Genomic DNA, 72,089 nt, shown 5'->3' with positions numbered 1-72,089 from the left:
TATGGGTATCGCGAATGAAGATTTTGCCAATCTGTTTTTGGGATACCGCAAAGTGGAACACGCATTTGTAATAGTAATATCAAACAATAATGTATATAATTGCTTATTTATTTATTTGCAAATGGCCTGCGGCCCGATAGGTTACATAGAGAAATGTAAGAACATGGCTTACATATAACAGCGTCGAAGCTGTTGTGCATTCCATGTGCGTGCGATAGGTTCGCCTTCTAGTGTTTGCAATTTGTACGCGCCTTTCCCTAAGACCTCTTTGATGAGGTAGGGTCCTTCCCACTTGGGGGCGAGTTTGCCTGGGCGCTCGGCATTAGATGCCTCATTGTCGCGTAGGACGTAGTCTCCTGGGTTGAAAGTACAAACGCGGACGCGCGCGTTGTAGTACTTTTCAAGTTTGGATTTATATTTGGCCTCGTTGATGGCAGCGTTTTCGCGCCTTTCTTCCAAGAGGTCCAAATCAATCCTGCGTTCCATGTTGTTGTCTAGTTTTTCAATAGCCAACATTCTAGGAGAGGGGAGACCTACTTCTGCGGGGATCACCGCTTCTGAACCGTAGACTAGGCTGAAGGGTGTTTCCCCGTTGCTTGTTTTTGGGCTTGTACGGTGAGCCCATAAGATACTTGGGAGTTCATCGACCCAGCCACGTCTGGCCGTTCCCAACCGTGCCTTGATCCCTTCGACTAGGCTTTTATTGATACTCTCGACTTTGCCGTTCCCTTGCGGGTGTGCGACTGATGAGAATATGTGCTCAATGTGTAGCTCTTTTAGCCATTTTTGGAATTCGTCGGCAGCGAAGTTGGTGCCGTTATCGGTGACAATGCACATTGGTAATCCGAAACGGCAGATGATGTGTTCCCAAATGAACTTTCTTGTTATCATAGCGGTGGTTGAGGCGAGCGGTTTCGCTTCTACCCATTTTGTGAAGTAATCAACCGCTACTATGATAAATTTGACCGCACCTGGAGCGTCAGGGAAAGGTCCCACAACGTCAATTGCCCATTTCTGAAAGGGCCATGCGGTTGTGACGGGGACTAAGTTGTTCTTTGGCCGCAAAGTTTTTGGAGCATGACGTTGACAGTCAATGCATTTGCGCAACTCTTTGACGGCGTCCAGGTGCATGCCGGGCCAGTAATACCCGGCATTCATGATTTTGGCCACTACCATGCGTGGTCCAGCATGTATGCCACATATGCCCTCGTGTATCTCTCGGATGAGGTATGTGGCATCCTGGGGGTTGACGCATCGTAGTAGTGGCCCTAGGTATGATTTGCGGTACAAGATACCGTCTCCCATTTGATAATGGCACGCTTTGTATTGGAGCTTGCGTGCCTCTGATTTGCTTTCGGGAGTCACACCGGATTGTAGATATGCGATAATAGGTGTCATCCATGATGTTGAACCGTATTGAATGACGTTGACTTGGCGCAGGGGTACCGAAGGATTTTGCAGGATTTCGATGCGTATCTCCTTTGCCAAGTGTTGGAAGCTAGTAGATGCAAGTTTCGATAGTGCATCTGCGGACTTGTTTTCGCTTCGATTAATATGGCGAATATTGAACGAAGCGAATTTGGATTTTAGTTGCAGGACTTGTTCGAGGTAGAGGATCATGATATCCCCTTTTGCGGCATAGTCGCCGCGTACTTGGCCTGCAACTAACAAAGAGTCGACGTGTGCTTCCAGATGTTGCACGCCGATTTTGACTGCTAAACGTAGCCCCGCTAACAGGGCCTCATATTCTGCCTCGTTGTTTGTGCTTTTGAATTCGAGGCGGATTGCATATGTAAGCTCTTGGCCGTCGGGGCTGACGAGTCGCAGACCTGCACCCGCACCTTCGTCGTTGGAGGCACCATCTGTGAATAGTGCCCATGTCTCGGAGAAGGGTGGCGTTGGTGCAGGAGTTTGTGCTTCTTCGCATTCTTGGATGCGATTCACCGGTACTTCGGCGGCGAAATCAGTTAAGATCTGGCCTTTAATTGCGGGGCGCGGTTTATAGTGTATCGTGTGCGCGCCCAGCTCGATTGCCCATTTTGCTAATCTCCCAGAGATGTCGGGTTTGGATAGGATCGGGCCGATCCTGTAATTGGTAAGCACTGTGATGACGTGGTTTACGAAGTAGCGTCGCAACCGTTTTAAAGCGTGCACTAATGCTAGCACCAATTTCTCCATTATTGAGTACCTCGTCTCTGGGTCGTTGAGCATCTTGCTGATGTAATAGATGGGTGTTTGAACCCCCTTTCGCTCCACTATTAATACCGCACCCACCGCGTTATCCGCGGCGGATAGGTATAGTATGAGTGGCTCATCCTTGCGTGGTGCGGTTAGAGTTGGGAGTTGTATCAAACACTCCTTCATTTCCCGGAAGGCCTGTTCCGCCTCTGCGGTCCATTGGAATTGTTCTTTCTTTGAACAGCTCCGCAGGGTCTTGATGAACGGATAAGACTTAGCTGCATGGTTGGCTAAGAATCTGTTGAGTGCCGCTAGCCTGCCGGCTAGCCGTTGCATATCCTTCATCGATGAAGGCGATGGCATGCGCTCGATCGCCTGGACTTTCTCCGGGTTTACCTTGAATCCATCTTTAGTCACGATGAACCCAAGGAATTTGCCTTCTTCCATTCCAAACGAGCATTTCCCTGGATTGAGCTTTATGTTAACGCTTCGCAGAGTTTGGAATGTTCTTTCAATATCTGTGAGCATGGTATCTTCTTCCATGCTCATGACGACCAGGTCGTCCATGTAGATCTCGACACTTTTGCTTATTTGCCCGCGGAAAGTGTCGTTTATCAACTTTTGGTAGGTTGAGCCCGCGTTGCGCAACCCAAACGGCATCTTTGTGTAACAGTAATTTCCGGTGGGAGTCCGGAATGCCGTTTTGTCCTCGTCCTCGATTGCCATTTGTACTTGATGGTACCCTTTGTAGCAATCGAGGAAACACTTCCACCTGAATGGTGCGAGATTATCGACTTTTTCGTCGATTTCTGGAAGTGCGTAACAATCCTTGGGGCAGGCTTTGTTAAGGTCTTTGTAATCGACGCACATGCGCCAGCCCCCGGATGGTTTTTCTACCATGACTGGGTTGGATAACCACGTATGGTATTTGACTTCCCGCAGGATGCCTGCGGAGAGCAGTTCTTCGATCTGCTCTTGCATCGCCTGATTTTTAGCTGACCCAAGGTGGCGTTGGCCTTGGATCACTGGCTTAATACCTGGCATGGTATTCAAGTGATGTTGCGCAATATCACGTGGGACCCCGGTCATGTCTGCGGGTGTCCACGCGAAGATGTCTTGGTTACTGAAGAGAAGCTGCTTCAGTTGCGCTTTGGTGGTCGGGGATAAGGCGTGACCCAATGTGACCTTTTGTTCTGGGTATCTCGCGTTGAGAACCCATTTTTCTGGTTGGTCGTTGGGAGTGGGCCTTGCGACCTTGGTCGGACGTACTTCGTCCGACATCATGACGTCCCTGCGGGCATAGATTATCGCGACCCCCGATTCGGTTGGGAAACCAACCGCAGAGTGGGGAACGGACGTAATCATATTGAAATCTCCTTGGGATTCTCTCCCGAGGAGTACGTCATATCTGGAGGTGTGAGGCAAAACCATGAAGTTTACCTCTTCTGTCCTTATGCGGTTTCCCCTGGAAAGACGCACAGGGAAAGTAATCTGGCCTAGGGGAAAGACAGTTTCCCCTGCGAACCCGGTTAACGGGTAATCTACTGCTTGCAACCGATCCTTGTCCTCCTGGTCGAACTGGTTGAAGCATTGTTCGTAGATTATATCAGATGTACTGCCCGGGTCGATGAATAGACGCTCGGTGCAGTAGTGTGCCAGTTGGCCTGAAATGACGACGGCGCGCCTATCGCGCGGTCCGCCTCGGACTTTTGGAAAGACGACTTGCTCGTCTTTCCAGTCACATTCCGGCCTTCTTGCCGCTTTTCGCGGCCTGCCCTTGCCTCCGTGGATCATGTGGGTGGAAGCCACGTGCATGGTTCTCTTCCCGGAGGAGGTACCTTCGCCATGAGGGGTAATGCGCTTGGTGGGTTTTTGCCCACCTGGCAAAAGATGTTGCAGTTTCCCCTCCTTTAAGGCGCGCTCAATCTCCAGTCGGAGGCTGATGCAGTTGTTGGTGGTGTGGCCCGAGTCCTTGTGGTACTCACAGTAGAGTGTGAGGTCCTGATTTTTCTTGGACTTCATTGGTTGGGCCGGTCGCAAGAACTGTGGGTCCGCAAGGAGGACCTCACTTGGCGACATGGTGATCTCGGTCCAGTTGCGGTCCCGAGATTCTTTTTTTGACGCCCGACTGTCTCGGGCGGGGTTGTAGTTCTTTGGGTCGAACGTGTTGGTTCGCGGGAAGTATGGTTTGGAAATATCGCGATTCCCAACGTCCCGGTTGCGTTTATTGTTACGCTTGGACCCTTGGTGGGATGTTTCGGCTTGGGGCTTTGTCTTTGTCACATGCGGTTCAAGTGACCGCTGTGTCTGGGCGTATGTCTTGACCGCGGTCATGACATCTTCCCATTTTTTGGGCAAGCCCTCCTTGCCAGAGATGGTCATGATCATCTCTCTGTCTTTGACGGCCCGGATGAAGTGGTTTCGTGCCATCTAGTCTGCCACGTCACCTATCTCCAGGCACTCTTTATTATATCGGACGACGAATGCTTCGAGCGATTCGTCGTCCCTTCGCCAGATGTTCATGACGTCCAACGAATCTCGTTCGTGGCGTCGCTGCTGGCAAAAATGGGCAAGGAACTTGGTACGCAAGTCCTCGAATGAATCCAGTGATCCCACTGGTAAAGAATCGAACCATGCCCTGGCCAGGCCCGTAAGGGTCTGGGGGAAAAAATTTACACCAAGTGGGTTCATCCCACTGGCCGTTGATGCCCGCGCCCATGAAGATGTTCATGTGGTCGTCCGGGTCGGTCGAACCACTGTATTTCCCAACGTTGAATGGGAACTTTGTCGTGGTGACATGGGCGTTGGCAATCCGCGTGCCGAACTTGGAATTTTCGGCCGCTGCCTTTGGCCTGTATGGCTCGTTCGCAGGGCGCTTTGCCGCCCTAAGGTATGTGTTGCGGGGGTGACTGGGAGGAACATAGTTGCGTCCTCCCGGTCTGCTACTGGTGTCATGCGAATCACCGCGGTAGCTATGGTCGTCAGGGTCGGTATGACCGTACCCTTCGGTGTATGGTTGTGGGCCCAATCGGCTCTGAATGCCTGGGCCGCGTCTGGAGGTTGATCGCCTCCTGTCCTCGCCATGGGGGCCAAGGCGGGTATGTACCGGTCCTCTGGTGTGGGACCTGTATGAGGAATCGTCCTCGTTGAGGGTGTGGACCGAACAGTAAGACGATCCCCGTTCTTCACGTCGGCTTCTTGAAGCCGGGCGTGAATGTATCCTGCCGTCGTATTGTAAAATGCGCTCAACAGGGGTGTGCGGTGCTGGGGGAAGCCCAGCTCGTATATTCGCTTCAGTACAAGCGCGGTTGTATGCTGCGGTCAGCGTGGCTGCTTGCTGCTCGTACCAGGCATGAATGGTCATGCCTGGTGGGATCACAGATGGGAACTGTGATAAGTCATGTCCAAACATAAAGGAGGGGCTCCTTTGTGTGGACGTGCCGATGTGTCCGGATTGGGAGGTCGAGGCATTGACCCCTACCGGGTTTGGGATTGGAGGATTTTGGTTATCCGCAGTGTTGTTTTGGTGATCAGTCATGATCGTGAGAGAGGAAAAAGGATGGTTTAGAAAATGCTAAGAGTAGCGGTGGGCGCCAATGATGAAACAATGGTTAACCGGGCAGGGTTAACACACTGGTCTCGTCAAGAAGGGTTAATCCCTTCCTCTCGAGGATCGCTGGCTGGATCACCGGTGGTTGATCTCCTGCACAAGGAAACAAGCCGTGACTCGTAACAAGGAGGATGGGGTGGGGGGGGGGTGCTCCTTGTTACCACTCTCCGGCGTGAGAATCAGTAGTTTGCTTGGGAAGCAAAGTAAGATAGTAGTAGTAGTGAGAGAGTTGTGAAGAGATACCTCAAACCTGGTTTGGGGTTGGTATTTATAGCCGAGGAGTGAAGGAGGATGATGATGGATGGACTGACGACGTGCTGCACCTTTGCAGGTGTGTCAGGCTTGTCGGTTGTGGAGGTTACGCCACGTCAGTCCATTGCTTACGTAGCTCTGACAGGTAACTGCCATTGGTGCCACTTGCACTGTGGTGTCAGTCCCACTTGTTTGAGTGCATAGGATGCGGTGCCAGCCGCATCGCTATATGCGGTAACATCTGAAGTTACCGCGTCTCCTACTTGTGATCAAGGAATACGCGAGATGCGGTGCTAGCCGCATCGTCGTCTTGCCTGCATCCCTTGTCGTGACGAAAATGCCCGTATGGAGCGGTGTCAACCGCACCGTTACGTTCATCTCCTTATGTGCCTAAGGTAAGGCTTTCTTTGTATTGATAGAAGTGTTCGCTGGATGCGGTGCGAGGCCGCATCGCTGTGAACACTTTCGTTTTCATACACCAGATGTGATGCTATGTCGCATCACTCTACCGTTCTCATGTTCCATGTAAGTCCTCCTTCGTTACTAGATAGATTGGATTCAACCCCTGTGCCGACGCGTTCTCGCATGGGCACAAGTAGGTTGTTAGCTAGTGGGGGTTTTGATAAGGGTAATGGTCACTCGCGGTCGATGCTGACGCGAGATCTGGGACCATACCCCTTCAGCGACCTCCCCTATGTGTGAATGGCAGTCAATCGATTCCTCAGCAAACCCAAAAACCGAAAGCGAGAGATGGAGTAGAGAGAGAGAGAATAGATATAGGAGAGAGAGAGAGAGAGGCAGTGGTGGTTGAGGGCGGAGTGGTGTGGCGTCGGTAATGGCGGTGGTTGAAGTCGGTGGGTGACTGACGGTGGTGTGAATCGGTGGATGGTCGTGATGAGACCATGTGTAGTGGTAACTTGTTATAATGCCCCCACCATGGGGCATTATCCGACACGTGGCAACCCAGTCAGCATGGGGCATTATAGCATAAAGTGGTGTAGTGGGGATAATGCCCAAATAATGCCCCTTTCAATTATTAAAAGAAAAAAGAAAAAAGAAAAAGCAACCTGCCAATTCTATTGGATAGTCAAAGTTGGAAAAAGCAAACATTGGATCATTCGGCGTTTTCCTCATAACGCCAAAACCACATTTTTGAATTTTTTTTTAAAAATAACGCCTAGTGTAATGGTGCTTTGAGCGTTATAGGGCGTTTTTTTTGAAATTTTTTTAAAGAAAACGCCCCACTACACATGGTCTGAGGGAAGGTGATGGTTGAGCGGCGGAGGGCAGTGGGTGTGGTGGTAATGGCGGTGGTGGTTGCAGGTGTTTGGGGGCGGTGGTGAATGGGGATAAATGGGGAAGAAGACCTAATTTGGGGGTTTTATATTTTTAAGTTTTGTACAATTTAGTCCCTGAATAAATTTTTTTTTTTTTTACAAAATAGCCCCTTGATACCAGATTTAACTAACAAATCTAACTAAGTTTGGCCTAAAGGACAAAACGTGCAAGATTTTGAAAACACAAAGGACACCGCCTGTCAAGTTTTGGTTTAAAGGACAGCGCCTGCAATTTGGGACATACATAAAGGACAAAACTTGTAATTTAGTCTGATTTGTTTTATTGTGCATTGGAATAAGCAAAGATTACAAAAAATCAAGATTTTATATTTGCAATTGAAATTTTTATTGCTATCTTATAATTATTTTGCCAAGAATTTCCTGTTGCTAAAATGAAAAACAAAATGTAGGATATCATATGCCTGATTTTCTTTAAGCACACAGTTTCGTCAGATTTAGCTAATAATTTCAAGGAAACATTAGTTGGTCTATGCTTCCAATGGTGTTGCTTGACTGGCATATTGGCATAATTGAAGTAGTTTTTATTCTCCATGAGTTCTGATTATTGATTTACATAATCGCCGGTTGCAAAAAAAATGTATTAATTTGGTACCGTTTTCTTTTACATTTATGAACAGATTTGGATAGTGAGGAAGTAGATAACATACCCCTAGAAGGGATATTTCCTAAAGTAATTTAAAAAAAATTAAAAAATATAAGGTTTCATTGTATTTATTTAAAAACTTCAAAATGGTGCAACCAGTAAACATAAAAGAAAGGAAAATACATTTAGCAACACCCGTTATATATTTAAGGGCTAATCTATTTTCACCCTCACCGTATTATCAATTATGTGTCCTTGTACAGTTTTAATAGTTTTTTTCTTAGCTTTTTGTGGAGGATATAAAGTTATTTTTTCTATAAATTTTAATTTATGATGATAAAACTATAAAAGTGATATTTCATGTTGTAACCATAAAACTGATATTGGTTGTCCTTAAGATTAAGAAAGTAGAATACTTAGATCGTGTTTATGATTTTTAAGTTGAAGATGATGATCATCCTGCAATTTGAAAATTTGAAAGAAAATATGATTAAAGTGCAGAGCCGGCTCAAAAGTTTTTAATTTTTTCTAGGCCCAAAGCGGATAGTAAAATTGGGGCCCTTTTTGTAAACGAAAAAATTTGCTATGAATCTATTATTTATATATCATCTTTGTATACGCATAATTATAGATCATAAACCTCAATGTTAACAATTTCAAAGCCAAAATTACCAAAATATAATATATTTTCTTAGAACTTGAGGCCCTAGAAAAATGGAGGCCTAAAGCTCTTGCTTTATTTCACTCCCCTTAAGCCGGCCGTGTTAAAGTGTATTTTTAATAATTGAGTTATGGATTTGACCAATCAATGAAAATACAAGGACAAAAAACGAATAATTTCACGTCTTATCAAAGTTATTCCATATTTTAACTTTATCATTTGTATTCAAACTTATCCGTTGAAATATACATTTTTTTATAATACCTTTAAACAAACACCCCGCCATTCCATAAATCAAATTATTAGCTTAAATAATAATATTAAATCTTTCATTCTATTTATAATTTTTTTTAAACGACAAATGTTACATAATCCCTACTTCTAAATTACACCAATTTACCCCATATCAGGACTTGAACTCTGATCTCTCCAAAAAAAAAAAAATAGAAAGCCTCTACCATCCCACCAAAGTGGTGATGACTCATTGTATTTATAATAATTAAAACTATTAAACTGCATGTTACAAAACTATTAAACTGCATGTTACTTTCGTTTGCTTATAAATTTATTTTCATTAAAAGCAACCAACTTGAACCATGTTACTTTCAATTTAAATCCCGGTTCGTAATCTTTTAATTCTCGAATATTCACTGATTTGTTATAATCTTTTGAATGACTAACTTGCTATGATAAAAATAAACCAACAATAAAAAGTGAAACATTAGGGGGAACAATTAATAGTTAAAAAAATAAGTAAAACTATAATCATTAAAACACTACTATTACCTTTTAGATACAATACACAATTTTAATATTTTCATATTAGCTTTTGGAATATAATGCTAATTTTGAAGCAAGAGAAAGTGGGTAGATTGGATGATCTTCCTCATATGGCTTTTTTGACCCCTTTGTAACATGTCACGTTCTTGTTTCCTTGGCTATCTAATAAAATGTTACCTTTCAAATAAAACATTAACCATATATCACTATATCATAATCAACTTTAAAATAAACTGATTCTGATGGTTTAACCACCCTCGCTGTTGCTGGAGGTGTGGCAGCAGCCTATCCCGCCTCTTTCTCTCATCTAGGGATGGTAATGGGTCGGGTTTGCGTCAGGTATTGGTAATTCTATACTCGTACCCGGTTCTAAAATCGTGTCTCATACCCGACCCAATACCCGTCGGGTATATGTCGGGTACCGGGTATACCATTAGTTTGTTAAAAGATATACATTGGGATTTCCGAATACAATTTTTACTATTATAATTATTATATAATTTTATTTATGCAAGAACTGTTATAAATTAAAATATACATTACATACATATAAGTTTTATAATAAATTAATAATAACTTTATAATATTTATACATTCACAACATACAAAATATAAATACTATCATCAAATATATATGCTAAAGGAAAATTTTTTTTTCACATTATAAACATACTAAAATAAATCACTAATAGATAGGGGTTAATTAAAAATAAAAATATAAATTAAAAACTTTAGGTATATGGTCGGGTATATAGTTCGGGTAAACGGGTATGTGGTTTCGGGTAATCTGGTCGGGTATCTCCTAATCCCATACCCGACCCATACCCGCGAAATTTTTAAAAACTAATCTCATACCCGGCCTAATACCCGTCGGGTATCGGGTATACCCGACCCATTTGTGTCGGGTTTCGGGTATACCCGCCGGGCTTGGGTATTTTTGCCATCCCTAGTCCCATCTCTTCTCTGATCTCCACTGTCTCTCTCTCCCATCTCTTCTCCAATCGCCCCCACCCTCTCTCTCATCCGGTTCTGACGGTATCTTCTAGAATGTGGAAAATGTGAGTGAGAGGTGAGCAATTTGGGGAAGAAGCCCCCTCAACACGTGTATGTGAAGAAACGTGTCATAAGCATCACATGCCACACATTTATTTATCTGTGGCCCAATAAGTTTGTGTCTGATTGTTTGACACTATTCATTTTGTTTGCTTATTAATAAGAGATTAATAATATGTATACTATATTATAATGCATGAGTAACATTTTAAGATACCTAAAAAATAAGAACCTTTTACCTCTTAATTTATATATGCGCCCCCTAAAATGATGGTAAATTGGTCTTTCAAAAAATAATTATATTTTAGTCCTCATTTTATTACACTTAAATCTCTAGGTTTTAACATAATTATAGTTAATTAGTTACACTTTTTCCACTTCATAACAAACTTATAATTCTTTTACGTATTATTGTCATATCTTATAAACTAGAGTTAATTACATTTTTTCGTCCCTGTGGTTTGTCAAAAATCACTATTTCAATCAGTTAGTTTAAAATTTTCCATAATAGTCCTTGTGGTTTCACTTTTGTAACAATTACAGTCCACCCACACTAACGTCATCCAGTTATTCTGTTAGTTTATTTGAAATGACCATAATGCCCCTGTTATTAAAATTAAATTTAAAATAAGTAAAGAGTTAGTTACGATTTTCGTCCCTATGGTTTTTATCATACCCGTAGTCTTGTGATCATGTCAAGTCTTTTAAACTTACGGTAATTAGAGGATTTACTTGTATAATCGCATGCCAGTATTCTTGATAACAATTTTGTCATGTGGATTGTTCAAACTTTATATATATATATATGCTAGTATTCAAACTTGTATGCTCGCCAATACTTTTTGTATTGAACTATACTTTAATACGTGTTGCAGGATTTTGATGAGGATGATGATGCACATAATCTAGTAGGATTCCTAGAAACGCACCTTAAACTTTAATACTTGTATTTTATTTTGTTCCAAACTTGTTGTAATTCTATTTAACAATGTACTTAATGTTAGCAATGAAATGAAATTTGTTTATAAAATACTTGTCACATTTAGTGTTATGAAGTCTCAATCAATCTTGTTTTCGTTTCACTCCGATGTTTCCGCCATTGGTTGAGGTGTGACAATAACAACTAAGTCCGAAATTCTTGGAAGACCAGGTCCAAACTCCATGACCGTTAGTGGAATTCAGCACGTGCATCATCTTGAACGAATTATTGTAAGACCCATACTTAATATCCATAAAGTATTTTATAAAAAAAATTGCATTATATAAATTAATAATGCTAATACTAAAACCTTAAACATAAATCGAAGTTATTTAAAACCTTTTAAGTATTCAAAACGGCATTTCTACTAGTTTACAATGTTGAGTTAAGAAAAAACGAGTAAACATACGCGGAAGCTTAATCTTCATTTATGTTCGGTTCTTCTCTAAGCTTGACCTTCATCCATTCCATTATAGCAATCGCCTAAATATCAAATATTAACTTAAACGTTAGTTAATATAAACATAGAGCATATATAATTATGGCCGGATGCCAAAATAAAACAAACAAGAAAAATCACTAAATGACCCGCCGTAAGTTATGGCCTATGTGCCGTAGCTTACGACTCACCTTTTCCGTTTAGTTCAGACATCCCCAGCTGTAAGTTACGGCTGGGAGCCCCAACTTACGGCGCAGCTCAGCTGCAAATTCCCAGCTTGCCCATTTGCTTGTAAAAAGTCTGTATCTCCTTGATTATTGATCCGTTTTACACAATTTTTTTCCTACTTGTCCGTAAAACATTTGCCCATATTTCTAACTTGTAAACCCATGATCCAGATTATAAATTGATGTTTTACGCTATTGATTCCAATTTAAATATGTTTCAAATAATTGACCCGTTTACATGTTTAAGCAAACGATCTTATAGAAGTTACATCTTTTCGCTAGAACATTATTTTCAAGAATTCACAATCTTCCGTATACGACCCATTACCCGGGTCTATTAATTTATAGTTCACATTCCCGTTACCCGGTTTACGTTTGTCTACGTAATTTGACCCACCAACGGGGTTTGAATCGAATTCATTGCTCACACAACCATCCCGATATGTGATAAAACTTCATTTTTACCCGTTTGGTTGCTTTTGCGAAATCTATCACTTTTAAACAACCAATAATAATTGAAATGAGAAAAAATATTTAATGTTTTACTGATTAATCAATTTTTTTTTTTTTTTGTCAAATGAAAATGATATATCCTGATAAAACATACGTTTGTTGTCCCTTGCCATGGTGAACTCCAACACAATCGAGCATCTATATCTCTCACTAATCCAACAATGCAAGACCCTCAACTCCATCAAACAAGTTCACACCCCTATCCTCAAATCCGGCCTCGATTCCGACACATTCATCACCGGAAACCTCATCCTCAAATGCGCCATACTCATCTCCGACGCTCTCCACTACGCCCACTCACTCCTCCAACATTCACCAAACCCAGATGCATTCATGTACAACACTCTCATACGCGGATTTTCAAACTCAGATCTCCCACACAACTCTCTCACCACCTTCATCAACATGCGTCAAAACTCAAATAATATTCAACCTGACAGTTTTTCTTTTGCTTTTCTTCTCAAAGCTGTTGCCAATTTACCATGTTTTAATACTGGGATTCAGGTTCATTGTCAGTCAGTAATATTTGGGCTCGATACCCATTTGTTCGTTGGGACTACACTTGTGAGTATGTACGCTGAATGTGAGAAAATTCATCATGCACGTAAGGTGTTCGATGAAATGTTTCAACCGAATATTGTGGCGTGGAATGCTATGATTACGGCTTATATCAGGTGTTGTGATGTAAAGGGTGCGGAGAGGTTGTATAGAGGGATGTTAGTTAAGGATTTAATCTCCACTAACATTATGATTTCTGGGTATATGAAGGCTGGGGAGATTTGTCTTGCGAAAAAGCTCTTTTACGATGAAATGCCGGTGAAAGATGATGTTTCTTGGAGTACAATGATTGTAGGGTTTGCTCAGAATGGGTGTTTTAATGAAGCTTTTGATCTGTTTATTGAATCGCGACGGGTTGGATTGAAACCTAATGAAGTAAGTTTGACGGGGATTCTTTCGGTGTGTGCACAAGCCGGTGCGTTTGAGTTTGGCAAGATTCTTCACGGTTATATTGAGAAATCCGGGTTTGGATCTATAAGTACCGTGAATAACGCGTTATTGGACACGTACGCGAAATGCGGGCACATTAACATGGCCCGTTTGGTTTTTGAAACAATGCCCGGGAAAAAGAGCATAGTTTCGTGGACAACGATGGTGGCGGGATTGGCAATGCAAGGGTATGGTGAAGAAGCGTTAAAACTGTTTCATCAAATGGAGGAATCTGGAATCAAACCGGACGGGATTACTTTCATTTCGATTCTATACGCATGTAGTCACGCGGGTTTGGTTGAACACGGGTATTGGTACTTTACCATGATGAAAACTCACTACGGCATAGACCCGACCTTCGAACACTACGGTTGTATGGTTGATTTATACGGTCGGGCCGGCGAGCTTGAAAAGGCCCGCGATTTCATAACTCAAATGCCAGTTAAACCAAACGCGGTTATTTGGCGAACGCTTTTGGGCGCTTGTAGTATTCATGGCAACGTTGAGTTAGCTGAGTTTGCGTTAAACAAACTAGCCGAACTTGACCTGAATGACTCGGGTGACCATGTTTTGTTATCAAACATATACGCGGTTGCTGGGAAATGGAAGAATGTGGCGACCGTGAGAAAGTCAATGAATAGTCAACGGCTCATGAAAAGCCCCGGTTGGAGCATGATTGAAGTTGATAAAATCATGTATAGTTTTGTTGCGGGTGATGAACAAAACGAGGTTACAAAAGAGGCGTATACGAATCTTAAAAAGATTATGTTACGACTTAGAGTTGAAGGCGGGTATGCCCCGGAGGTGGTTGGTAGTGTGTTACATGATATAGAAGATGAGGAGAAAGAAAACGCGGTAGTCACACATAGTGAAAAACTTGCTCTTGCATTCGGGATGTCAAGATTATGTGATGGAAAAGTAGTAAGAATTGTTAAGAATTTGCGGGTTTGCAAGGATTGTCATACGGTTATGAAACTCGTTTCAAAAATCTTTCGGGTCGAGATTGTGTTGAGAGATAGAAGTCGGTTTCACTCGTTTAGTGACGGTTCATGTTCTTGTAGAGATTATTGGTAATAGTAGAGTTTGACAAATCTATGGGTTGGCAAGTCAAACGAGATACGAACATGAAATTGTGAAACAACTCGAAAATCGTGTCAGACACATGAACCTAAACATGACATGAGTTTTTGCAAATTAAAACAAACATGAGTTCTTTAACACGGATTTTAATTTTTTATTTTAATTTGTTTTACATATTTATAACCACAAATGTAAATGCATGTAGAATAATTAGGTTTAAACACTTCAAAGATTATGCTCCTTTTATCAATTTTATCTTTATCTTTCAAAATTTGCCATAAAGAAGTATTTTAAGTATAAAACTTATCGGGTCAAACGAATCAACCCACAAGCCCACAAGCTCGGCTTGAACATGACCCATTTAGCTAAACGTGTCTGCGGCTCTAATAGACCCCGTTCAGACTAAACCTAAACGCAGTCCATATTGTGTCAAATTCATGCGTTCAAACAGTTCTTCAAACTTCAATAACATCAAAAATACACTTGAATCTCTTCTTTTTCCTTCATTTCCATAACCAAAAACCGCAAAACATCACACAAAGTTTCATTTTCAAACCGACACGGGTCACCAGACGTAAAGCTATGAACTCGACTCCCAACATGAACCCAACTACAACCCGCAATCTTACCAACCTCATTCCCTCTCATCTTCTTCCTTATCCTCCCCATATCACCCCACCGCCCCTCCGACGCATAAACATTCGCCACCTGTACATACCGGGTCCCACTCTCCCCGCCAACTCTCAACAGTTCACCCTCAACCTCACGCGCCAATTCAAGATTTCCATGAACCCTACACGCACTTAAAAATGTTCCCAATATAACCACATCAAGTTCTATAGGAATCTTTCGCATAAACTCCATTGCTTCTTCGAACTCATTAGCTCTCCCGTAAAGATCAATCATACACGCGTAATGATCGATTTCAGGCGTTATGTTATACTTTTCTGTCATCAGTTTGAAGTAATCTTCACCCGTTTTAACTAACCCCGAGTGACGACAAGCTGACAAGACCGCAATGAACGTTACTCTATCAGGGGTAAAACCGTCTTTTACCATTTCATCAACAACGTTAAACGCTTGTTTTTCATAACCATGGTGAGCAAAACCGGATATCATAACATTGTAGATAACTAAATCCTTAACCGTAACTCTTCTAAATATCCTTTGCGCGTATAATACATTTCCACATTTCGAATACATGTCAATTAACGAACTTATTACTTTAACGTTCGTTTGAATCGTGGTTCTTAATATATATCCATGAATTTGTTTTCCGGGAGCTATAATCGCCTGCATCGCACACGCACCGAGTAAGGTGGACCAGATTAAGTCATCAGGAACAACAGTTGGTTCTTCATGTTTCAACATGTGAAATAATTCAAACACATTTTCACAACAATTGCAGTTTAAATAACCCGAAAACATCGCAGACCAGACAACCGAATTCTTCGATTTTAACGAATCAAACATTCGTCGCGCTTGCGACATGTTCTGTTGTGAAGAATAGCCAACAATCATCGATGTGGTGGAGAACATATTATCGACACAGATTCGCGAATGAATTAATTCCGCATACTTCATGTTGCCACATTTGCAATAAACATCAACAATCCCGCTACAAACAAAAGGGTTCGAATTCAAGTTTATCATCTGTTTCAACATTCTGGCATGAAGTTCTTTCCCCAATTTCAAACATTTTAAAGACGAACACGCGTTTAACACGCTAGTGAACGTGTGCGCATTCCATCTAAACCCGTTTCGTTCCATACCACGAGCTAATTCAATGGCGTTTTTGTCATACCCGTTTTGTGCATAACCAGCGATCATCGTATTCCAAGAAACCACATCGTTTAACTCGGTCTGATTCGAAAAAATCTCCATCGCCATATCTACTTTTCCTTCTCTGCAACACGCAGCAACGACTGCGTTTTTCGAAACCACATCAACAGACCCGTAACTGCAGCCGTTAAACGCGTTATAAGCTTCATCAAAGCACCCGCTTTTCGAATACATATCGACTAATGCACTTACTGCGAACCCGCTTATATAATTCCCGGTTTTCACCATAAACGAATGCAGTTGCTTCCCGTACCACGAATTCCCCAACTTTGCTGTCAAGTTACACATTCTAGTAAGCGAAAACTCGTCAACACGCGCTTCGTGCCTCACAGAATGCATCTGCTTAAACAAATTAATCGCCTTTGTTTCATATCCCGCACTGTTTGCATACCCTGACAACATTGAATTGTATGTCACTGAATCTTTATATGGGGCTGTGTTGAATAGAAGTTCGGAGTGATCAAGGTTGTTGGACTTAATATGGGTGGAGATTATGGCGTTCCAAGTGAAGACGTTTCGGTCAGGCATTTCGTCGAACAGCTTGCAGGCGTCTTTGATGAGGCCATGTTTGGAGTATAAGTGTATGAGCTGGTTGTATGCGAATATTGTTGGGTTATTGCCGGATTTTATGGCGTAACAGTGAGATTTGAGACTGTCGATTAGTAAACTCATAGTTTATTCATTCATTCATTCGTGAAGAATATTATCACTAATATCCACTGTTTTAGTGGGGCTTCTTCACTCAAAATCAACAAGTTTAAAATACCGTTAAAGATTTGGTTAGATATATACTTTAATGATTATTTTCTAACCAATTGAGTTGAATCACTCGTAAATTGGCTCGCTAAGACCATCCGTTGCGACCTCACGCCCTTGATGAGGTGGATGAATTGAGGTTTTAACGGGGGTTGAACACCGGAAATAAGGGGATGAAAGGCCGGTTAAAATCCAAGGGCGTGGACCGCCAAGAGCGTGAAGGCAGAAGGTTTATGGGCCGCAAGTCACTCTCAACCAATCAAATTTACTTTTTTTCTTTTAATGTTGTTTACGATTGCACGCAAAAGTAAAAAAAAAGTGAGTGAGAGTTCACGCTTACATGGTATTTGATGTGATAGTTACTTTTGACATGGTAGTGAAAAATTGTGAAACGGTTACACATAGCCTAAAAGCTATAATAATGACTAATAAATAAGTATAAATCTATACTATCTATTAAGGGAGCTTAGATGATGACATAGAAATGCCTACGTGTCAACTTCTCAGCTATGCCACGTAGTCCTCGCTGATGTCATAATTACGATTATTTATTATATATAAATATATAGATATTAAAATCTGAGTTTATTAATATATAGAAAGTAAAAAATTTTTAGGAGGCAAATTTGAATTGCATTGGGAGTTGTATGGCCATTTAATGCACATCAGAACTAATCAATCAACTCTCTCTTTCTTCTCTCTTCAAAGTTACTTCTTCTCTCTTCTAAGTTCAGACGATTTCTAGGGTTTGTGTTTCTTCTCGATTCAAAAAGCTTCAATACGAATAATGTCATCGGCAAAGAAATCCGATGGTGAATCAGCATCTTTGTCAAGAAAGTTTCATAGATGATTTGAATCCCTCTCACTGAACCTTTCAGATATGGATCTGCTCTAACCTACCGATTATCATAAGTTCAGATCTGAATCTCCTCTTTTCATTTGCAGATCGAAGTTTGAAAAAGAAAGAAAAAAAAGATTACAGGTTCGTTAGGGTTTACAGGTTCATTCTCAACTCTTTTGATTCGTTTTTTTGTGTGAACGTCGATGATATGTTGTTTACAGGTTCGTTAGGGTTTATGAATTTGTGTATATGATTCGATGTTAGATTTGTATTGATTTACGTGGTTTTTGTTAGTCATGACTTTATTGGGGAAACTCGAAGGTAGCTTAAAGTGATAGGAAGGTAGCTTAAACTGATAGTTCTGAGTTTCACAAAGTTGAAATAGTTCTGAGTTTGACTTGAATTTTGAAATATTTGAGAAACTCGAAGGTAGCTTAAACTGATAGGAAGCTCATATACATGATATAACGATGTTGTGTTTTGTAATCATTTTGGATTTGAATATCGATTAACTTATTCCTTTTTTTCTTAGGGTTTTAAAAGCTGATATCATGTTGTTTGTTTATATGATATCAGGGTTAAAGGATGGTAGATCTTCATCTGCAACCTCCCTTGCAGCCATGTTGTTTGTTCCCCCTTTTGCTATATTAGAGTTTTCGATAAGGCAATGATGAGTTCGAAGTTCTGATTAAATATTGTTGAATATGGCACCTTGGCTTGGCAGGGTTAAAGGATGGTAGATCTTCATCTGCAACCTCCCTTGCAGCCATGGTGCTTTCGTTTTTGTGTAAACTCTGAGCCTAACTGTAGCATCTTTCCGACGAGCGAAGGGAATTCCGATAGCCTTAGGTAACTCTACACACTTAGAAATCTTCTCTTGCACAATCAAAAGAAGGAACAATTTCTCTACGCAATCTACCTCATGACCTCGTGTGTATTTGGGTTCACATGAATAATAGACTTTTTAAAGGGGCAGAACACTTCGGTTAGTATGGTGGTGCAAGAATCAAAACTGACACTTTTTGGTGGATGACTCGAAGGCGCAAGCGGACGGATATCAGCTTGGTGAACTGGTGCAGGTTTAGTGGCTTTAACTTTGATTAATTGTTATTTCTGTGCTTTTTATTTTTGTTGTACCTGTACAAGGGCCTTTTAGCAGCTTGCTAAAGGCTTTTTCTTTGTTTGGTTTGGTTTAATGAAGTCTCCTTTGGCCAGTAAAAAAAACGTATTAATCCCAGCCATTTAGTGAAATAATGTTATCTTACCAACAAATTAACAGCATATGCCATGTTTCAACTTTTATGATTGAATTTATCTTTTCAATGTTTCTACTTCTGTATATCTTAATTAAATGCCAAAGTTATACAGTAACTCTATATTTTCAGCAGTTTCATATTCTTTTTTTAAATAAAGCACAATTACATGGCAGTTTCTTAATGGGTACAGTTTCTTTAATTTTGTTGTATAAATAATATATTGACTTGATTTTCGTAGTCGGTTAGAAGTCAGTTTGGTTTTTAGTAGGGGGAATGTTCATGTACACAGTGTTTTTTAGAGTTATTAAGTTAGTGTAAATTGCAAGGTACTAGATTTGTTTTGTTTATTCAAGTTGCAAGCTATATTATTTTGGCAAGGATATCTGAAGGAAACTATTACGGAACTGTTAGGTTTTTAAAGTAAATAAAGCAACCAACGTACTTTTGATATAAATAAAAATTATACAGATTTGACTATTCGGACCAATGTTAACAAACGATCTCTCTTTTTTTAGGTTGTGGCTGCTCTTGGAACAGAGTATTTTGAGAACCTTCTTCCTGACATTATACGTAATTGCTCTCATCCCAATGCACCTGTGTGTGATGGTAAGTATCATTTTCTGTTGACATTTTGAGATAAAACACATCATAATGGACTCATTTGAAATGTTGTTACTAATAAGTTGAAGTCACTTGCAGAGGAATTTTGGTCCTCATTGAGGAATGGAGCACATCGTTCCACGGGTTTCTCTCATTATTTTGAACTTCCAGTTATCAATTTTGTCTGTTTTGTTTTTTTTTTTTTTTTTTTTGTAATTAGATTTCTTTATATTTGCATCACTTTTGTAATTAGATTTCTATCTATATTTTATTTTATACTCTATTAAGGGAGCTTAGATGATGACATAGAAATGCCTACGTGTCAACTTCTCAGGTATGCCACGTAGTCCTCGCTGATGTCATAATTACGATTTATTTATATATACAACATTGCATCAATATGGATCAAATAATCCATTGGGGGTACATTCAGAGATGGATAAAATTGCTTCTTACCCTTATTTTTATGTAAAGGATCTAGTAGGTTGGGTAGCTTTTGCTATCTTTTCTTCCATTTTTATTTTTTATGCTCCTAATGTTTTGGGGCATCCCGACAATTATATACCTGCTCATCCGATGCCCACCCCGCCTCATATTGTACCGGAATGGTATTTCCTACCGATCCATGCCATTCTTCGTAGTATACCTGACAAAGCGGGAGGTGTAGCCGCAATAGCACCAGTTTTTATATGTCTGTTGGCTTTACCTTTTTTTAAAAGTATGTATGTACGTAGTTCAAGTTTTCGCCCGATTCACCAAGGAATATTTTGGTTGCTTTTGGCGGATCGCTTACTACTAGGTTGGATCGGATGTCAACCTGTGGAGGCACCATTTGTGACTATTGGACAAATCTCTCCTTTTGTTTTCTTCTTGTTCTCTTGTTCTTTGCCATAACGCCCATTCTGGGACGAGTTGGAAGAGGAATTCCTAATTTTTACACAGAAAATGAAAACAAATCAAATGATTACCAGTAGACAACTCGTACTACGAAGGAGTGAGATGGACGCTCTCATGGAGACGGATTGGGATTCCTTCCCTTCTTCGGCGGATTCCGCTGCCTCTTCGGCGGCTTCCGCTGCCTCTTCAACAGCGTCCGACGCGCGAAGCGCTAGGTATTGATACAGAAAACTGGAAAGGTATAATCAAGCAGGAGGATCTGAAAAAATACTTGTATAAAAATATACCAGAAAAACAAAAAAAGATGAAAAAGGATAGGGATACGTGGGAACAAAAGATTCAAACCATAATGACTTCTTACGAGAACTATGTTAATTTCTTATGCGAACCTTTTGATAAGAGTTTAGGAAAAAATGAAAAAAAAGATGTTTTTCGAAGGTAATTAGTAAACTTGATCGTGATACTAAGTATCAATATTATAGGGAGAAATTGATGTATTTCCGGAATCATTTGAGTCATTCATCGAATCATTTGAGTCATTCATCGAATTATAGTGTTCATTATTAAAGAAAAAAAGATGTGGACTGGACCCACTTACTTTTCTTTGTATTTCCTGCTGAAACCAACCTAAGAGAAAGAGACCCAGGTGATATGGATGACCATGCACCTAAAGCCACTTTACATAAAAGTGCATATTGAAGGAGTCTTGGTCGATGGAGGGTATAGATTTCAAAGTGCCAATTTTTTCTTTCTCGGTGTGAATCATAGCTAGAAATTACATTCTTTCTCATTCACTCGGTTGGCTAAGAAGCGATCGGACTCTTATATGAGGACTGAACTTTCACTTTCTTAACAGCTCAATAGCTACTCCTTTGGTCGATCCTTTCCTTCCGGTTTATTCCAAGGACTAATTTTAATGCCCAACCATCCAAAGGTACAACCCATACTAACTCCTAACTTTTTGTTAGATTCCAATATTTATTGGATTAGTTTCCAATTCCTATGGGAATTCTAAATAATGAAACCGACCGCGATGAGTACTAGGGTCACGAAACCATAGGTAAAGACTGTGGCATCTTTTCTTTATGCCCAACAACTCCCATGCCTTTCTTGGTCGGACCAAGCCAACTATTTCCGACAAATCTTTCCTCATTTTTCATCTATTTATATAATCTGATTTTATTTATTATGAAAAAAGTATTGTTTTTAGGAGCCAAATTTTGAAATGCATAGGGAGTTGTGGAATGGGCATTTTTAATGTTTGTTAGCTTGAGCTATGTGAGGATGATGAGTTTATTGTGCTGACATGTGATGGTATCTGGTAAGGGTTTATATGAAATGACACTATAATTTATGCCGTCCAAATTTTCTTTCTTAATCTTTTGGATCATTACTAAATTATTTTACTTTCATGTGTTTAGGGATTGCATGTCAAGCCAACAGTTAATGGATTTTATCCATGACCAATTGATAATCGATAAGTTTGAGATAACTCATGTTGCCCTTTAAATTACATCAGGTTAGAGGTGACGTTGTTTGAAATGTTGTTTGAAATGTTTTGCATTATCTCAAATCCATTAAATTGATCAAATTAAATTTTAAAGAAGTTAATTATGTAACGGTTTGAATTCAGGATTCTATTAAGTGAAATTAGAGGATGACCTCGATTTGCCTACGTGTCACGTTCTTAGCTATTAAGTAAGAGAGGAAGACACAAAGGATGTGTAAAACACAGTTGAGATGATATAGGTTCAAGGTAATAAAAAGAAACCCTCTGTTGTAGAAGCAACCAGCGAGAGTGTTTTGGTGGAAAATGTGGAGGGGTCGGTGACGTTGTCGAGGGTTGTCAGGAAATGCTAAGTGATAGCATTTCCTGACAACCCTCGACAATGTCACCGACCCCTCCACAAAATTTCATTAAAACATTCTCACTGGCTGCTTCTACAACAGGGGGTTTCTATTTGTTACCTGAACCTGTATCATCTCAACTGTGTTGACTGACCCTGTATGTGTTGTTACATTAAGATTCAATTAGGATTTTTTTGATATTGAAAATTGATCAGTGTAAAACTTTATCACCTTAGATGCTTTTGTCATCTGAGGCTATGATTGCGAGATCTAGCGTGTTGTTGCAACAACACGCCAGATCGTTGTCGGCTACCGTTCGCGGCTGTTCTAGGTAGCGTTGGGTGTAATCTATGTTTGGTTGATGATAATTTGATTGATGTCACCTAAGGGATACTCAGTCAATGATGTTGATGAGATGCTTCTCACCTGAGACTAAAACTATGATGAAGCAAACGTCTGCCCGAATATAAGCAAGGTCTGACATTTTCAAATCATTTTTATTACTTTAGCAAATCATTTAGTGTTGAATGTGATGATGAATAAAAATGAATTCAAAGTGCATTTTTCTTGCGCTTTCAACATGAGGCTATGATGATTTTGTAGATTTGAGTAAAAATTGAATGAAGATAGCATTATGGTATGGCAAGGTCGTAGGATGGCAGTTGTGCATGCAACCTCTCTTGCAGCCATGGTGTTGTCATCTTTCTGCACAATCTGAGCCTGACAGTTGACAATATAAATGTTTTGCATCTTCACCATGAATAGAGAAGAAAGACAGAAATATGGCCTGTGATTTTGAATAGAGAAGAAAAAGAGTAATGTGGCCTGTGATTTTGAATAGAGAAGAAAGAGAGAGTTGATATGATTACTTCTGAGTGCATTAAATGGCCAAAACAACTCCCTATGCACTTCAAATTTTGCCTCCTAAAAAAACAGATTATTACCTGATCCTGTATCATCTGAATTCTGTCTGTGTTAACTGAACCTGTATGTGTTGTTAGATTAACATTCAATTAGGATTTTTTTGATTTTGATAATTGATCGGTTCATTTTTGATCACGTTAGATGTTTTTGTCATCTGAAGCTATGATGGCGAGATCTGGCGTGTTGATGCAATATGGCCTAATTGTTGTCGGCTGCCGTTCGCGGTTGTTCTAGGTAGCGTTGGGTGTAATCGATGTTTGGTTGATGATAATTAGATCGATGTCACCTAAGGGATACTCAGTCAATGATGTTGATGAGATGCTTCTCACCTTAGTCTAAAACTATGATGAAGGAAACGTCTGCCCGAATATACGCGAGGTCTGACATTTTCAAATCATTTGTATTACTTTAGCAAATCATTTACAGTTGACTGTGATGATAAATAAAAATGAATGCAAAGTGCATTTTTTGTCCTTTCAACATGAGGCTATGATGATTTTGTAGATCTGAGCAAAAATTGAATGACGATAGCATTATGGTATAGCAAGGTTGTAGGATGGCAGTTGTTCATGCAACCTCTCTTGCAGCCATGGTGTTGTCATCTTTATGCACAATCTGAGCCTGACATTCTGACAATATAAATGTTTTGCAACTTCACCATGAATGACCTTCGTTGACGCTGTGTTGGTGATTAAGGTTTTGAAAAGGGATCGTGTATAATTGTTGTCACATCTATACAAGAAAATGGATTTTGCAAAATGTCAGAGATGCCTAATTAGCTAGGATTCAAGGACGCCGGTAAATTTTTCAAGAATTTGTTTTTCATAAAGGTTTCATCTTTTTTGGTACATAAAGGTTTTCGCCTGAAGATGGAGAAAGGTCTGTTTGTTCTTAGTCGTGATTGGTAATTTCAAGAATTTGTTTTTCATAAAGGTTTCATCTTTTTTGGTTTGTGGTGATGATTTTTGTTTTGATGTAGATGATGTTTATAGACTCAATGAAGGCAATCTGAAAGATGTTTATAGATTCAATGTTGTTTGTTTGTTTTTCATTCAGTTTACTTTTCTCTTAAATGTGTTTTGATGATAACAGCAATTTGCTGATTACGATGACGGTTAGTTTCATAAGCAACAAACTGGTGTACACATGTGGAGGCTGCGGTGCAACACTTCAAGGTTGGTAGCATATAACTAACTATTTGTGTTTTTTTTTTGGAACATTTTGTTTGCTTTTATGTTTTAACATTTTAAAATGTTAATACAGCGAAGAAGCAGAATAACAATACAATTGACACCACATTAAACAGACTGGACAACAATTCTTCAGGAAAAACCGGTTAGTGCATTCAGAAGTTAATAATCTGAATTATGGATTGTTATTAAGATGGTTGTAAATTGGTTCTTTGTTGTTAGGTGATGTTGAGATTCTTGAATCAGTGAGAATCCGGTGCCATATAATTAAGTACATGTTATACTTCAAGGTTTTTCAATCTCTTTGCAGGCGGATAGGTGGCTTTGCGAGGTATGAAAAACAAAATTGATAAATTTAGGGAAAATGTGATTGAAAGGTGATAACGCAATAGTGGAGGATCTAATTCTACAGCTTCGAGAAATTCAGGTGTGTTTTCAAATAATGCTTCCTAGATGTTTGAAGACCGACAAATGTCCAACGAAGCAGTACTGTGGACATTTGTTATTTTTTGTCGGTTTTCAAACATCTATGAACCATTATTTGAGAACACCCCTGCATTTATTGGAGCTGTAGAATTAGATCCTCTACTGTTGGGTTATCATCTTTCAAACCCATTTTCCCTAAATTTATCGATATTGTTTTTCATGCAGGGATATAATTTGTTTTTTAGTATTTGATTTGGCTGATGACCCATGTTCAACGATGCTTTATGTTTCAGAATATACCAAGATTGCCTCTTGGTTATCATAAGGTTAAATTTTAAATTAATATGGTCTCATTTGTTAATAAGCTTATAATTATTCTTAAGCCATCATATTCTTTTTGTGAGGTCTCATTGCATCTAATCACAGCAACAACCGTTGAGCCATCACATTCTTTCCGTTTACATATCAGGTAACGGTTTTCCTTAATACATCTCGAAACTTAGGTTGTTTTATATGATTTTTCAATCACATTGCGTTGAAACTTACTGGATAGTAATTGTTAATTTCAGGTACGTTGGGGGTTGAAATCAAGAAATTCAACGCCACTTGCAGATATGGTTTCAAGGTCAATATTTGCTTGAAACAGAGACAAAGGACTTTTGTTTCTGAATGTTTTGTAGCTTCACTTATGACTTATAAAATTTGAAATTCTCAATTCATAACTATAATGCGAATGTGATGTTCTTGCAATTATTTACTCACATCAGATTTTCCATATAGATGTAGGAAAAAACTTTGCACATTAGAAACTACTAAGTTTATTTCTATATCAAACATGTACACTAACACATACTGTCTTTAACATTGTTTTATAAAGATATGTAACTAAACACAAAGAATTTAAATAATATATTATAATATGTTTTTTAGTATTTGATTCCGATCTTTATTAGAACAAACCTGTGTATTCACACGGGTGTACACCTAGTTTATATTAAAATAGGAGTATATAAACAGGATAATCAAATATGGAATAAATAATACACCAGCAGAGCCAAATCTAAGCCAAACTCAAGCTTAAAAAGTTAGCAACGAACTCAGCTTACGGCTTTAGATATAGAGCTCGCATTGGCCCCTGAATTTATAACTAAATCCTCAAGAAAAATCAAGAGTTTCAAACATCCAAATAGCACTTGCGGTTGAATGTCAGTACACAGTGTTCACTTTCGTATAATAACCGATTAACGATCGGACAAGCCTTCAAAAGTGACTTGTAAAATATGCTTCATTTTGACGTCTAGGAATCCCTTGCAGACAGTGTTTCACAGTGTCGATTCACAAAAAACAACCTTGGCACCCAAGTACGCTGATCGTGCATCGGCTGCAGTATAAAATAGCGTACATAAATTACAACCATGTAAAAATTAAACGTTTTAAGAGGTTTTATATATTTTCAAGTTTCGACCCACTTAACAACCCTTTAAGCTTCTTCTTTTTCAAAAAAAATGATTGACCCATTAAAGTCATAAAACGTAAACCAAATTGACCCAAGCTTAAACGGGTCGACACTGACAGATCTACATATGATTTTAAAAACTACAACAAGCATACCTGCAATTTGATCCAAATTATAACCATTAGGTACATTTGTCTCCACCTCAACAGCACCTTTAGCAGCCGCAATTCCAACCGCAACACTTTGCATAACATCTAAACCCGCACAAATCGAAGCAACCGCTCCACCAACCAAACAATCACCAGCACCCGTCAGTCTCACAACTGACGCACATTCGACAGCTGGAAAATGCACCACATACGGGCTCATACTAGACCTTTCTTCAAGCCTTAATGCACTAAAAAACCGTTCAGATGGGCAGAGTTGACTTATGGTATCGTATAACCTTCTGCCTATTTCATGTGACCTGTCGTTTCTTTTTGGCCCGATATGTTTAAAGTTGAACCGTCCTTTAGAGCATAATAATACGCCTTTTGAACCGAGGGTTAGAATAACCACTTTGATGCCGGTTTCAAGTAAAACCCATATTGCGGGTTTTAGTTGTTGAAATAGAGATGATATTGTGGTGTTGTTATTTTTTGTAATTGTGGGGAGTTTTTGTTTGTTAGATAGAGAATTTGCCATCGAAATTAGCTCGTCTTCATTAGGTGAAGCAAACGTTACCTGTAACAAAATTTTCAACAGTATTTAGTGAGTCAAAGATGATTAAAAAATAATCAAACTATTTGAGTAAAATGACAGAGGTTTTAGAGTAAAGTACACAGATGGTCCCTGTAGTTTACAAAAAATTTAGATTTGGTCCCTAGCTTTCGGAAAGTATACAAATGGTCCCTGTGGTTTGCACTTTGTAACGCATTTAGTCCCTAACTTGGACATGCTAAAACCTTCAGATTTGTTGGCTAGGGACTAAATGCGCTACAAAGTGCAAACCACAGGGACCATCCGTGTACTTTCCGAAAGCTAGGGATCAAATTCAAAGTCTTGGTAAACCATAGGGACCATCCGTGTACTTATAAACACCGACATTCGAAATTGTGTTAAATAAGAGGTTTTGAAATAGAGACTCACATACTTGGCAACGGAAGCGATTCTTTTCGACTTTGCGACAGATACAGGCTCAAACCACACTGGGGTACCAACTTCTGTTGCCACTGCAAGAAGAAGATTAAAAAGTTCAAAAAAAAAATTGTTTTTTTTTTTAATTATTTTTTTTTAAATTTAATTTGGGGGTACATACGCTGACAAGACATTTTGAGAGCTGGTAGACTTAAGTTCGCATCAACCATCATGATAGGAGCTGATGCTATACTGCGTTTAAATTGTACGACCCACTCGGGTGTAAGAAACCGTTCCTAGAACAGATAACAAAAAACCACTTAATTAAATTACAATTTAGGCCAGGCGGAGTCTGATTATCCCGCAAAAACAATTATTCATTTTTATAACTAGTTAATAAGATAACGAAAAGTCAAAAACTATGTTATTAGTTATTACACTATTGATCCTTTTCTTGTTTTTAGTTATATGACTCGTTAGAGATAAACCACAACCAAAGATAATCCAATAATCAGTACATAACTTAAACTGTCAACTGTGATTATTGGAAATAACGCTACCCAAAAATTTTAGATTTAAAAAAAAAAATACTTACAAGTGATTCAACACTTGCAACAGCAGCCGACGGTTCTCCTTCGGTATCAAAGACAATGCATACAACTGGAGTCTCAATCTCATGGCTCATTCGAATGCCTTTTATAAATAAATAAATAAATAAAAATACAGATTTATATTTATAATCAACATTTTCTATTAAAAAATGTGATTCAATATATAATATCAGAATTGGTACTCAAAAACGAGTCTACCTTCTAATGATAATCCTGCAGACTTCCAGTATTCCAGCAGCAAATTCCCTGTTGAATTTAACAATGTAAAACATCTGTAACTTCTCATAAATAAATGGTGTGTCAAATATAACAGAAAAAACATCTAATATTACATTAATTAATAGTATAGCTTTTGAATAAAATGATTTAGGAGTTTTATGCTTTAACCATACACTTTGTGCACCTTTCTACCGGTTGAACATGTGTTTTTTTAAGCTTAAACTTTTTTACCCATGAGAGATCAAGCATAACATGATTGACCTGTTTAATTAAATGGATTAAAATTGCTACTTGTAGGGCATGCTATTGGCATCGCTGACCTGGCATGTCCAATCCTAATGCACTTATCATGTAAGGCTTTGTTCCAAGTTTCGATACGCACTCAGCAATGTTCCTTGCTACACCACCTGCTGCATATTGCACCTGAATACAACTTAAACAAATTGAGCGTTTAGGGGTGTTTGGATGTGCCGCATTTGAACTACTTATTGCAGCTTAAAGATATTCTGATTCTGACTATATCCTGCTTTAGGGCATAGTTGTCAATAGCGAGCGTATCGATCCCTATAGCGTGCTACGTAGCGTATAAGTCTAGACTCGCTATTAGGGTTGTAGCGATAGATAGCGATAATAGCGAAAAACTTTTTTTGTTTTTTTTTAATATAAATAGAAATTAAATATAGCTATAAAATAGCTGGATTTTAGGTTTTTGTTAAGTACAACAACAACCATACCCAGTAAATCCCACAAATAGCAAAGCTACTTATAGGGTCTGGGGAGGGTGGGATGTAGACAGACCTTGCCTCCATCCCTAGGGATAGAGAGGCTGCTTCCAGAACAGACCCTCGGCTCCAAAAGGAACAGCATGTTAAGTATACATGTAAAATAGCATATATATATACCAGGGTATTTTGATATAATATACATATAAATTTAATAAAAAAATTCTAGTGCATCGCTATTTATAAAATAGCCGCCCGCTATATTTCGCTATGCAGCATATAGGTACCTTATCGCTATATGTCGATATTCGCCATTAACAACTATGCTTTAGGAGGTGTTTGGGATTTACGCTTATAAGTATAAGACTGCGCCAATGAGGTGGTGGTGGAGTGGTAAGGGAGAGTCTTGGTGTTCTAAGGGACCCAAGTTCGATTCCTGCCCTCCCCATTATTTTCTGCGGCACCTGGTGATGATGGGAGACTAGGCGAATAGGTGGAGATCGCTAGTTCGATCCTTGAACTGAGCGGGTTTTACCTCACCGCACTGTCGTGCCTTCGGGCGAGTGTTCACGGGCTTCGGCCCTAGGTGAGGGTTTTCCCCGGTTCGGAGGCGAATGTATCCTGATGTGGTGAATTTCGCCAGTAGCCCGTTTGGAGGATTCGTTGGCCGTTCAAAAAAAAAGTATAAGACTGCGGGGTATGGGGCGGGGGTTTGGGCGTGGGTGGGCTGAAAACGCCCAAGCCACCACCCCGGGTGGGCATGGGTTTGGGCGTGGCCCCTTTTTCGTGGGTTTGAAGCCGGGCGTGGGGCGGGCTAGCAAGGTGACATGGCAGACTCTCAATGGCTATGTGTCAACTCATGCCCCCAACCCAAGCTCCCAACTCAAGCCCCACCCCCAACCCAAGCTCCCAACTCAAGCCCCACCATACCCCATGGGCGTGAGTTTTTTTTTTCCATTTTTTTCCCATTCCACGTGTCAACAAATGCCCCAACCCATGCCCCAACCCAAGCCCACCATACCCCACAGTCTAACCACTTTTACTTCATCCAAACATTTATATCTGTTTTCGAAAATCGCAACTAAGCTGTTAAAATCAAGCAATCCAAACAAACCCTAATCAACCTATTCTGTGATAAGGTTTAAAAAAAAAAAACTTTTAAAGGTTCAAATACTCATCCAAACACTCCCTTTAACAAAATCATAATCCCTATGTCTGACAAGAACACACATTTAGAATAAGATTTCAGATCAATCTTGCTACTTTTCAAACTAGGTTAAAAATTGAATCTTTTTTTACTAGTTTATCACCATTTTTTAAACTACAAAGTGCATTTGATAACAAATGATATAAAAAATGATGATTTATAATAATACCTTGCCAGGAGCTGTAGTTCTAGGGTTTGGAGGAATAGAAGGAGTGGCGTGAATATCTAACACCATACCCCCAATTATCACAGCCTCTGCTTCACCTTTTTCATCATTTCCATTTTCCATCTGCAAATTTGTTTGTAGATGAATGAGAGATTCTGAAAAAAAAAAAAAAATTGATGAATTTGAATGATCAAAGAGGATGATTTACGTGTGATTTTTTACTGCCTTCGAAGAACAACAGCTCCCAAGTTTTAGTTTGTACAAGTATGTACGCCCCAGAGCAGAGGATGTTATTTTGATTCGAGAAAAATGTCTGGATATAGCTTAGTGAAATTTCACATATAGTCCTTTATCTTTTAAAAATTACACTTATAGTTCTTAACTTTTGTATACTTGTTTCTCTGATAGTTCGTAATGTGGGTGAATGTTAGTTTTCTCAGTTAAGACCGTGAGGTATGGTGGGGCGGGGGTTTGGGGCATGGGTTGACACGTGGCTTGGGTGGGCTTCGCTGGGCTGACCCACATTGAAGACGGTATGGTGGGGCGGGGGTTTGGGGCGTGGCCAGCCCAAACTGCATATTTATATTTTTAAAACAAATTTAAATTTTTTAATAATGTTTTTTAAATAAAGAAAATTACATAAAAAAATTCCTAGTGCTTGTAATATTTTTTCTTTATCTCTTCTCTCGTCTCCAACATTAGTTCCAACTCTTCACCTGATAGGTGATCGATGGGCTGGGCTAGAAATTTCATATCATCTCGTCTTTCTTTCAGGGCATCCCTAGCTTCTTTGTTCTTCCGAATTTCGGCTCTTTGTTGTTGGAATACGTTGAATGTATCTAACTTGCATGCAATGTCTTCCAACTGATCGTTGTATACTCCCCTACGCGAGCCCGAACTCCCAACTGAAGGCGATGGCGTACCCGATCTTGATTTTTGAGCGCGCCTTTTTGCAGCATCTCTTCCGTATTCTGGCCGGTTTGGCGAATCATCCACAAAGTCCTCAAACTCTTGATCTCGTGCATCCGATTGGGCCTGGGACGAGGGTGTCCTTGACCTTTTGGAAGACGTGTTAGTTTCGCTACCACTGAGAATATTCGTCCACTTGGTATGGAACTTACAAATGTCCCAACAATGCATGAAACGGAAGTCGCTCCCCACATTCGTTTTGTATGTAACTAATGCATTTGTCACAAAGTCGGCTTCGATTTCACCACTTTTTGGGTTTTGCTTTGCCTTATGTAAATAACCACTAAATTTGGTGAGTTGCCCGCTTATCTCGGTCCACATCGAGGATAAGCTATCATTTTCACGATAAAGCTCAATTTCCATTTCTTCATGGAATGCTTTACTGATCGCGTCCCACAAATGGTTTCTATGTTGAGAATTTCCTATTTTAATAAAAACAAAATTTCATATATTATAAAAAAACATAAATATTAAAATAAGGGCTACAAAATTTTTAAAAATACCTAAAGTTGGATGTAGAGATTGTTGAACCCAAGCCCTTGCCAATGCAACTTCTTCTTTAAGGACCCATCTTTGTTGTTTTCGTTTGGCGCTTCCAAGTGCTTTCTCGGCCTCGGTTTTTTTCTTTTGACTTCTCTTCTTGATGGGTTTGGATGCGGAAGGACCATCGATGGAGGGTTGAGTTTCGGGGACGGTTTCGGTTTGGGAAAGGTTGATGGACGTTTGTGAAAGGTTGGTGGGCGTTTGTGGAATCGTGCTAGGTATAGAATCGTCGGTGTGAGGGAAGTTAGTATACACACGATTCGAGAGATACGATGCGTAACCCGCCATATCGGGCATAGTGGAGTGTATTAAAAATGGAGGAATTGGACGATTGGGTGGTGGGCTAGGATTTTCTTGTAATGCCCACGGGTTGTTCGGGTCAAAACCACGATTATGGGGATTCATTTTTCGTATTGTGGTTGGATAAGAATTTGTTTTTTTTTTAAAATAAGATAGAGATGATTATAGAAGAGGGGGGGGGTAGTTGTGGTAAAAAATATGAATAGAAATGAGTTTTATAGTGAAAAAATCAATTTTTTTACACATAGCCATTGGCCAACGGCTAGCCCAAACAGCTAGTTGTCTTGGCCAATCAGCTCCCGCCATGTCACCTTGATAGACCCGCCCAACGCTCGGGCTGAATCCCCCGCCCAAGGGGCCACGCCGAAACCCAAGCCCACCTGGGGTGGTGACTTGGGCGTTTGTGGCCAACCCACGCCCCAACCCCCGCCCCATACCCCATAGGTGTGAAATGACCTAAGTACCTTTCTTGTAAATTAATAACTAAAAAGTTAAAAGAAATATACTTGATATTTAAAAATTTATGTGAGACCCAAATCATGTACTAAAATTGGTATGGTTGTGAAAGATAGATGATGATGGTGATGAAAGATGGAAATGGTGATGAAGAGTGAGGAAGATGAAGCGGGTGGGGTGGGTTTCACCTAAATTTTTCTAACTATCGGGGCATTTTTCTCTTTTGATTGCAAATATTAGAGAGGAATTTAAAACTTACACCACTATATGGTTTCTAACTTTCTGTTAATGAGGTGGGTGGGGTGGTGTGGTGTGGTGTGACGGCTGATGGTGTAGTTTTACGGGTTTGTTAACGTTCATTTTAACGAGAGATATATTAATGCATGATTGCACATAACTTTGATTCTTCCAAACCCAAATTTTCTCATCTTAGATAAGAGATGCTAATGGTCATTTCCTACATCACAACTTTGTTCGTTTTTCAAGAACATTTCATTTATTTTAACGAAAACCGAGTTGGTTTCGTATAAGTCAGTGATGAACTCAGAATTTTTTTTCATGGGAGAGAAACTTTTTAGGGGTTGATTGGTCATTAGTCTATCGCTTTATAATAATCTTTTCGATCCGGTACGGGTCAGGTCATATTAACTTTTTTAACTAAATTTAATGTAATCAACAAAAGTATATCAAACATCATTACAATGCATAATGAAAATACAATATATCTAAAATTGTTCGCGAGATTTTATTTTTATAATAAAGTTTAAAACCATGGGCTAAAGCCTAAAGCCTAAGTATTTGGACATTGGGCCTAGAGTTGCCCTTAAAAGTTTAAAACAAATCTTTTAAATGGAGGAGTGGGACGGAGCGTGAAAGGATGGCGAGGTGTGACACGTAACACACATTTTTTTTATTATTTTATAAAAAACAAATCTATTAAATAAAAAAACAAATCTCTAAACCACACCTATCACATCGCCCACATCATCATCAACAACACAACGCCTATGGAAATCCTCCCGCCCCTTCCCCACACCAGCCACAACGCCACTCTGGGGTGGTGTTTCAGCGTGATTGTGGCTTCCACGCTCACACCGGATGGTCTTAACTTAACACATGTTAGAGATCAAATTGGGCTTTATTATATAAATTATATTAGCGTTTAATTGAGAATTATTATTTATATTTGAAAATTTATAAATTTCTAATTTGGTTTTTCCTTAGAAGTCGGTTTCAAAAGTTCAATGGGGGCGATGGGTTAATAAATGTTAGTGTAGGCGCCTCTCAATGGTGGAACAAATCGAAATGTTATATACTTGCATCATTCAACATAACTTTATATATTCGTAGCATTTGAACATCGATATCTCATTCCATATTCACATAACAAAATAACAGATTTAACACATCAAGAAAATGCATTACTTATTTTATATTAATCAACATAAAATAGATCATAAACAAAAAAACAAAACAAAACAATACAATCATTATGTATAACTGAAATACGAAAATAAGAAATTACTAACAATCAACCAATCAACCTGAACACGACCCATTAAACCTAAACGATCTAATCAATCTGTCACAAACGATCAAACGGTCCATTTGGTTCGAGTTGCTTGCACAACCCTAAATAGGTCAAGAAAAGAACCCGGTCCTTGGCTCCGGTCCGATGATTCCTAGTATGCTTACAAAAATACTTGAGTTGTGCCAAAGTACAACATCCAAGCATCTGTCCCAAAAGCAAAAACAACCAATTTATTGACTTCTTATTTTGTGCCATTATGGGCTTCACACAATTTTCTTGAGCACAATATTTGCAATTTGGCAAAGTAGGGTACAACCATGATTGTGGAGCTCTATCTTTCAACTTATATTTATTCTCCTTCACATAGCATGAGATTTCCAAAAACTTAGCTTTAACATCATGCTCGATTTGATATTGTCGGTTGCAACGCTTGCATTGAACGTCGCCTGATATGACGTTGATACCCGAATCCGCTAGGTGTTTGAGGCTGTGAACAATGGCTCGGTGGTTTGTTGCCCATGGGAATGGTGGTGGGATAGTTGGAGATTTTCCTTGTGGTAGGACTTGTCTTGGGTTCCTACGGTTGTGACGAAGCGCCACAACGCGTTGTGGTGGCGGTTGCGGTTGTTGGAGGGAGAGTTTGAGGTCGGCTTGACCATCTTGATGATGGTTGCCGGTTAAGGCTAATGGTGTTCTCATGGTTTGTGATGATGGAAAATAGTTGAGTTTGGTTAAATAGTTGAATAAGTAGCGGGTGAGAAAAATGAGATAAACTTTTAAATTTCAAATATTTTATTATGTTATCATCCGGTTTTATCTCTTTATAACAAACAAAAAACTGAATATTACATAAATAGACCGGGTTTTTCTCTTTATAACTTATGATGTACATATCTTTCAAATTTCAAATTTTGTATAGATTATCTAGTTAGTGTTATCTTGCATGGTTTTGAATAAATTGTTAAGTTGGATTTTATTTGTTGCTCTCACTCTATTACGGTCATCGGGGAGGGACTATTAGTGCACATATCTCATTTAGAAGAATTATAGTATACATTATACAATAGGTCTAGAGGTCCCGACCCGAAACCGGTTTGAAACCAATGGCATGAGAAACCGGTTTGAAACTGAAGGGTTGTGACCAGTTTGTAATCCTCAATTTGAAACCTGATTGAACCTGAACCGAATAGGTAATAAATAAAAACTTAATGACGTTGTATACGTTCATTAAACCTGACCCGAACATGTAATGAATAAAAGAGTGTACCTATCCACACACTCATCTCACTATCTACACACTTAAAAAGGTGATTTTTGTCTTTACATGCACACCCTGCAGTGTCGAACTGTGGCCAAAACGAGGCGTTTTGGTCCGATTAACCAGACAAAGACTGACGGGTGTCTGACGGGTCTGTTGACCGGACCAAAACGCTGAGCTTTGGCCGCGATTTGGTCCTGTCAACCAGACAAAAGACTGATACCCGGTCTGGTTGACAGGACCAAAACGCGGCCAAAGCTCGGCGTTTTGGTCCGGACAACAGACCCGTTAGACACCCGTAGTCTTTGTCTGGTTAATCGGACCAAAACGCTCCGTTTTGGCCACAGTTCGACACTGCAGGGTGTGCATGTAAAGACAAAAATCACCTTTTAGGTGTGTAGATAGGCAAAATTGGTGTATGGATAGTTTGGCCCGAATAAAAACTTAATGACGTTTAGGGTTGTGCCCGATTTATGCACACCTCTGATTAAAATAATTAATGAATAAAAAACTTAATGACGTTGTATACGTTCATTATAAGTTATGTCGATCTACCAAATATGTACTATAATACAATAGTTATTGGCAACTTTTTTTTTTTTTTTTTGTTATTTTTAGTGAGGCTACAAAAATATTAACATTTGAATTTTCTAGGCTCCAGGATGATTTGAGGTCTTGTGATCGATTCATTTGGATATGCAAGCTATGATAAAACTGTGTGTTGGCCTTTTGGGTGGTGAATAATAGCTAATTTTAAATTAGTTAAAAGAATATGCTAGAAAAATAGCCACTAAATAACAATGACTAATCTTCTCCCAAAAATATTATACTATTTACTAACCTTTTGGATACTAAGTTTATACTTATGAAGTATAGAGTATCCAAGGATTAGTATATATGCTAGCCATGTTTTATGAACAATTTTATCTAAATAAAAAAACAAAATGTGCATATGACGTTGATTTCATGATTTTACTTTTTTAGATTTTTTTTATTTCCTATAATTATAAATTAATCATAAAGTCAATCTATATATTTTTAAATATATTCAGTTTGTGAAATTATAAATTAATCATGAAGTCAATCTGTATATTTTTAAATCTATTCAATTTGTGAACTGATAAACGACCAATTTGATAACGATCTAATTTTCAGAACATTAAACTTAAATGTTAACTAATCAATCTTTGCATGTATGTATGAGTTCTTTTAATATTCCAGTATTTTTAACAACTTTTTACATATAAATATCATTTAACCTTACACTTGCAAAGATTTTAACCAACATTACTTTTAAAATTCCATTATGTCCAAAGTCTTAATTACAATGTTGAAAGAGAGGGACAATGCTCATAAACATGTTTGACTTCATTTGTATCAGTTAAAAATTAATAAATATTTATTATGCATTAGATGCTTTTATAGTTTTAACTTTTAAGTTGTTAGATATGTATCTATTTATAAAATGGATAATCTACGGAAATCATTTCTTTTACAGGTTAATTAAAACTAACTGTTACCTGCTTGCCTATATTTATGGATCTGTTACCGTATACATTTTACTACTAATTAGATATTAAAATGTGTCTACATAAAAGTAAAGTAAGAATGTTTAAATCACAATCAAAGTTAATGATTTGAGTTGATATACTACAGTAAACAGATAAATATACATGCGTTCTTTAAAATGATACATTGTTTCTAGGAGATATATATTGTTTCTAGGAGATGATGAACACGAAAAAAAACAGCTTACTACGTAATTTTATAATTTACGAATTATTGATGGATTTTTATTTGTGATAGATTGTTGGTGTTGTCGATGAAAGAACCGTCGGGAGTTTGCTGGTGAGGAACTACATTAATGGACGACGAAGAATTTGCGGGTGAAGAACCACATTAATGAACACTTCGTTGTTGATCCATTAGTGAAGTTATCAATGATCTTTTGGTAATATCCATCAGTGTTCTCGGCCATTGCGAGTACTGTTGGTACTCTATCAATGAATTTGCTTTCTGTGATCCTTGACGGTCCGTTAGTACGTCTGTCCCCAGACTCAATTTTATCATAAAACCTCACATGCGGTTCATACTTTCCCTTAAGTCTTTGATTTGTAATTTCAATATGTTAACAGTTAGGCTTGGCAGTTTCAGCCCATCCACTTAAAAATGGGTTCAAATGGACTTTTAATTTAAGGCTATGGGTTGTTTTGGACTATACAATATTCTTGTTTGTGAGTATATATGATGGTATATCATGTTTTATATATTTCTATGTTTACTATGCTACTATCTAATCACTTGTTTTGTTATTGGAGTCAGGGGTTTTATTGGAAGTAAGGTTTGCGTACATTCCACTCTTCGTAAACCTTACCTATAGTCTTGCTGTTGGCGTAATTCCCGACTCATCAAAGGAGTTCAAGTCACAAGTCGCAGTCGGTGAATTTGAGGGACCAAATTTAACAAGTATGTTAAATTGGTTAAGTTTCCTAATTATGTTATAATGTAGTAATTAGTAATGTCTTGGTCACCAAGTTAGGGGTAGCCTATATAAACCAAGCTAGGGTTAGACATTATTAAGATAAGAGAAGAAAACCGAGTTATGGTTTATGATTTGTTATAATCAAGTTTTTTGAGTTACATTTTCTTAGTTGTAATAAAAGTTTTTGGAGAGTTATTCCATTCATTCATATTCTTGTGTTTGATTATTCGATTGGGACTTGACTTGCTGCCTATGGGATTTACTAGGTATGATTGTCGGGTTATTTCCATGGGGTCCAAGTGTCCAATTAGGTATATTTAAGAATTAAAAAACAAATTTGTGGGTCAGGACGGGTTAACTGAAAATGGACGATGGGCCGGGATGAGAAATTAGTTAATTATCTAAAAAAACAAACAGGTCTTCCATGATTCGTTTCAGACTTTCGTTAGGGTTTGTGCATCAAGGATTTATTTCACAAAATCACCGTTCAAGACATAATCGTTTGGGACGCATCAATGATTCGTTCCAAACTTCAGAATCGATTCATTTGTTAAGGTATTATAACACATCTTCGTCTCCGAGTAGTCCGATTGTTTAGACACTAATTAATTTTATTAAAACTACTTCAAAAGATTTTTCTATCAAACATTATTTATTACCTAACATTACTTTTAGATAGTACATGTTAAATTAAAAGAACTTGTAAATTACAGCTACTCCGTATATTCTTCGAATAAATGTCAAAAAAGACAATATTAAATATCATACTTGTTAGGTGTATTAAATATGAAGGAATCTGTAACAAAACAAGTCTAATTTGTTTGCAGTTTTTATTTTCACATGTCTCCATTCTTTTTTCTTTAGCTTTTCAGTTTTCACATATAATTCAAACTTGCATTTGCTTTAATTAAGTTTAACAAAACATGAAGATCGATAAGTTTATAACATTAAGCCATAAAAAACTCTCAAAAAATCCATCATAAAGCTACACTCCTAGTTCGTTTAATTTAAAATTCATAAACAAAAATCTTTGCACCAAGAATAAACAACATACGTCATAAAATCAAAACAAGTACCGTTAGTCTCATCGCTCACTTCTTCTTCTTGGCAGCATCCTGCCTTGGTCTGCAAAGTCAGCAAACATTTATTTTTTTAACTTTTTTAATTTTTTTTTATTTTTCTTAAAAATTTTATTTATTTTTATTTTTTTATTTTTAAAATTTTTCATATTTAATTTTTTTAATTTTTTTTATTTTTAAAATTTTTCATATTTAATTTTTTTTATTTTTTTATTTTAAAAAAAATCAATTTTTGTTTTGATTTTTTTGTAAAATTTTTATTTTTTGATTTTTTTATTTCTCTAATTTTTTGTTTTTTTTATTTTTAATTTTTTTTATTATTTTTCATTTTTAGCTTATCAGGATTGAAACTCATCTTGACCCAAACTCATTCTAACGTTTTTCTTAATGAACTCATCCTAATCCATAACCTAAACCTGCCCAACCCACCCATTTTGCCACCCCTAATTAGGGTTTTAAGGGGGCATTGGGCTTGTAGGGGTTCAAGGGTTGCTCCTGCTGGTCCAGGTGCCAAGCCCTTGGTTGGGCTCGTGTTAATTTTTGCCTTAGAGGTGCTTAATTGGAAACGTATTAGATTTTCACTGACTGAACAGAAGTTGCATAGAAAATTATCTTTAAGGTTACGAGAATTAAGTCGTAAGTTGTTGACGTGACTGTGTCGTCCCGATCAGTCAAAAACCCAATTAAACCTAGGTAGCTAGGGTAAGTCGGGTATCGTATCCACGAAGAGCAGATGGTCAGTATCGCACGACCCGTTCGATTAGTTAAACTATTTACGAACAATGTACAATGTAATTCTGAAGCTTGCTAATTTTTATATTTAGTTTGTTTAGAAAAATTATTAGAAACCACTAATTAGAATGAGGAAAAATAACAAGTTAGAAACAAGGGTCACACCCGGTTCGACAACTGCAAGACCTAGAATTTCTACACGTTAGACTTAATTTAGTTGCATTTTATTATTAACGGATTTAGTATTACGTGGCTTAGGGTGCCAAGAGCTATCAACGTCATAGACAACGGACCGCACTACGCTTCATTATCAAGAACATGTAAATCCTAACCTATAGCAAGGCATAATTACACATATTCATTTCACAAAGTCAAATTAGTAACTCTTTCGACAATTCATGAATCCAATACGAATGCAAGACAATTGATATAAGTTTCAAATGTAATTCAAGTTGTCACAAATCAAAATCAACACATAGCAAAACCTAATCTTACAAAAGTTTACACCGGGGTGAAACCTCCAAGGAATTAGCCGCGCATGATCGAAAAGACGCGATCACCGGATGTTTGGAACTCGGATTGGATCATCTTTAGGCTTGTGGGATGATGAATGATGTAGGTTGATGTTTGGATGAAGGATGATGGTGTAATGAATGATGGATGATGAATTAGGGTTTGTGGAATTGGGATGTTTGGTGAAATAGATGATGATTGTGGATGATTTGGATGAAGCTTGATGATATGGATGGATTAGAGATCAAGAAGATGATGAATTGTGGCTCCAAGATCAATATTCAAACTCAATTAAGTTGTAACTCCCAACTTGAATGGCCTCTGAGCCAATAGAATTCGTTTTTAACACCAAAATAACCAAAATTCGCGTTTGAGGAAATTACTGCCCGTCGCCGATGCCTGGGGGCCCGTCGGCGACGGCCTCTCCTGCTCCCACTTTTCCCATACGCGTTAAATGGCTGGATACGGGGTTTTGTGCCGACGGGGTTCATTACAGGGCGTCGCCGACGACCCCTCCAACTCGTGTTTTTTATTTTTCACTTCTTAAGCTCCCGTTTGATCCGTAACGCGTCCCGGTTGTCCGTTTTTCATCCCGGTAGCTCATGAAGCTCTCAAAAAGCACCTTAAACTTTATTAAACCTGCAAAACACAAATCTAATTAAAAGTAGGCTATTCAAGGTTAAAAGTCAAGTAAAAACCCAAACTTAAACATACACAAGCACCGTTATTCGGCCACGTATCAGTTGTTGCTAGTCGATAGCAATTTGGTTAATGATCGTCAATAGGAACTTGTAGTGCAGTAACAAATGAGCTTAGGTAGCAAATGAGCCTATGTAGCAACTGAGGCGCGCTAGCATCTTGGACCTCGGTAGGAATTTGGAACTTTGATAACAACATAGTTACTACCAAGGGTGTTTTTGGGGGATTTCCTACAGATGTAATTGTGCAATTGCCAACCATTATAACCACTAACCGAATAACCACCAACTAAAACGTTGTGATGGTTCGACGTCATATATCCAGAAATCATCTAGTATAATTGGATGAAATTTCATACTTCTAATTTCACAAAGAAGAACCACTCGACCTTGAATATATTTTCTGTCATATCCAATTATTGATTTCGTGTACAAGCAAAATACAAAATCAAGTATGTAAACTTGTCGTTGCGGCTACTACGTACTTCATATGGCAAGAACGGAATAACTGGCTATTTTCACACCTTCAAAGGAATGCAGAGACGGTGGCACAAGTGATCCTTGATATGGTGCGGTTTCGTATAATGGGGTTCAAGATCGGCAGAGACGTAAAGCATAGGAAGCTTTTGGAAAGATGGGAAATTATGGAAGAGGACCCGGGTTAAATGCGAGTCTAGTCTTCTAGTGTGTTGTGTTACGTAGCTTTGTTTGTCGGGTTGTTTTGTTTGTTTGGGCCGTATTTTGGGTTATGTTTTTGTTTTGTCCTAGGCTTGGTATGTCAAGCCTAGTAGTGTGTGTCAAACTTTTTGTCGCACCCTGTTCTTTGATTCTTTTATAAAATTCACCGGGGTAACCCTTTACAAAAAAAAAAAAAAAAAAAAATACAAACTCAAGTAAATATTAGGAGATAAACAAAATCAATTGGCACATCACAATATCACATGTTCAATATAGAAAAGCTTGCTAACAATGAAAAATCGTATTCTTTAGATTTTATTACTTTTTGTCCAACTAAGACGAACATAATTTATGTGTTATAAAACGGTGACTAATTCAGATGGTAAAAAAAAAAATGCCCAAATGAGATAAAAGTCCAAATGGGCTGAACCAACTAATTGGGAGCGAAGTCTAAACAATAAAAACCACGCTTTAGAATCTAGATAAAAGTCCGGATGGGCTGAAGCCTAACTGGGCCAGGCCCATGTACTAAAGTACCATAACAAAAATATATAAACTTTGGAGGGTGAACAAATCGGGTTCTGAGCTCAAACTAGTTTGGGTTGAAATCAGGTCGGGTTCGATCAGAAAAAGTCAAAATCAGTTTTGGATGGGATAGGGTTGGTTTTGGCCAGTTTGAAACCGAGTTTTAACTGATTCGATTCGAGTTTGACTGGTTTCAAACCAATTTCAAAGTATATGGTTGGTTACAAACCCATTTCAACCTTGCGGTTCGTTTCGGGTCCAAACCGGGTTCAACTAAACCTGTTTCCAAATTGGGTCACTTCCGGTTCGATCGTAACAACACTGCTTATAACACATTTAAGAAACCTAATAAGTATACATATATCTTAACTCGGTTTAAAGGATACAATGATATAGTATATGTTAAAGTCCCTAGCTACTAGTCTACATATTTGATATTACACACAAAACATATTTTCCAATCTATATATATATATCACATACAACATTCTCCGATATGAATTATGGTGACGGTATCCACACGATATTATCGGCTGGGAGAAAATGGCACACCGGCGAGCTGCCAGGCTGGCCTCCGAGCACCCGAAACGCGACGTGATCGCTATCCCAATTGGAAGTGTCCATGTGGCAGACAGCAATTGCATCCACAATATTTCCACTTTCACCCCCTAAAGAAATCTCAAAAACCCTATTATACCCCTTTTGACCATGACAATAATAAACAGCATAAGGATAAGCCATGGTGTGACAAGCCACCATATCAGAAACATTAATCTCCATTGGCTCCTTCAAAAAGGTATATTCTTGCAAAAGGGTATTTGACAAATTATGAATATTTGTGGTCAACGCCTTCAGTTTGTCCATACCCATTATGCCACGTGTCAAATCCAGCATGGACTCTAAGGAGCTAGCACAGAACCTCGTCTCACCCGGGGTCGCCTCAAGCTCACACTGTTTAAGTGTTTGTTCCATGGCTAGAGCCTGTGGTGAACCCGCGGCTAATGATATGAGCTCTAGCAGATACGCGAGCCTTTTGGAGGAAAATGGTATCGAATCTGATAGTTCTCTTGTTAACAACCTAGGAGTTGTTGAAGGATCATTAACCGCGAAATAAATAGGCATTTTTTTGCCCAAATATAAATCATTCACATGAAAGAACACATTTAGAGCCGGATCCAAATCATTTATATCGTTCTTCCCATAAATATTTATATGATTCTCTTCGTAGTGATCGGTTTTTTGGCTTTTGTCCACGATTTCACGCGAGCTGCAAAACTGTCATACATCTAAAGATTAGATTCAAATCAACATATAAACTATAGTTAGTTCGTTCATGCGTCAAACCTTGATCACGAAAAAAACTTATGTTTAAAGTTTTAACGAATTCAAGTCGATACTTTTATGACCAAATGATACATGAAATAAAAGGAAAGGGTGTAGAAAGAAGCATACTTGTATAAGAAATACAACATAGAATATGAAGCTGCAAGTTGAAGAAGCCATGGATGTTTTTTTTTGTTTTTTTGAGAAGAGATGCAAAGATGAAATGTTGAACAGGTGTGGGAGTTATAGGGGAGGAATAAGCATACACTAGTTTCTTTTATAATAATAAGAAAAATATTTTATTATTATTATTATTATTTTTTTGAAGATTGAGTATTAGTTACCCAATAACTAAAAGAGGAATTACTATTAAGTATTGATTGTGGAAGTTCAACGTTTTCAAACTAATTATTTCTAAAGTTGGAAATGCTCATTCATATTTTAATATTTTGGGAATTTAATGTTTTTGAAAGTCATAATAAAACTGTAGCGAATTGCTAAAATATATTGCAAACAAAATATCTATGCATGTTAGAACTTGACATTAACAATTAACTAATACACATTAATACAATGAGATAGTGTTTGTCGGGTTTATGTGAACTTTTTTTTTTAATTTTCTAGAGAAAATGACAAAATGGTAAAGGTCGTGTAATATTGTTAGAATGATGTATAGCTTTCATGTATTCTATAGTTTTTTAGTCCACAAAAATTAAAATTAGTTGTTTAAATTATAACTTACGAGTATTACTCATATGTCGTATGCGTATTAAAGCATTAAACGCATTAACTTGAAACATAATACAATTTTAAGTAAACGCGTATTGAGTTGATGTTTTTTAACACAAATATATATGTGAGAGCGTCTGAATCTTATCAATAGATAAATTAACATGAAGAAATCAAATAAATGGTATAATTATTTGAAAATTACAGTAATAAAAAATATATTTCAGAAATGAAGCATCTAAATTGAATAATGTTGACAGTTTAAGAAGCTATGATATAAAATGGGGAAGAATACAAAGCTTGTGATTGGAAGTTGACTTTTTAGATAATTGAAAATGGTTTGATTGCCGACCATTGAATTGTGTAGAGACACATGCGCACCATTCCTTGTCACAACTTTCACAAAATTTTAATACTTACATGTAATGGAAAAAAAATTGGGGTTACAAAAGAAAAATGTTTTGTTACAAATTTATAAAAGATGAAAAATACAAGGCCTAAAAAATAAAAATAAGAAAAAACACTGAAACAAGACAAGATGGTATTGTTGTTTGGAGATGAGTGTCGTACTGGTACCGTATTAAATCGGTACCAAAAATCGTCAAAATTGGTGTCACACCCCAACCAATGGCGGAAACATCGGGATGAGACGAAGTGTGAAGATTGCTAGAGTCATCATAACGCTATTTGTGACAATATTTAATAAACCGATTTCATTTCATAATTCTTTTGTCAACATTACAAAGAAATCAAATAACATCAAGTTCAAAGGAAATACAATACAACATAATCAACATTGATACAACGATTAAACCTAAACGTCTATATGTGTATCTAGGCATCAACGCTACTTCATTTCATAGCATCATCGTCCTCAACCTGTAACATGTTTAAAATAAAGTTCAATGCAAAAGCAAAGGCGAGTATACAAGTTTGATACGTAAGTTTGAACAATTCCTCATAGCAAGCATGTGATTCAAGACAAACATTTAAACATGGCATGTGTCTAACATATCAAACCAAGAAAACGCAATATGCTCATGACATAACCGATGATAAAGGGCGGGTCGTTAATCCTATAGCGCTACATATGTCACGGTTTGGCTCGTACGAAGTTAATGATAAATTCAACACATAAGTTTCACCCAAGTTTAAAGTATCAAGCCATCACGTATACAAGCATGTTATAGGAATGTTCATGTGTTTAAGCAAAATGTTCATGTGTAAGTTTTTGATAAGTAAACATGTTACACCCCAAAAGTGTTAAAAGTAAAAAGGGGGAAATACGAGTATACTCACAAAGTTTGCATATGTTTTCCGATTATCCAATGTGACAAAGTTGCCGAGGTTGGAAGGTTGAATGCGTAAGGGTTTAAGTTCAAGCATGTTTAGAGTCGAGATTTGGAATGAAAGTGACATGAAAATATTATATCAAAATATTCATCTTCACACATAACACTTGTATGACACTTGGTAACCTCATGGGTTATAATGATTTTATGAGTTGAACACCCATAAGAATCATAACAAGGTTTAGGTCCTTAGATGATAACCTACTACTTTGACAAATGAATATGATTTCAACATCAAAGATTCGAGTGTACATAGATAGTATGTAGGTCGTATATTATACACATATTATTAAGTCCAAATGTTCAAGTATTCAAGTAAGAGGTAGAAGATTACATCTTCATTTAGGTACCTCAAGTTGAGTCATGGGTGTCATGGATGGGGTAGGAAGACAAGGCTTCCATTTAGGTACCCCTTTGATGTTCACCACTACACTTGATGTAAAAACAACCAAGGAGGGTCATGAACTAAGGTCTTTACATGTATGTAAAGTAAACTAACTAATAGAAATCATCAAATCATGTGAGGATTGTATGTTTGGACAACCCAAGTTGTTCCATAATCACTCATGTATCAAAGACTATGTTTGACATGATTTGTGGGTTGAAACCCTAGACAAAACACCAAGTTTATGAGGTTTAATCCTCTGATTTCAAATGTCTCAACCTTGTTTTTAAGCTTAACCAACCATGGGATAAGTTGTAAGCATTAGGACATAGGCATGAGATGTGTTAGACACAAGTTGCATAGGTTTAAACAAGTTTTGAAGAACATAAAAATCAAACAGAAAGTTTATGGACTATTTCGGGGCATTTCCAGGTCTGATTTCTCCAAGGAGAAGTCTAGGAATCGAACCCCATGATTATCTAAGCAAGTAGGAAAAAGAATCAAGTGAATCGGATAAGAATTGAGTGAGTTATGCTCATTTTCGTGAAGGGGTGTCAATCTGCTCGAACCTTTGCTTTCAGCTACGGTTTGGAGGATGTTTTGAGAGTTTTTAGTGTTGCAAAAGTGGTAGGGAGGATGGTTATAAGTGGTATTTATAGGGGGAAGGATTAGGGTTTCAATGGGTTGGGCTTTGGAAGTGTTTAGAAGGGGTTACACCTTGAAACTAGCCCACAAAACCCAACTATATGGGGCTGAATTTTGCTGAATTGGGGCTGCCATATTTCTTTATTTTTTTTTATTTTTTTAAAACATTATAATGAGTAATTTTGTTAATTAAGTTGTGTAATAATATGCAACAATGTTTCCCCTAACTTGTAACAAGGTGAAATATGAAATAAAACATGATTTAACTAGGTAAAAAGTGTAATGTACAAGTATGTAACATGTTTGTAAGTGACAAGTATATGTCACATATTAGATGATTAACCGTTGTATAAATAAGCATATTATTAGGGGTTTTTAGGTATCAACAATATAAGGACAAGCATGGACATGCATCGTGAATAAGTATAAGTATGAATTACAAATAAGGATTCGATGTACAATGAATTCGAACGTATGAACATGTATGAATGTGTAGATGGTGAATTTAAAGAAATACGAATTTTATTTATGATCCAAGTCTCGGATTTTACAACGAAAAGACGACTACAATAATACAAGATTTCCAAAAATAGCATTACAAGGCGAGCTTTCTAATTATGGAAAGTATGAAAAAGCAGGGCGTTACAATCTCCCCTCCTTTAGGAAATTTCGTCCCGAAATTTATTCAAGAGGAAGACCTTGGAGAAAAAGCATTTTGGCTAAAAGAATCGAGACTTGGGAGTTTTGAAACGTTTAGAAAAGTACGAAATTTTGAAGAACGATAGGATAGGAATTTGTTTGACTAAAATGGGTTGAGGCATTTAAGCATAGGTAAAACGGGTATGCGTGCGCATAGGCAAAGGAGTTTAAATAAATTTGAATGTGAACGGGGTTCATATGAAAGAAAGGATAATGGAGAATAATAGGATTATGGGGTGAACAATTGACACTAAATGAATGCAAGTATATGAATGATATAAGTATTAGATAGACGAAAGTAGCGTGTTAAAGATGAAGTCTCGGCATGGATAATCGGATATGATGCGTTTGTGAGTTGTTTAAAGCTTGTATTAGGTCCAAAAGGTCTGTAAAACACTGAATTTCTCATGGCACGTTTTACGAAAGTTTGGTAACATGGTGAAAACACTTATATATAGGAAGTACCAGCGGCGTATCCACCATGTTTTGACCATGTTACGTCCGTTTCGTCTTCGGTGTCATGTTACGTTCCGTGTATTACCATACGCAGTAGCACACTCTATGGTTCTCATACGCCTATCACTATAATCCCGTGTGCACCCGTGATTATTTTGATCGTCGCATGATCCGCATAGCTTGTACTAGTTGTGTATGAATCGGGGTATACATAAAAAAAATTTAGAATGTGTACGTACAAGAATCCAGTATATAAGCAAGTCCATGTTTAAGTATGTGTGGGACCCACGCAAGCGAATCCCTCGGGTTGCGCTCGCGTATAGGTACGAATGTATGAATCATGAGTAAGGATGAAAGTATGAGCATAAGTTTAAGCATGAATACGCATGTATGTATGAGCATAAACATAAAACGTGTAAGTAGTATGTGTACAAGTAGAAGCGTAAAACGTATAAGTAGTATGCGTATAAGTACAAGTATAAGACGTATGAACATAGGTGTAGGTATGAAAAATAAATATTGCATAAATAGTGTTTGTTGGGACACCACGGATCTAAGTGTATAAAACATTCAAAAGGTCGAGTATGTAAATACGAATGATATAAATGATGTTATCGCGAGGTATCGACCAAAATGTGTACGATGATATGCATGTATAGTTGTTTAAATGAAACATTGAGTTTATCGAATCAAAATTAGGTTGACCTTGGTTGAAAGGGTAGAATATAGTTGTGTATGTAAGAGGATATAAAGTACTAATTGGTTAAGCATAATGTATTTTTGTAATGATTGAAATGCTACTTTTGTTAAAAAAAAAAATTCATGTAAGTCAAAGATTGTCGGTTCCCATGAAGACTTCTTGCCCGCGTGTTTTGTAAATTGGTGTAGGAAAAAGGTTTTCGTTAAAAAGTAAGTTCGTTTCATCAAATAAGAAATTATGAATTTAAGAGGTCCTTGTGAAAACTAGGATCTTTAGAAGGGAAATTTAGCAAAAGGACTTAGAAATAAAAATAAAATAACAATTGATTTGTTGGTGTTGGAAAGGGTATTTGGTAAAACAATCATATAACTTCTATAAGATCTTATAAGTATTCGGGAAAGGTTGGTTGGATTTTGATTAAAAGTAGAAGGTGGGCGTGTTTTAGTGATTAAGTCGAATATGAAGTTCATGGGAAAGAGTTTCATTGAACCGATTAAATTGATAGGTAGCATTTCGTAAGGTTTTGAAGTTCGAGCAATAAAACGTTTTAAGACATGATTATGAATTTCGCGTATATGAGTTGAGTGAAAATAGATTGTAGAATAAAAAGTACGTTTGATAAAACAATGTATTTCGAAATCTGTATGAGTGGGTATTTTTAAATAACATTAAACAATTTGGGTATAAAGTATGATCGAGTTTGCATAATAAGATGTTTCGAAAGAGAAGTTTTGGTAACGGTCACCTAAGTTAGGGAATCACCCCTAACTCGTTGGTGAGGTCGTTTTAAGGAAAAGGGAGTGGAGCTAATCGTCAGGGTAAGAAAGTCACTCCCATCTCGATGATATTTCTCCACTTGTCGTTACAAGGAAAACGAATTTAAATTATATGAAATCATGCATATGTATAAATGTATGGAAAAGGTTCAATATGTTGTGTGTGTGAAAAGAGAAATCGAAAGTAAACTCGAGTTTGAAAGATTCCATCGTATAAATAAATAATAGAAACACATGTTTGACCAAAGTTTGGAGTGTTCCAAACGGAACTTTGACTAACCAAAGTGGTCGAAAAGTCTTTTGAATTTGAGGAGCATGCTTTGGCCTAATAGGTAAAATACTCTCGCCGACAAGTCGGTTAACGGTATTTACCCTTCCGGTTACTACATGTCCCAAATCAATCGAAATCTCGAGACTTGGCGGGATTTATGAAAAAAATCAAGGAGTGGAACTAGTCGCCAAGGTGCGGGTTTCACCCCTAACTTGACGGTTTCGTATCCTAAGTGTGGTTGGTACTCGTCGGGTCAAAATTTAATTTCAACACTTTGACGAGGGTCCACTAGAATTTGAAATTTGAACTTCTCCATCAAGGTGAGGATTTCACTCCTAACTTGATGGTGAATTTCGTGTAAAAAGAAAAGGAAAGTGGATGGATTGAGAGTTGTTCACCAAATTATGGGTTTCACGCCTATTTTGGTGAACTCGTCTCGTTTGTGTAATATGTGTGTTGTCGGATTTAGAATAATCGAGTAAAACGCGTGAGGAAAAGTGTATATTAAAGATTAAACAAACAAGTATAACATATCAAGAACATCACAATAAAAGTGAAATGATGAAACGAATATTAACGCATAAAAAGTATGTCAAGAACACACATAAAGGATAAAATGAAGAAACAAGTATTAACACATAATAAAATCAAGTATAGCATGTTAAGTGTTAACCCACAAGTGACACATATGCTTACAAGATCAAAAGAGAATAAATAAAAGCAAATAAGATAGCATGCTAGTAATTTCAAGTAAAACATACGAATAAAGCTCTAGAACTATAGACTAGGTTAAAGCATTCCTACTTTTCCTAATTCCCTATAGTTATGGCTCTGATACCAATCTGTCACACCCCAACCAATGGCGGAAACATCGGGATGAGACGAAGTGTGAAGATTGCTAGAGTCATCATAACGCTATTTGTGACAATATTTAATAAACCGATTTCATTTCATAATTCTTTTGTCAACATTACAAAGAAATCAAATAACATCAAGTTCAAAGGAAATACAATACAACATAATCAACATTGATACAACGATTAAACCTAAACGTCTATATGTGTATCTAGGCATTAACGCTACTTCATTTCATAGCATCATCGTCCTCAACCTGTAACATGTTTAAAATAAAGTTCAATGCAAAAGCAAAGGCGAGTATACAAGTTTGATACGTACATAGCAAAAGATAAGTTTGAACAATTCCTCATAGCAAGCATGTGATTCAAGACAAACATTTAAACATGGCATGTGTCTAACATATCAAACCAAGAAAACGCAATATGCTCATGACATAACCGATGATAAAGGGCGGGTTGTTAATCCTATAGCGCTACATATGTCACGGTTTGGCTCGTACGAAGTTAATGATAAATTCAACACATAAGTTTCACCCAAGTTTAAAGTATCAAGCCATCACGTATACAAGCATGTTATAGGAATGTTCATGTGTTTAAGCAAAATGTTCATGTGTAAGTTTTTGATAAGTAAACATGTTACACCCCAAAAGTGTTAAAAGTAAAAAGGGGGAAATACGAGTATACTCACAAAGTTTGCATATGTTTTCCGATTATCCAATGTGACAAAGTTGCCGAGGTTGGAAGGTTGAATGCGTAAGGGTTTAAGTTCAAGCATGTTTAGAGTCGAGATTTGGAATGAAAGTGACATGAAAATATTATATCAAAATATTCATCTTCACACATAACACTTGTATGACACTTGGTAACCTCATGGGTTATAATGATTTTATGAGTTGAACACCCATAAGAATCATAACAAGGTTTAGGTCCTTAGATGATAACCTACTACTTTGACAAATGAATATGATTTCAACATCAAAGATTCGAGTGTACATAGATAGTATGTAGGTCGTATATTATACACATATTATTAAGTCCAAATGTTCAAGTATTCAAGTAAGAGGTAGAAGATTACATCTTCATTTAGGTACCTCAAGTTGAGTCATGGGTGTCATGGATGGGGTAGGAAGACAAGGCTTCCATTTAGGTACCCCTTTGATGTTCACCACTACACTTGATGTAAAAACAACCAAGGAGGGTCATGAACTAAGGTCTTTACATGTATGTAAAGTAAACTAACTAATAGAAATCATCAAGTCATGTGAGGATTGTATGTTTGGACAACCCAAGTTGTTCCATAATCACTCATGTATCAAAGACTATGTTTGACATGATTTGTGGGTTGAAACCCTAGACAAAACACCAAGTTTATGAGGTTTAATCCTCTGATTTCAAATGTCTCAACCTTGTTTTTAAGCTTAACCAACCATGGGATAAGTTGTAAGCATTAGGACATAGGCATGAGATGTGTTAGACACAAGTTGCATAGGTTTAAACAAGTTTTGAAGAACATAAAAATCAAACAGAAAGTTTATGGACTATTTCGGGGCATTTCCAGGTCTGATTTCTCCAAGGAGAAGTCTAGGAATCGAACCCCATGATTATCCAAGCAAGTAGGAAAAAGAATCAAGTGAATCAGATAAGAATTGAGTGAGTTATGCTCATTTTCGTGAAGGGGTGTCAATCTGCTCGAACCTTTGCTTTCAGCTACGGTTTGGAGGATGTTTTGAGAGTTTTTAGTGTTGCAAAAGTGGTAGGGAGACTGGTTATAAGTGGTATTTATAGGGGGGAAGGATTAGGGTTTCAATGGGTTGAGCTTTGGAAGTGTTTAGAAGGGGTTACACCTTGAAACTAGCCCACAAAACCCAACTATATGGGGCTGAATTTTGCTGAATTGGGGCTGCCATATTTCTTTATTTTTTTTTATTTTTTTAAAACATTATAATGAGTAATTTTGTTAATTAAGTTGTGTAATAATATGCAACAATGTTTCCCCTAACTTGTAACAAGGTGAAATATGAAATAAAACATGATTTAACTAGGTAAAAAGTGTAATGTACAAGTATGTAACATGTTTGTAAGTGACAAGTATATGTCACATATTAGATGATTAACCGTTGTATAAATAAGCATATTATTAGGGGTTTTTAGGTATCAACAATATAAGGACAAGCATGGACATGCATCGTGAATAAGTATAAGTATGAATTACAAATAAGGATTCGATGTACAATGAATTCGAACGTATGAACATGTATGAATATGTAGATGGTGAATTTAAAGAAATACGAATTTTATTTATGATCCAAGTCTCTGATTTTACAACGAAAAGATGACTACAATAATACAAGATTTCCAAAAATAGCATTACAAGGCGAGCTTTCTAATTATGGAAAGTATGAAAAAGCAGGGCGTTACAATTGGGTACCGGTATTGGTACTAAAAATGTTCGGTATGGTATCAATATTTGAAGGGTAAATTTGTATTTTACCAGTTTTGTACAAAACCGGTATCGAAAATGCCAAAAAAGTGGGTACCGAAAAAATTCGGTATGAGAAATTCGGTAGCGGTACAGGTACCGGTACGGTACTGGGTCTCAGTACCAAATGCTCATCCCTAATGCAATTAAGCAACCAAATTTGTTATATATAATAGGGTAAATTACACTTTTCGTCCTTTATGTTTGTAGCGGGTTGCAATGGATGACCTTTAACTTCAATAATTACAGTCACAGTCGTTTATTTGCAAAACCCGATACATCTTACGTTCTTTGACCCTAACCTGGTTAAAACTTTCAGTTAAGTGAGGTCATGTGCAACCCATGTGAGGGCAAAACAGTCATTTAATACATAAAAAATGAATGTCAAAATTAGAAAAATTTTTAAACCTAAACCATCATCTTCATCATCTCCCCTCCCATGTACACTCAGATCCAGCCCCTCACATTCACCAGATTTGACCACTACAAAAAAAAATAAAAAAATAAATAAATAGAAACTCACCAAAAAATCTACTTTCACTTTCTGTGAGCAAACCCAAATCCTCCAAATCTAACAAAGCCTCATGAACAAAAATAATTCTCGTTCACTTCAAATTCTTCAATCTATTTACAAATTTCAAGTAAAAATCTAAAGCGATAGTCTAGAAATCTGAATCAAACACAACTACACCACCCCACTAGCCTCTCTATGTCAACTTTATCTCTTTAACTTCCACCAACCCCCACCACCACCATCGACTTCATCGAATGAATTCACCACGACCACCACCGTAAAAAACAAAAATAAACACAAATCAAGAGGAGACAATGAAAATAAAAACTTCGATTTTGCAGTTCTTCGATTTTGCAGATCTGCAAATGTGGTGGTGGTGCTTACGGCGGGGGTGGTTCTAGGTCAGTGGTCGAAGCGATCATCGCCTCCCCTGCCTCCGTTGTCTTCAAAAAACCTCGCTTTTAACCTCCTCCGATCCACTCGTCTCACATAATGACGGCCTGCTGTCAGACATAACCCGCCGTTGTCAAAGGGAACAAAACCCTAGCCGCCGTCGAAGATGGAACAACCAGTTTAAAGAGAACCCCCTTAACAACGACATCACCATGCATCGATTGAGAAAATCCAAATGAATCCTTGACACCACCCCACCATGGCTTGTTCATGCGCCGATTGACCCCTGAGACGGTTGTTTGTCTATTTCAGAGATTGGGTGTTCATCGTTCTTCTTCTCTTTCACTCGATTCTTTGATTGATTCGTCTCTTTCACTCCAAAATCCGACCACCGTACCAAATGAGTTGCAGGTTTTGAGAGTATGGAAGAAGAAATTGGGTGTGTTGTTGGTAGTGATTTTAGGGTTTGGTTGGGTCAAAATGGGTTTTGTATTAGAGATTAGATCCAGATCTGATGTTCATAAGATTTGGGTTCAGATTTAGAGAGAGAGAGACTGAGGGTTTTTTTTTTCAATTTGATTGTTTTATTTATAAATGTATTTTAGATAAATGAGTAAACTTACAAAAGCACCCTCACGTGACTTGCACATGACATATTTAACTGGAAATTTTAACAAGGTTATAGGCAAAAGACGTAAGGTGTAATGGATTTTCTAAAAAAGGACTGTGACTGTAATTATTGAAGTTAAAGGTTATCCATTGCAATCTGATATAAACATAAAGGACGAAAAATGTAATTTACCCTATATAATATTGTAACTAAGTAGTTCATTATATATCGAGTAAATTACCGTTTTGACTCCAATGGTTTACTCAGTTTAACCTTTTCAACCCAAAAAGGAATCTTTTGACATATCAAACCCTGGCGTTGTATTTTATAATGGTTTTGGTCCCTGACACTAACTTTGTTACTTTTTTGCACTTAAGTGTAAGGGTAATTAAGTCATTATATACCTTTGGGGTTGTTTTTGATGATTACAAAGTTTTTTTTAATATTTAAAAGATTATTAATTCATTTACTCAAGTTTTTTTTATTATTTCGTTATTTTCACGATTATTATTTAACAAAAAACGTTTTAAACATACAAATAAATATGTGTTTGCCGTTCTAAGAAATATATGTATTTTCATTAACCATTTGTTTTTTTTATAAACATCGTTTTTAAAATTATTTGTTTTTTAACCTATTTCTTAACCGTCTATCGTTTTTAAATTTTTTCCTTTTTAAACCTTTTGGTTTTTAAAATCTTTCTTTTTAAAGTTGTTTATCCTTTAAAGTTTTTTTAAAAATTTCATTTTTACCGTTTTTTAAATAGTTTTTTTTCTTTTTTAAACAATTCGTTTTTTAAGTCGTTCAATTTTAAAAGCGTTTCTTTTTAACACGTTCCTTTTAGAACCGTTTTTAGTATCGTTTGAAACTTTGTATTCAATTTACTTATAGCCATTATGTAAAAAGAACTTCAAAAACGAACATTTCAAAAATCGAAGGAATTTTTAAACGATTGATTTTAAACGAACGAGTGGTTTAAAAAACGAAGATTTAAAAAAAAAAACAACGTTTATAAAAAAAGAAAACCTTACAAATAATAAGTTAACAAGTGTAAGGTTACAAAAAAAACGCACGAATTTAATAAACGAAAGGTTAAAAAGTAACTATTTTAAACAAACAAATGATCCAAAGAAATGGAAGATTTGAAAAAAGATAAACTATAAGCAATTATAAGGCTGCGTTCATAACTATAAGCAATACATGACTAAAATCATGATTCTAAAAATGTTCTTAACAATATCAAGAAGCACAAAATAAAGTACGAAATACAAATTGTCATTTAGCTCAAAAGCCATAAACTTCTTCTTTAAACTTGATAATATCCATCCACAAAATTCAACTTCAAATCAACATATATAACTTATAAACACAAGGATTAAACAAAACCATTAAGTTCTACACATTACATAACAACTTTTATGATTTGTTAATTATAAAAATACTTTCATTTATTATGAGACCCGTCTGGAGTCAACACATCAATTTCCAATTTTTCTTCATCTCTTGCAGCTTGCTACACATTAAAAAAAACAAAATACAAATGTTAATGCATAAACTACAAAAGTATAAGTAGATTATAAATGTAATAAAAGCTTACTTTCAATATTTTTAAGGTTGTTTTTGAGCTGGCCTTTAACCAATCACTTCCACAAACAAGAAGTTCCACCATATCATTTGAAAGAGAGCTCTGGTAGTCATCCAATATACGCCCCCAACACTAAAGGCTGATTTGGGAGCTACGGTAGCGATCGGGATGCCAAAAATGTGTTTCGCCATCTTACTCAAAACCAGAAACTTGCTACAATATTGACTCCAGCACTTCAACACATCAAATTTTGGATCCATACATATTATTAGGATCAAGAGTGAACAACTTCTTGAGAGTGAACTGAGTGAACTAATCTTGGCCCTTAATTATTTTTTAGATTAAAACGGCAAGATTGACATTACCCAAGTATGTTTAATTAAAATCCCTTAATTTCTCATCTCTTAACTCTCTCTCTCATTTTTAATTATTTCTCCATTATTTATTTATCCATAGATTTTGTTTTAATTTTAACTTGAATATTGTTTTTCTTTTATTATCCGTATATATAGATATCATAATACATTGTTTTTAACTTTTTATAATTTTCAATAAACATTAAAAAATTTCTCTGAGATTGAAATTGTAATTATTTTTGGGCATTGATTTTTTTTTTTGAATATGTGATGAAGTTATTTGTTTTTACATACATGTGATATGTTTCATTTTCATTAATTTCATAATTTTTATATGAATCTACCCGTGTGCATGCCTAATATACTATATGTTGTTACTACACACATATGTAACCATTTCTGAATATAATACACAGATGTATAAAAGACTGTACACATGTGTATAAACTAACAGCTGTGTATCTTGTATAAACTGATAGTTAGAAGACTGTACATATGTGTATAAACTAACAGCTGTGTATATTGTATAAACTGATACTAGTGAGACTGTACACATGTGTATACACTAACAACTATGTATCTTGTATATACGGAAACTAGCGAGATTTTAGGGACTTTGATTATATTGTTTAATAAATGCAATTTACAAAAGACACAAATACCCTTCTGTCATTTATTTTAAAGGGAAGTTACAACATTATAATTACAATCTTGCCATTGTTTAAAAATCTCTAGATGATGTAATTCAATGGCCCAGATTAGTTCACACAGTTCACTCTCAACCTAGTGTTCACTCTAGAACTCTACCCTTGGTATTAACTATTAAGTTGGGCAAGTATATTTTTTGGGCTTTTAATTTTTCTAGGGCTAGTATATTTTTTGGGCTTTTAATCTTTAAAATTTATAATATATATATATATATATATATATATATATATATATATATATATATATATATATATATATATATATATATATATATATATATATATATAGAGTTAGGATCCCGTAAAAAAAGCCTAAAGTGTGAGAAGGGTAAGAAAGAATCTCAGCCATTAGATCTTTTGATCTAATGGTTGAAATCAATAGGGACCAAAATGTAAAATATTTTTATTAATTTGGATTGAATTGAAATATCTAGGGGCAATTGTGTCTTTTTATCTTCATTTTGTAAAATCAAAATCCCTGCAATTTCGTTCTCTCTCTATCATACGTTCCTAATTTCTCTCTTTCTCTCTCTTTCTTCTTCCATATTCAGAACAACTCCAATCGGAGGATCCAACAGCACAACTCCAATCGGAAGATCAAACATCAATTGGAAGCGGACCGGCAGTGGTGGCCGACGACGGCGGTGGCGGACCGGCAGTGGTTGGGTTCGACGACGGCGGGTGGTTGGGTTCGACGACGGCGGCGGTTGGGAACCATGAGATTTTACTGTCGGGTGGTTGTGTTCGACGACGGCGGTGGCAGACCGGCAGTGGTGGTGCCGGCAGCGGAGAAGAAGATGATACAGAGATGTAAGGATTATTGAATGGTGTTATTTTTCTTTTCATTAATGGTGTTATTTTCCTTTCTTAATGGTAATTTTTTCTTTTCTGAATGGTGCTATTTTTCTTTTCTCAATTGTGTTTTTTTCTGTAACACCTCGAAATTTTGTGTCCAATAATGTGTTAACACGTGTCATTAGTTTACACGTGGCATTAGATATTAAATAAAGGACTAAAGTTGACAAACCTTGAAAGTATGTAAATTCGAGGGTTATAAATGTCAACAAAGAGTAAATATACTGAATAGTAACTCTAAACGATGCTCGTACCTTCAAACGAATAAATCATAGATCGTACGGAAGCGAAACGCGGAAGAAAGTGAGAGATTACAAGCTTCAGGGGTTAACTGTGTCAACATGTTTAATTATACCTCTGAGTGACCCTTTGACGAACCCGAGGCTTTGTAACAGTAAAATACGCTCACTAGAATGTACTATATAAATTTCGCGAAGTTCCGTTTTAAAACGAGAAAGTTATGATCAAATTCGTACGAGAGGGGTTAAAAGCGTCAACAATGAAAGTTAAGGCTTTCCGGATAGTAATTAAATTAACCGGGGACTTGACAGTGCGGGTAAAAGACACGAGGCCCTTACTTGTAATTAACCGAGGGCCAAATCGCAAAGTTACCCCTTCAAACCCGAAAGGTCAGGTTATTAATTACAAAGATTCGGTTAATCATTACAAAAGATTTAAAAATCTTTGAAATCAGGCCCCAGGCGGCCCGCCTGAGGGAAACATATAAGTTGAAGCGGTCCGCAAGCCACCTGTGGATACGCGTCTGACATGAAGATTCATGCGGCCTGCGTACAAGCTGCATGAAATCTAATGCGGGCCGCGTGAACCACCCAGATGCAGAAACTTTGGACAGACTTGTTGTTTGAAGTTGTGAACGATCAAAAGTGCAATAAATGAAGCATGGGCGCCCTCTACTTGCCTCCTAGCACCAAGGGCCACCTGCTGATCATCCATACTCCCTTGTAGGTTGAGTTGTAATGATCTTGTGCTTGGAAATTCACTATAAAAGGACATACATTGCACATAAGTGAAATCACACTCAAACCTGCATTCTAACTCACTTCTGGATCTCCAAAGCTTTCCTCTATCATCCTAAGTCGTGCACTAAGCTTCTGTAAGTTGCCTAACCCTTTGTGGTTTCATTTTTCAATAGTTTTAGCCTAAAAGTCAATCTGTCGTAATTAACGATTGACTTTGCGATAAATCACGAATGGTCCAGTGGTTTGTCGAATCAAAGATAGTTATATGATGGTAATCATGTGGGCATTAAACCCCCAAAAGGGCACCCTCTGATTCCCACTCTAACTAGTCCAAATGTCGAGTCAAACATGCTTAGAAAAAGTCAACAGAAATGTCATTTTGCGAATTCTTGCATAATCTGTAATGTAGATGATATGTGACCTGTTTGAACACTCATAAAACATGATAATAAGTATATAAACTAGTCTAAGCTTGTTTGATCCGACCATTTATTGTTTTGACCCGGTTCGGAGCCGAAAGTTGCAAAAGTTTGACTTTTACATTGACTTCAGTTCTGACCCGTTAAAGTTTGATTTAGATATACCTTAGGACTCTCTTAGGACCAGGTTACATGATGGTATAACCCTCTGTGACCAGTTCGTTGTTTGTCCAAGTCTTTTACACATTTCCGTTAAATGCTTAAAAGTTGACCGTTACGCCGTTTTTAATTTAAAACGAGAATTTCGGACACGTGAAAGGATCATGACCTTGGTTACTGATTTCTAAGCATGTCCCTAAAATTTCACGTCAATCCGAGGTCCAGAATATGAGTTATGCTAAATAGCGCAAATTGCGAAACTTTAGTAATTAATTAGCGCAATTAGCATAACGCCTATCTAAACCCGGATTTCGACACCAAACCTTTTACTCACTGATGTAAAATAATATTTTGCGATTTTTAAAGATTTTTAATTATTTTTAACCTGCTCATAACCTGCGGTTATGGCAACGGTTCGGTAAATACCGAATATACCCTTTTCGGCCATAACTTGAGTTCTACAAGGTCTTTTGACCCGATTCCAGTTGCCACTGATTTTAAATTATAAATAAAGTATTTAGACTTTATAAACTGTTCGGAAAACTCAGATTTCCTGTAGAACTCTAAAACCTCTTTTATAATCTTTAAAAAAGACCGAAATACCCCTACGGGGCATAATATTAACTTAAACTCGTTACGGGCATTATGGAAGGTATCCTACTGATACCACAACCTCTTTAAAGCATGTTGACTTAGGAAAACAGTGTAGGACTCTTACGGTTACCCGTTGCGCCTTTTGCGCGCACGGTTCGGCTTATGTAACTAGTTTACATAAATTAGCCGATACGGGTCAAACCATATTGTTTTGACCCCAAAATCCAGAGTATGATTATTATACCCATATAAAACAAGTCTTCAAACTTGTTGGGTCAAAATCACACTCCATTCACGGTTTTCGCCTTTCACGCGATTAAACCGTAACTATCCTTTGAAACCGACCGGTCTAAGCTTCGGCTAATATAAAGACCCGTTAGGATTCTAATAGGTTATTTTAAAAGCCTTCGTTCCAGAATAGGAGACCAGTAAAAGCTATCTGTGATTTATTCAATTAAGGATTATACTTGCAAAGGTAAATACTTTTAACTTATTTTCCGTTATACGGGCTTGGGTTACGGTATCTAAAATACCGCTTGGTCGGGCAATTGACCCCAACTAATTAGTAGTTGGGTATTATCAATGTGACCCGTTTAAAAATTGTTTTGTTGGCTTAAAGCCTTTGGGGGCTTAATGACCATGTCCCGGATATCCTTGGCATCATTGTACAAAATGGCCACGACCTCGACATCCCGGTGTAGGCGCACACCCGGCATTATGTCTATAATTATAAAAGTGTAGCCGTTGGTTACCCGCCACGGTTTTACACTATGTGGCGTGTCTATTAAACTTTAACCCGATACGAATCGGGCGACCAGACGCATAGTAACATGTAATTCTTTACAAGATTTAATTATAAATTATCCCAAATTATAAAGGGTTTGTGCCTTGAGCATTTAAACCAATTTTATCAAACATTTTACCAAAGTGTCAGTTGAATGTATTTACCAGTGTAAACTGACGTATTTTCCCAAAAAGATTAAATGCAGGTACTAGACGTAATCGGCTGGCTATAGCTCCTTAGCATCTTAAAGAGTCTCGCAAGCTTTTGATGCCTTGTCTGTTGAACAATATTTTTATGTATTATTTGATCCCTGTGGATTTATTTCAACGAACAGTGATACTTTGATATTACGGTTAAGGTTTAAATATATATTTATCTTTATGCTTCCGCTGTGCATTCATATAATTGTGTGGTTTGACTATATTGTTGCCAACTACGTCACGGTAATCCCCCACCGGGCCCACCGGTGATACACGTGGAAATCGGGGTGTGACAGGTTGGTATCAGAGCCAACACTGAGTGAATTAAACACTAGCCTTTGTGTTTAATCTCAGTTACACAATTGCACATACTTGAGTCTAGACAAGAACATAGGACAAATTCGAATTGCTATTCCAAGTTTGTCTTTTTATTGTTTATTGTTATTTAAAGTTTTGAAAGCAGGAATATGCCACCTGCAATCAGACGAGGAAGAGGAGGAAGAGGCAGAGGAACGATCATTACTCACCATGATCACGAAGCTGGACCTTCGAATACGCGAGCTCCTTCCAGTACAAGGAGTGAAGAACCACAGAGACGAAGAAACCTTTTTGAACCTGCGAGACATTCTACCTCGCATAGCTCAACACCCTCATACCGTCATTCGTTTGGACCAGATTCGGAAAATAATCCCAATAACCCTCAACCATCCTTTTTACCTCTACAGCGATCTGCTTCGCACCGATCTTATGGCGATCCTTCACCTTTCTTCATAGGACAGTTTAATCCGGTGGATTATGTCCAAGAGCCAATAGGGTATAACCCTCTAGGACCAGAGGATCACTTCTCTGAAGATAATGCAGTGGATATGGACGAGGATACAGATCCCGTCGAGCCTGCAAGGGGTACTCCCAATCATCCAATCGAGATCTCGGATGGGTCATCCTTCCATGGAACGCCCTATCAAGGTCCCGACAGCTACCAGGCAAGGTTTGACCAATATAATTGGTATTTTACACCTTCACATAATTACTCGCCCCATGAACAACAACAACAGGATCCTTCTGAGGATTCGCGGTTCGTGGCTGTTACACCACCACCACCGCCACCGGTTCAACCAGTAATTCCAGATCCGTCAAGGCGTAGAAGATCAGGAGCACGGATGTCTACCCGAGGAGGGGAATTTCATTTCAGCACCCCTCGCCACTCGAGTGCTAGTCACTTTCCGTCAGTACGTGAAGAAGAACCACAATTAGGGGAACCTTTTGATCACCCTGCAGAGGTGAATTCTGCACCAGTTGCACCACCTCCGCCACCATTCGGATATAACAATCCGATACCAGCGTACGGCGCTTCCACGGCGTACAATCCGTTTGAGCAGCCAACTCATACGCACTACAACTATAACTATGATGCCGATCCATATGTGATAGCGGCTAATTATAATGCCCTCCATGGAACCTCTTGGAGAGCCGATTACTCAGTTCATGGGTATCCAATACCCTCTAGACCTATGGTTCCGCAACCGTCGCAGCAGCCACGTTTTTCTCCACCGGAGCAAGAAGAAATACTCCACCATTTAAACCGTGTGGAAAGAGACTTCGAACAAGAACGCAAGAGTAATCGTGGATTTCTCAAGGGTCTAGCAAACCTACTGAAGGGAAGGAAGAAACGAGACCATTAGTCTCCTTATGTAATGTTGTATTTGCAATTTAGTCCCTGCGTGGACATTTATGGTATTTTAGTCCCTACGTGGACTTATCTTTTAGTCCCTGCGCGGACATCTATCTTGTATTGGTCCCTGCGTGGACTTGTTTTTCTATAAACCTCTGCGTAGGTAGTTATTTATTTAAAAAGTCCCGTTTAGGGCAGCGTGTAATCGTATTTGAAGTTATGGAATGCTATGTTATAAATTTCATTTTTGTTATTGCTATATATGAAATAAATCAAAATCATTCCTTTTAAATTTAAATCTGCCTAAGTAAAGAATCTTAAGAGTGAAACCTAGCCAGGTGTCTTTTTGGACCCGGCCAAGATGGTAAGACCTGATTAAAAGATTCAGAATTCCAGTTAACCTCTGTAATCATGTTAACATTCGCGGCAGATGTGATTCGTTAAAATCGCACGCGTCATTCTTGTATAAGAATCCTTTTAAGGATTCCAAGGCCCAAATTAATGATATAATAAATCATGGGTTAAATCATCAATAAAGATGATCATGTATTAAACATCCATTAGTGATGTAGAGCCTACGGACCGAATAATTAAGCATCCATTAGTGATGTAGTGCCTACAGGCCATAATGATTGTCATATAAGACAAAAGACAGTGGTGGTCTATGACTCCCTGTCAAGAAGGGTAAAAGGACTACGGTTCAAACCTTCATACTTTGATTCTCTGTAATCTCGGCTAATATTATAAAAACGTCCTCGTGACTAGGCCTTTATGCCACTAACATTATTGTTGTAATTAGGATAAGTTTATTCAAATCCTAAATAAAAGTGAGTAACAAATTAACCAGATATGGTCTCTGTTACCATGGTTAATGAATTGCCATAAAAGACAATTCCATAATAAACTCCTAAATAAAAATTTCCGTTATCTTCTGTAACAGATTCAAGTTACCATGGCTGATCCTAGTGGAGAAAATAGCCACTCGAATGAAGACGAATACGATAACACCCAAGTTAATTTGACGGGCGCTCAATTAAAAGCTCTTGTCGATAACGCTGTCAAGGCAGCTCTGGATCGACAATATGAAGAATATACTGAATCTCAGAGCCGAACTATATCCAAACCACCCTCAAAGCCGAAAACCCACTCAAAATCCCACAACAAGCCGCTGTCCAAGCCTAAAAAGGACGATGATAATCACTCGTCCAATGAAAACAGTGTCCGTAAGGAAAGGGTATATACTGATGCATCTCGTGCCAGGGGCTGCACCTACAAGTACTTTGTGTCTTGTAAACCCCGAGACTTCACTGGGGAGAAAGGAGCGGTCGATTGTATGACTTGGCTTGACGAGATGGACACCGTGGTGGACATCAGCGGCTGTGCAGAAAGGGATGTGGTGAAATATGTGTCACAATCATTTAAGGGCGAGGCCCTGGCTTGGTAGAGGGCTTTGGTTCAGGCCTCGGGAAAGGCTGTGCTGTACAGCATGACATGGGAGGAATTCATTTCTCTCATCAAGGAGAATTACTGCCCTCAACATGAGGTGGAAAAGATAGAATCCGATTTTCTATCATTGGTGATGACAAACCTTGACTGCCAAGCTTACCTGACGAGCTTCAACACGATGTCTCGGTTGGTTCCATATCTGGTAACCCCGGAGCCAAAGAGAATCGCTCGTTTTATCGGCGGGTTAGCCCCCGAAATAAAGGCAAGCGTGAAGGCCTCTCGGCCAGCGACCTTTCGATCTGTAGCTGATATATCTTTGTCCCTTACTCTGGATGCGGTCCGACAAAGATCGCTAAGGAACAAAGAAGCTGAAAAGAGAAAGCGTGAAGATGAAACTTCACGGAGGTCGAGCAAGAAACACCATGGAAACGGTGATAACAAGAGGGGGTCAGAGTCAAGGAAAGATGGGCAACAGACTGGTGAGAAGCCCAAATGCAAGACTTGCAAGAGACATCACTTTGGGAAGTGTAGGCTCGATTCAAACTCGCAGACTCAGTCGAAGTCCTATGCTTGCGGGTTGTGCAAATCCAAGGACCACAAGACTGTGGATTGCAAGAAGATAAAAGATGCAACTTGCTATAACTGCAGCGAGAAGGGGCACATTAAAAGCAACTGCCCTAAATATGCCAAGAAGCCTGAAGAGGCCAAGAAGAACAATGCTAGAGTCTTCCGGATGGAGGCGAAAGAAGCAGTGCTGGATGACAACGTAATCACAGGTACTTTTCTTGTAAATGATATCTTTGCAAGAGTACTTTTTGATTCGGGCGCTGATAAGTCTTTCGTAGATCATAAATTTTGTAAATTGCTGAATATGCCTGTCAAAACCTTAAACGTGAACTACGAGGTAGAGCTAGCAGATGGAACCATAGAAACCGTCTCCACTGTGTTAGATGGATGTGTGATATCCATTAAGAACCACTCTTTTCCTCTATCTCTACTTCCCTTTAAATTGGCCGGTTTTGACTTAGTATTGGGTATGGACTGGTTATCTCACAACCAGGCTCAAATCGTCTGCAACAGAAAGCAAGTGGTGATAAAGACTCCGTCTGGTGAATTGCTTACCATTCGGGGAGATACCCAGTACGGATTGCCTGAGAAAGTGACTATGCTCAAGGCTTCTAAATGTCTAAAGAAGGGTTGTGTCATTTACATGGCACAGGTGATTATTGAAGATCCTAAACCGAAGATAGAAGACATTCCCGTCATTTTGGAGTATCCAGAAGTTTTCCCTGAAGATCTACCTGGTTTGCCACCAGATAGGCAAGTGGAATTCAGGATTGATATCATCCCTGGAGCAGCACCTATTGCTAGAGCACCTTACAGGCTAGCACCAACCGAAATGAAGGAGCTAAGGACCCAGCTGGATGAACTACTAGCTAAAGGTTTCATCAAACCTAGTTCGTCTCCCTGGGGAGCCCCTGTCCTGTTTGTGAAGAAGAAGGACGGATCGATGCGCCTGTGCATCGACTATCGCGAGCTTAATAAGGTCACGATAAAGAATAGATATCCCTTGCCGAGGATCGACGATTTGTTCGATCAGCTACAAGGGGCAAGTTATTTCTCGAAAATTGACTTAAGGTCAGGCTACCATCAGCTGAAGGTCAGAGATGAAGACGTGCATAAAACAACATTTAGGACTCGCTACGGTCACTACGAGTTCCTAGTGATGCCTTTTGGGCTCACAAATGCACCGGCTGCGTTCATGGATCTCATGAATCGCGTCTGCAAGCCGTACTTGGACAAATTCGTCATCGTTTTCATCGACGACATTCTTATATACTCGAAGAACCGAGCTGACCATGAGAAACACCTTCGCTGTATTCTCAAACTGCTACATCATGAGAAACTCTATGCCAAATTCTCCAAGTGCGAATTCTGGCTACGAGCAGTCCAATTTCTAGGACACGTTGTCAGCGAGTGTGGTATCCAGGTGGATCCCGCTAAAGTAGAGGCTGTCATGAATTGGCAAGAGCCAAAGACGCCTACTGAGATTCGTAGTTTCCTGGGGTTAGCAGGATACTACAGGCGATTCATTGAAAATTTTTCAAGGATTGCTGCGCCATTAACTTCCTTGACCAAGAAGAAGGAAAAGTTTGTTTGGGGCCCTAAGCAGCAAGAGTCCTTTGATATTTTAAAGCAAAAGCTGAGCAACGCCCCTGTGTTGACACTACCGGAAGGTACCGAGGAGTTCGTAGTTTACTGCGACGCATCACACACTGGCATGGGGTGTGTGCTCATGCAGAAAGGCAAGGTCATTGCCTATGCTTCGAGACAGTTAAAGGTGCACGAAAAGAATTACACCACTCATGACTTAGAGCTGGGTGCCGTTGTGTGCGCACTAAAACTGTGGAGGCATTACCTGTACGGTATCAAGTTTGTGATCTATTCTGATCACAAGAGCCTTCAACATCTGTTTAATCAGAAGGAGCTAAACATGAGGCAACACCGTTGGATGGAGACTTTAAATGATTATGATTGTGAAATCAGATATCATCCCGGCAAAGCGAATGTAGTCGCTGATGCCTTAAGTAGAAAGGAAAGGGTGAAACCCATCCGAATCAATGCCAAGAGCATTGAAGTAAAGAATAATCTGATGGAAAGGTTGTTAGCTGCACAGCGAGAAGCTGTGTTGGAAGTTAACTATCCTAAAGAAAAGTTAGGAGTAACTGAGGAGCAGTTAACTTTTAGCAAAGACGGGATTTTACGATTGAATGGGCGAATATGGGTTCCTATCTATGGAGGACTAAGAGATGTTATCCTCCAAGAAGCCCATAGTTCCAAATATTCTGTCCATCCTGGAGCAGATAAAATGTATCAGGATCTAAAGGCAAATTATTGGTGGATAGGCTTGAAAAAGTCTGTAGCCGCTTATGTAGCCAAATGCTTGACTTGTGCGCAAGTCAAGGCTGAGCATCAGAAGCCGTCTGGCTTGCTACAACAGCCTTAACTTTCTGAATGGAAGTGGGAATGTGTAACTATGGATTTTATTACCAAGTTACCCAAGACAAGGAAAGGAAATGACACAATATGGGTTATCGTTGATAGGCTGACTAAATCAGCGCATTTCTTACCCATCAAAGAGACTTATAGCTCCGACACGTTAGCCCAGTTATACGTAGATAAGATTGTAGCCTTGCATGGCATACCTGTGTCTATTATCTCTGATCGGGATACTAGATACACGTCCCATTTCTGGAAAAGTTTCCAGCAATCTTTGGGCACCCGTTTGAATTTTAGTACGTCTTACCATCCTCAGACAGACGGTCAGAGTGAGCGTACTATTCAAACGTTGAAAGACATGCTACGTGCATGTGCTATCGATTTGGGTGGTATTTGGGATAAGAATCTACCACTAATCGAATTCTCCTACAACAATAGCTACCATACCAGCATAAAGGCTGCGCCTTTTGAGGCATTATACGGTAGAAAGTGTAGATCGCCTGTTTGTTGGGCGGAAGTTGGAGATGTCCAATTGTCTGGACCAGAGATAGTTTTCGAAACGACGGACAAGATTGTCCAGATTTGAGACCGTCTCAAAGCTGCCCGAGATAGGCAGAAGAGTTACGCGGATCCAAAGCGTAAGGATTTTCACTTCGAAGTAGGTGAAAAAGTGTTACTTAAAGTATCACCCTGGAAGGGGGTGATGCGTTTCGGTAAGAAAGGCAAACTAAGCCCGAGATACATAGGACCTTTCGAGGTTATCGAACGGGTCGGGTCAGTTGCCTATAAGCTAAACTTACCGGAGGAGCTCAATGGAATTCACAATGTGTTCCACATCTGCAATCTAAAGAAGTGCTTCGCTGATGAATCATTGGTGATCCCACACACAGATGTGCATATAGATGAGAGCTTGAAATTTGTAGAGAGGCCTTTGTCGATTGAAGATCGACAGGTGAAGAAGCTTCGAAGGAAGCATGTACCTATAGTAAAGGTCAAGTGGGATGCCCGTAGAGGTCCCGAATTCACGTGGGAAGTTGAAGCCACGATGAAAGAAAAATACCCTTATTTGTTTGAGTAAATCTCGGGTCAAGATTTTATTTTAAGGGGGTGAGGATGTAACACCTCGAAATTTTGTGTCCAATAATGTGTTAACACGTGTCATTAGTTTACACGTGGCATTAGATATAAAATAAAGGACTAAAGTTGACAAACCTTGAAAGTATGTAAATTCGAGGGTTATAAATGTCAACAAAGAGTAAATATACTGTAAAGTAACTCTAAACGATGCTCGTACCTTCAAACGAATAAATCATGGATCGTACGGAAGCGAAATGCGGAAGAAAGTGAGAGATTACAAGCTTCAGGGGTTAACTGTGTCAACATGTTTAATTATACCTCTGAGTGACCCTTTGACGAACCCGAGGCTTTGTAACAGTAAAATACGCTCACTAGAATGTACTATATAAATTTCGCGAAGTTCCGTTTTAAAACGAGAAAGTTATGATCAAATTCGTACGAGAGGGGTTAAAAGCGTCAACAATGAAAGTTAGGGCTTTCCGGATAGTAATTAAATTAACCGGGGACTTGACAGTGCGGGTAAAAGACACGAGGCCCTTACTTGTAATTAACCGATGGCCAAATCGCAAAGTTACCCCTTCAAACCCGAAAGGTCAGGTTATTAATTACAAAGATTTGGTTAATCATTACAAAAGATTTAAAAATCTTTGAAATCAGGCCCCAGGCGGCCCGCCTGAGGGAAACAGATAAGTTGAAGCGGGCCGCGAGCCACCTGTAGATACGCGTCTGACATGAAGATTCATGCGGCCCGCGTACAAGCTGCATGAAATCTAATGCGGGCCGCGTGAACCACCCAGATGCAGAAACTTTGGACAGACTTGTTGTTTGAAGTTGTGAACGATCAAAAGTGCAATAAATGAAGCATGGGCGCCCTCTACTTGCCTCCTAGCACCAAGGGCCACCTGCTGATCATCCATACTCCCTTGTAGGTTGAGTTGTAATGATCTTGTGCTTGGAAATTCACTATAAAAGGACATAAAATGCACATACGTGAAATCACACTCAAACCTGCATTCTAACTCACTTCTGGAGCTCCAAAGCTTTCCTCTATCATCCTAAGTCGTGCACTAAGCTTCTGTAAGTTGCCTAACCCTTTGTGGTTTCATTTTTCAATAGTTTTAGCCTAAAAGTCAATCCGTCGTAATTAACGATTGACTTTGCGATAAATCACGAATAGTCCAGTGGTTTGTCGAATCAAAGATAGTTATATGATGGTAATCATATGGGCATTAAACCCCTAAAAGGGCACCCTCTGATTCCCACTCTAACTAGTCCAAATGTCGAGTCAAACGTGCTTAGAAAAAGTCAACAAAAATGTCATTTTGCGAATTCTTCCATAATCTGTAATGTAGATGATATGTGACCTGTTTGAACACTCATAAAACATGATAATAAGTATATAAACTAGTCTAAGCTTGTTTGATCCGACCATTTATTGTTTTGACCCGGTTCGGAGCCGAAAGTTGCAAAAGTTTGACTTTTACATTGACTTCAGTTCTGACCCGTTAAAGTTTAATTTAGATATGCCTTAGGACTCTCTTAGGACCAGGTTACATGATGGTATAACCCTCTGTGACCGGTTCGTTGTTTGTCCAAGTCTTTTACACATTTCCGTTAAATGCTTAAAAGTTGACCGTAACGCCCTTTTTAATTTAAAACGAGAATTTCGGACACGTGAAAGGATCATGACCTTGGTTACTGATTTCTAAGCATGTCCCTAAAATTTCACGTCAATCCGAGGTCCAGAATATGAGTTATGCTAAATAGCGCAAATTGCGAAACTTTAGTAATTAATTAGTGCAATTAGCATAACGCCTATCTAAACCCGGATTTCGACACCAAACCTTTTACTCACTGATGTAAAATAATATTTTGGGATTTTTAAAGATTTTTAATTATTTTTAACCTGCTCATAACCTGCGGTTATGGCAACGGTTCGGTAAATACCGAATATACCCTTTTCGGCCATAACTTGAGTTCTACAAGGTCTTTTGACCCGATTCCAGTTGCCACTGATTTTAAATTATAAATAAAGTATTTAGACTTTATAAACTATTCGGAAAACTCAGATTTCCTGTAGAACTCTAAAACCTCTTTTATAATCTTTAAAAAAGACCGAAATACCCCTACGGGGCATAATATTAACTTAAACTCGTTACGGGCATTATGGAAGGTATCCTACTGATACCACAACCTCTTTAAAGAATGTTGACTTAGGAAAACAGTGTAGGACTCTTACGGTTACCCGTTGCACCTTTTGCGCGCACGGTTCGGCTTATGTAACTAGTTTACATAAATTAGCCGATACGGGTCAAACCATATTTTTTTGACCCCAAAATCCAGAGTATGATTATTATACCCATATAAAACAAGTCTTCAAACTTGTTGGGTCAAAATCACACTCCATTCACGGTTTTCGCCTTTCACGCGATTAAACCGTAACTATCCTTTGAAACCGACCAGTCTAAGCTTCGGCTAATATAAAGACCCGTTAGGATTCTAATAGGTTATTTTAAAAACCTTCGTTCCAGAATAGGAGACCAGTAAAAGCTATCTGTGATTTATTCAATTAAGGATTATACTTGCAAAGGTAAATACTTTTAACTTATTTTCCGTTATACGGGCTTGGGTTACGGTATCTAAAATACCGCTTGGTCGGGCAATTGACCCCAACTCATTAGTAGTTGGGTATTATCAATGTGACCCGTTTAAAAATTGTTTTGTTGGCTTAAAGCCTTTGGGGGCTTAATGACCATGTCCCGGATATCCTTGGCATCATTGTTCAAAATGGCCACGACCTCGACATCCCGGTGTAGGCGCACACCCGGCATTATGTCTATAATTATAAAAGTGTAGCCGTTGGTTACCCGCCACGGTTTTACACTATGTGGTGTGTCTATTAAACTTTAACCCGATACGACTCGGGCGACCAAACGTATAGTAACATGTAATTCTTTACAAGATTTAATTATAAATTATCCCAAATTATAAAGAGTTTGTGCCTTGAGCATTTAAACCAATTTTATCAAACATTTTACCAAAGTGTCAGTTGAATGTATTTACCAGTGTAAACTGACGTATTTTCCCAAAAAGATTAAATGCAGGTACTAGACGTAATCGGCTGGCTATAGCTCCTTAGCATCTTAAAAAGTCTCGCAAGCTTTTGATGCCTTGTCTGTTGAACAATATTTTTATGTATTATTTGATCCCTGTGGATTTATTTCAACGAACAGTGATACTTTGATATTACGGTAAAGATTGAAATATATATTTATCTTTATGCTTCCGCTGTGCATTCATATAATTGTGTGGTTTGACTATGCTGTTGCCAACTACGTCACGATAATCCCCCAACAGGCCCACCGGTGATACACGTGGAAATCGGGGTGTGACATTTTCTTTTCTGAATGGTGTTTTTTTTCTTTTTCTGAATGGTGTTATATTTCTTTTACTGAATGGTGTTATATTCTTGTACTGAATGGTGTTTATTTTATTTACTGCTGAATGGTGTTTTTTTTGTGCTGA

At 38.1% G+C, this 72,089-nt stretch overlaps 5 protein-coding genes across 5 annotated transcripts; 1 reads left to right on the top strand and 4 right to left on the bottom strand.

Annotated features, from left to right (window-relative positions):
* Window positions 1–12,719: 12,719 nt before the first annotated feature.
* LOC110916548 (pentatricopeptide repeat-containing protein At1g74630) lies at window positions 12,720–14,838 on the top strand. Its single transcript, XM_022161254.2, has one exon. It carries the CDS (start codon window positions 12,745–12,747, stop codon window positions 14,692–14,694), a length of 1,950 nt encoding a protein of 649 aa, XP_022016946.1. The 5' UTR covers window positions 12,720–12,744; the 3' UTR covers window positions 14,695–14,838.
* Window positions 14,839–14,957: 119 nt separating this feature from the next.
* LOC110916546 (putative pentatricopeptide repeat-containing protein At3g18840) lies at window positions 14,958–17,527 on the bottom strand. Its single transcript, XM_022161253.2, has one exon. It carries the CDS (start codon window positions 17,212–17,214, stop codon window positions 15,172–15,174), a length of 2,043 nt encoding a protein of 680 aa, XP_022016945.1. The 5' UTR covers window positions 17,215–17,527; the 3' UTR covers window positions 14,958–15,171.
* Window positions 17,528–26,268: 8,741 nt separating this feature from the next.
* On the bottom strand, window positions 26,269–31,067 carry LOC110916352 (pseudouridine kinase). Its single transcript, XM_022161096.2, has 9 exons — window positions 30,986–31,067; window positions 30,781–30,900; window positions 29,003–29,105; window positions 28,662–28,709; window positions 28,448–28,545; window positions 28,034–28,148; window positions 27,865–27,947; window positions 26,892–27,459; window positions 26,269–26,661 (listed from the first exon to the last, which is right to left on the bottom strand). The coding sequence occupies exons 2-9, from the start codon at window positions 30,898–30,900 to the stop codon at window positions 26,603–26,605; spliced, it is 1,194 nt and encodes a 397-aa protein (XP_022016788.1). The 5' UTR covers window positions 30,986–31,067; the 3' UTR covers window positions 26,269–26,602.
* A 3,525-nt stretch (window positions 31,068–34,592) lies between these two features.
* LOC110919078 lies at window positions 34,593–35,275 on the bottom strand. Its single transcript, XM_022163356.1, has one exon. The coding sequence runs from the start codon at window positions 35,273–35,275 to the stop codon at window positions 34,631–34,633; it is 645 nt and encodes a 214-aa protein (XP_022019048.1). The 3' UTR covers window positions 34,593–34,630.
* Window positions 35,276–42,849: 7,574 nt separating this feature from the next.
* LOC110916184 (BURP domain protein USPL1) lies at window positions 42,850–44,118 on the bottom strand. Its single transcript, XM_022160944.2, has 2 exons — window positions 43,994–44,118; window positions 42,850–43,816 (listed from the first exon to the last, which is right to left on the bottom strand). The coding sequence occupies exons 1-2, from the start codon at window positions 44,042–44,044 to the stop codon at window positions 43,043–43,045; spliced, it is 825 nt and encodes a 274-aa protein (XP_022016636.1). The 5' UTR covers window positions 44,045–44,118; the 3' UTR covers window positions 42,850–43,042.
* Between the last annotated feature and the right edge of the window lie 27,971 nt (window positions 44,119–72,089).

Source organism: Helianthus annuus, chromosome 16, assembly GCF_002127325.2.
Source record: "Helianthus annuus cultivar XRQ/B chromosome 16, HanXRQr2.0-SUNRISE, whole genome shotgun sequence".
NCBI classification, from domain to species: Eukaryota; Viridiplantae; Streptophyta; class Magnoliopsida; order Asterales; family Asteraceae; genus Helianthus; species Helianthus annuus.
Note: the sequence above shows the minus strand (reverse complement) of the source record. Positions and strands in the feature narration are given on the sequence as shown.

Bases quoted from the DNA above. Each gene is read 5' to 3' on its own strand.
- LOC110916352 (XM_022161096.2), bottom strand. From the start codon at position 30,900: ATGGAAAATGGAAATGATGAAAAAGGTGAAGCAGAGGCTGTGATAATT. The intron at 29,106-30,780 runs GTATTATTATAA...AGTTGTATTCAG, and splicing joins GAACTACAGCTCCTGGCAAG to GTGCAATATGCAGCAGGTGG. The intron at 27,460-27,864 runs GTGAGTCTCTAT...ATTTTGTTACAG, and splicing joins TCGCTTCCGTTGCCAAGTAT to GTAACGTTTGCTTCACCTAA.
- LOC110916184 (XM_022160944.2), bottom strand. From the start codon at position 44,044: ATGGCTTCTTCAACTTGCAGCTTCATATTCTATGTTGTATTTCTTATA. The intron at 43,817-43,993 runs GTATGCTTCTTT...GATGTATGACAG, and splicing joins ATGTTGTATTTCTTATACAA to TTTTGCAGCTCGCGTGAAAT.
- LOC110916548 (XM_022161254.2), top strand. From the start codon at position 12,745: ATGGTGAACTCCAACACAATCGAGCATCTATATCTCTCACTAATCCAA.
- LOC110916546 (XM_022161253.2), bottom strand. From the start codon at position 17,214: ATGAGTTTACTAATCGACAGTCTCAAATCTCACTGTTACGCCATAAAA.
- LOC110919078 (XM_022163356.1), bottom strand. From the start codon at position 35,275: ATGAGAACACCATTAGCCTTAACCGGCAACCATCATCAAGATGGTCAA.